This window comes from Gossypium raimondii, chromosome 7, assembly GCF_025698545.1.
Source record: "Gossypium raimondii isolate GPD5lz chromosome 7, ASM2569854v1, whole genome shotgun sequence".
NCBI lineage: Eukaryota > Viridiplantae > Streptophyta > Magnoliopsida > Malvales > Malvaceae > Gossypium > Gossypium raimondii.
The window spans coordinates 36,338,937-36,410,737 of NC_068571.1; the positions used below are offsets into that span (position 1 = coordinate 36,338,937).

The 71,801-nt window shown below is 32.8% G+C and overlaps 7 protein-coding genes and 1 long non-coding RNA gene across 9 annotated transcripts in view; 3 read left to right on the top strand and 5 right to left on the bottom strand.

Moving 5' to 3' along the window:
* Positions 1-192, top strand: part of LOC105793785 (4-diphosphocytidyl-2-C-methyl-D-erythritol kinase, chloroplastic) — a 3,895-nt gene extending 3,703 nt beyond the window's left edge. The window contains exon 11 of the mRNA XM_012622633.2: positions 1-192. This exon is cut by the window's left edge and continues 349 nt beyond it. The gene's annotated coding sequence lies outside the window, so the exon portion shown is untranslated.
* Positions 193-11,521: 11,329 nt separating this feature from the next.
* Positions 11,522-13,264, bottom strand: LOC105793776 (F-box/kelch-repeat protein At5g26960). Its single transcript, XM_012622625.2, has one exon. The coding sequence runs from the start codon at positions 13,003-13,005 to the stop codon at positions 11,713-11,715; it is 1,293 nt and encodes a 430-aa protein (XP_012478079.1). The 5' UTR covers positions 13,006-13,264; the 3' UTR covers positions 11,522-11,712.
* An 8,527-nt stretch (positions 13,265-21,791) lies between these two features.
* Positions 21,792-23,858, bottom strand: LOC105793764 (molybdopterin synthase catalytic subunit). 2 transcript variants are annotated; one of them, XM_012622612.2, is made up of 2 exons: positions 23,725-23,858; positions 21,792-22,723 (listed from the first exon to the last, which is right to left on the bottom strand). In XM_012622612.2, the coding sequence occupies exon 2, from the start codon at positions 22,609-22,611 to the stop codon at positions 22,039-22,041; it is 573 nt and encodes a 190-aa protein (XP_012478066.1). In that variant the 5' UTR covers positions 22,612-22,723; positions 23,725-23,858; the 3' UTR covers positions 21,792-22,038. The 2 variants fall into 2 exon arrangements, with proteins under 2 accessions (XP_012478066.1, XP_012478072.1); XM_012622618.2 differs by having other exon boundaries at positions 21,792-22,789.
* Positions 23,859-25,363: 1,505 nt separating this feature from the next.
* On the top strand, positions 25,364-26,990 carry LOC105793763 (pentatricopeptide repeat-containing protein At1g31790). Its single transcript, XM_012622605.2, has one exon. It carries the CDS (start codon positions 25,525-25,527, stop codon positions 26,716-26,718), a length of 1,194 nt encoding a protein of 397 aa, XP_012478059.1. The 5' UTR covers positions 25,364-25,524; the 3' UTR covers positions 26,719-26,990.
* A 9,109-nt stretch (positions 26,991-36,099) lies between these two features.
* On the bottom strand, positions 36,100-38,046 carry LOC128042297 (uncharacterized). Its single transcript, XR_008197453.1, has 4 exons — positions 37,786-38,046; positions 37,605-37,668; positions 37,437-37,480; positions 36,100-36,397 (listed from the first exon to the last, which is right to left on the bottom strand). It is a non-coding gene; the product is annotated as an uncharacterized LOC128042297 (long non-coding RNA).
* Positions 38,047-48,832: 10,786 nt separating this feature from the next.
* Positions 48,833-51,002, bottom strand: LOC105793762 (60S ribosomal protein L7-4). The gene is made up of 7 exons (XM_012622604.2): positions 50,838-51,002; positions 50,249-50,427; positions 50,059-50,156; positions 49,924-49,981; positions 49,602-49,681; positions 49,407-49,509; positions 48,833-49,212 (listed from the first exon to the last, which is right to left on the bottom strand). The coding sequence occupies exons 2-7, from the start codon at positions 50,423-50,425 to the stop codon at positions 48,997-48,999; spliced, it is 732 nt and encodes a 243-aa protein (XP_012478058.1). The 5' UTR covers positions 50,426-50,427; positions 50,838-51,002; the 3' UTR covers positions 48,833-48,996.
* Positions 51,003-54,467: 3,465 nt separating this feature from the next.
* LOC105793753 (tubulin beta-4 chain) lies at positions 54,468-56,710 on the bottom strand. The gene is made up of 4 exons (XM_012622599.2): positions 56,570-56,710; positions 56,062-56,481; positions 55,443-55,712; positions 54,468-55,334 (listed from the first exon to the last, which is right to left on the bottom strand). Exons 2-4 carry the CDS (start codon positions 56,453-56,455, stop codon positions 54,655-54,657), a joined length of 1,344 nt encoding a protein of 447 aa, XP_012478053.1. The 5' UTR covers positions 56,456-56,481; positions 56,570-56,710; the 3' UTR covers positions 54,468-54,654.
* A 12,200-nt stretch (positions 56,711-68,910) lies between these two features.
* The window catches only part of LOC105793735 (COP9 signalosome complex subunit 2), a 4,375-nt gene continuing 1,484 nt past the window's right edge, over positions 68,911-71,801 (top strand). Inside the window, exons 1-7 of the mRNA XM_012622583.2 lie at positions 68,911-69,016; positions 69,133-69,225; positions 69,850-69,928; positions 70,296-70,536; positions 70,689-70,763; positions 70,846-70,980; positions 71,274-71,461. Coding sequence (XP_012478037.1) covers positions 69,007-69,016; positions 69,133-69,225; positions 69,850-69,928; positions 70,296-70,536; positions 70,689-70,763; positions 70,846-70,980; positions 71,274-71,461 — 821 coding nt within the window. The 5' untranslated portion in view covers positions 68,911-69,006. The remainder of the gene's footprint in view (positions 69,017-69,132; positions 69,226-69,849; positions 69,929-70,295; positions 70,537-70,688; positions 70,764-70,845; positions 70,981-71,273; positions 71,462-71,801) is intronic.

A 71,801-nucleotide genomic window follows, 5' to 3' on the forward strand; every position in this document is an offset into this window, starting at 1 on the left:
TTGTTCTATCAATAGTAGTTCTGGAAAATATTGTTCTCTATAAGAGTACCTTTGAGAACAACATCAAGTTGGGAACAATTACTTTTGAGAACAATGTTGGAACGTTGGCAGGGTTTTTGGGTTGTTTCACTTTTGAGATATCGCGAAGAACCTGGCTTGAAGGCTTAAATACAGATTTTATATTCCTAATAAGTTCACTTCTTTTCTTTGATATATAAGTGCATCCCTCTTATTTCGTCGTTGAACAAACAATGGATTTGCACTTAAGATCTTTCGTGCTAAAATATTTTAGTGGATGTAACTTTCATGTAACCGTTGAACAAACAATGGATTTGAACAAATAATGGATTCACGTTCAAGTGTCACGGGACTAGATCTTTAGTCTCGCAATTCGTGCGGTTTTAGGCAATTTTTTTATTTTAAATGCACTTAAATTAGTGTCGCTTTTTCTTCCAGAATGTTTTTAAGGCAATTTTTTTATTTTAAATGCACTTAAATTAGTGTCGCTTTTTCTTCCAGAATGTTTTTAAGGCATCGAAAAATATTGTGAAAGCAACTCGAAACGAAAAGAGCAACAAAACTGATTAAATGCTCTCTATATTAAACTCAAGAATAACTTAATACACTGGGATCAATACAAATGAAGTGAGAAGCTTCTATTTTATAGCTTATGTATAATTGAAAGTCTTAAGCAATTTAAACTCTATACAATTTTATCCCTTTAGGATTTATTCTATTTATCCTGGTAACTCTAGTTTGACTAGAGTGTCTCATTGGGCTACTAATGCTTCAAATAGATGGGCTTCTTCCAGGTTCTATGAATCGAGCCAATTCATGTGGGTCAAATAAGTCTGGTTTAATAAATTGACCTCTATGGGGCATTTTTGCGCAATGGTCACCGAATTTGATCCGCGGCTTGTGACACAAGTAACTTCTCCCACTTTTACAACCTATTATTTTAACACGTTCATTCTCACTTTCTTATTGTAATTGTTCTTTAATAATTTCTTTCCAAAGGTTATAAATAGAGGTTTAAAAGTTTTATTTGGGGACTTATGATTTTTTGGGCAAACTTAGCACTTTAATATTCTTTCTACAATCACAAAAATCACCCCAACTCTCATCTTTTTCAGCCTCTCATTGCGTCTATCATTACCACCTACCATCACATTTATTTTTCTAAAGTCTTCTCTGATCTTCCTCTTCGTCATCTCTCCACAACTTCTTATTTTGTTAGATTGTGAGGTCTCCTCATCTTACCAAAAGAATCCTCTATACCTTGTCATACACTCAAACTCACTTTAAACTTATTAAATATCAGCTCTGTTGAGTGTTTCTGTGAATCTATCTTTCATGGAGGCTAATTTTCATATTTATATGACACGGTTCTTGAATTTGACATATTAGGTAGGCCTACATGTAGGTCAACATGTATCCTACTATAAGGTTATCATGTGTTTCCCAGATAGGAGTTCACCCCATATAGGTGAACTGTATTTTGTGGCGAACTACATATTGCGAGCTATGCTTTGTTGATTGGGCTGTAGGTTGGTATGGGAATCGGGTCGGTCTGAGAATCAGGTAGAGGTGAATACCATAACAATTTGTCCTTCACCTGGTCGAAGAAGAGTTACAAAGTGACTCTTCTGATATTTGGTACATGTGTAACATGAGAACTTTGAGATAAAGCTTGTTAGGTACATCTCTCGTATAAAACTTGTCGATTACGCTTTGCCATGCAATAGGAATGATACAACTGTAATAATTCGATTACTTAAGAAATGAACCGTCAAATTTTAGGCTTTTTTAAAATGACCCTTGTTCAACCCTAAAATCATCCAACCATTTGAATTTCAAATTCTTTGCAAAAGAGGTGTCATTGAGAAAGGTACAAATTTTGAAATTCCCCAAATCATTATTCTGGTTAGTCTAGGTTTGGTAGGTAGTTATGGTTAGAACAAGAAGAGGTGATCGTACTAGCAGCAGTGGTCACGGTAGGCCCGACTGTGATTTTTTTAAGGTATTTGGAGGATCGTGTGATTAACACTCCGGTGGAGGCGAAAACCTATCCTTGCATCACTAAGTATGACGAGATGAGTTGACACCTAACTGTGTGAGGCATTCAACTGCCCAATTTTGCTTACGAGTTTTCAATTGTGGAGGGTGCAAGGAGGTTAAGTGACATCAAAGAGGGTTTTTTACTTCATTTACATGTGTTGGAGGCTGGTTTTCACCTTCCTTTTCGCCCATTCTTCTACCACCTACTAGAGGAATATGGGATAAGCCCCCGGGAAATTGTTTGGTTTCTCGTGGTGGGTCGCAATTGTGTATTTCATAAACTGTTTTCGCTGAAATGAAGCACCACTACTTGTTGTCTTTCAGAATCTCTACCAATTAAAGGCTTGAAATCAGGGAGATTCGTTAGGTCTTTTCTATTTTACTCCTCGTGAAGACTGTGAGTGATACGAGCCAAAGAGGTGACACTCAAGAGGTTGTTTTTCCTTGTGGTCCAATCACTCGAAGCAAGGCACGACAATTAAAATCAAAGATGAAGGCTTTTGTCTAAGACTTTGTTGTTACAAATTTAAGTCATCATGTTCATGACGTTGACAAATACGGGAATACAATTCACTGGACCAATCTTGGAATAGTGAAAGCCCATAAATTGGTGGATTAATCTTTTATGTATCTTATTATTATTATTTACTTAATTCTCATTGGTTGGGACACATCACTTATGAGTTAAGTAATTTTATTGGTTAGGTTATTATTTATTTTATTTTCTTAGATAATTTTAAAGAGTTTTATTAGGATTCAATTACTCTTGTAATTTGCCTATAAATAGGCTTGCTTTCTACACATTGGGAAGGGGATATAAAAAAAGAGTATTTGTTTTCTTCCAAATTTGTGTGAGGCAAATTTTTGAGAGTAGAGTGATTCTTCTCTTGCTATTTAGTTTGGAGTTTGTTACTTTCGAGGGTATTTCGGAGTTACAAATATTCAAATTTCTTTCCCGTTCATCGGTGTTTCTAGAGGTTCTTCTTCTAGGGGTTTCGTAGGGAGCCGCTCAATCATTGGCATTTTTGGTTACAAGTTAACCAAGAGTTCCATAGGGAAAATCTATCTTTTTTTATTATTATTTAACTAATTTTATTTATTCTCGTTTTTATTTCTAATTTGTGTTTCTCTTGTGTCTAGGTCTGGGATTCCGCATCAGTTGGTATCAATTTCAGGCCATTCGGTGTTATTTTTGAAGCTAAAATCAAATCTGAAACGAGTCAAAATACCAAAAACACTTTTCATCAGTTTCGTCGATTCTCTTTTTTTTTGAAGTTTGTGTTTATTCTCCTCTTATTCTTTAAAAAAACAGAAAAAAAAAGTAAAAAGCACAAAAAAAAGAAGAAGCAAAAAGCTCAAAAAAAAAGTTGCCTACCTTTCATACGTAGGCTTCTTCTTTTCCTATTATTGTTATTATTTTTATTTTTATTTTTCCCAAAATTGAATTTTTTTTCCTTCTTCTTTTCTTGACTCAAGTATAATTAAACCTTCAATTTTTGAAAATCTTAAGACACCAAACATTTCCAATTTTTGTTTTTTTAATTTGGGTAGAGTTTTCTTAAGTTTTCTTCTTATTAAAGCTTTTCTTTAACTCTAGAGTTAGGGATCGTTGCAGGTCTACGTTTTTTTTTTGTTTCTCTTACGCTTTCTAACACTTTATTTCTTCTTGTGTTAGCAGGTATTAAAGGCACGCACAATTCCTTCATCCGTGTAGCCTCCATTACAAATTGCCTCGTCAAGTTTATTGGCCTCTTAGAGCAATTAGGGTCTTCATTGTTTCTTTGAAGTTTGCACCTTCATTATTTGATCTTGATTAGTAACCCTCTCCAAACATATTTACAAGTTTTGAATCATTCAGAGAGTTATTCTTTTGAGAGCTAACAAGTGAGGTTATTATTATTTTTTCTTTCTTGTTCCTGTTTGTTTGATCTTTCACAGATACCATGCCACTCACTAGATCCCAAACTAGTAAAAATGAATAGGATGAGCAAAAAAGAGAGAACGATCCTTTGGTCGAGTTGTTACAAAAAGAGATGAAAAAGTTGCAAACTCAATTCTAACATCGCATGACCCAGATGTTACAAGAGCAAAGGGAGTATCTTGATGCAAAACTTACAACTCAAGAGAGATACATTGCCGATAATTACAAGAAGTTGAACGAAGCCTTTATAAGCCGATCAAATCCGCGCGATCGAACTTTTAAACGAAGGGAGGACCATGTTTTTGATGATGACTTTGAGTCCAAGTATGTACCTAAAGAAAGGTTGGAACGAAACAATGACACCCCCAAACCAAAATTTCCTTCTTTCTCAGGGAAGAATGATCCTGATGCTTACCTTGATTGGGAGAAAAGATGGAAGCAGTCTTTGCTTGTTACAACTACTCTGATGAGAAAAAGGTAACATACGCTGTCGCTGAGTTCATTAATTATGCACTAACATGGTGGAATCAATTATGTAAAAGCAGGATTCTTTATAGAGAGCAACCTGTTACTACTTGGGTTGAAATGAAGCGCATCTTGCGAAAACGGTTTGTTCCACCATACTATTATCGAGAACTCCATCAAAGACTCCAACATCTTGTTCAAGGAGATAGATCTGTGGATGACTACTACAAAGAGATGGAGACTATTCAGATTAGAGCCAATCTTGTTAAAGAGGCTGAGGTGACTATGGCTAGATTCCTTGCCGGCCTAAAGCCTGAGATTGCAAATCGAGTTGAGTTACAACACTACATGGATGTTGAAGAGATGTTTCAAACCACACTCACCATTGAAAAGCAATTACGAAAGAAAGGGACAACGAGGGGTGCTAGTTCAGTTTCTAATCCTGCTTGGAGAGGAAATTGGCAAAAACAAGATGATAGATTATGGAATGGGAGAGATGCACAGTTTAAGCCAAATGAGCCTAGAACTTACTCCAAAGATAGAGGTATGCCTAATTCATTTAAAGGTTCTACTTCTACTAATCGAGCTCCATCTTCTTCTTCTACTTCTCCTAGTGCCATTAAGCAGCCAAAAGATATTACTTGTTTCAAATGCCAAGGAAGGGGTCACTATGCTCGAGAATGCCCTAATAAAAAGTCATTGGTGATTCGAGAAGATGGCGAGGTTAATTTTGAGTCTGATAACGAAGATGAGATGCCTCCTTTGGAAGATGCTGATGATGTGCATACTCATGATGAGTATGAAGAATACTTGGAGTATGGTGAGAAAGCACTTGTTGCTCGAAGGATTTTAAATGTCCAGTTTAAAGAGGAAGGGCGCGAACAAAGAGATAACATTTTCCACACGAGATGTTTGATTGGTGGACAACCTAGTTCATTGATCATCGATAGTGGAAGTTGCACCAATGTGGTGAGTTCTTCCCTTGTTGAGAAACTTGGCCTACCTTGTGTGAAGCATCCAAGGCTATACCGCTTGCAATGGCTGAATGATAGTGACGAGGTAAAAGTATCTAAACAATGCTTAGTTTCATTTTCCATTGGTAGATACTCTGATAAAGTTTTGTGTGATGTTGTTCCAATGCAAGCTGGGCACATATTACTTGGACGGCCATGGCAGTTTGATCGACGAGTAAATCATGATGGTTTCCTTAACCAATATATCTTTGCGTTCCTCGGAAAGAAGTTTACTTTGGCTCCACTTCCTCCTCAAGAAGTCTACAATGATCAACTCAAACTTGCTAGTGAGATGGGTAAGGGAAGTGAGGTAAAATCATTAAAAAAGGCTGAGAGTAAAGAGGCCCTTAGTGTTAAAAGCCAACTTAAAGGCCCAACATTGGTAAGTGATTGCACACACAAGTCACGAGATGAGAGAGTGAGTTTATTCGCTAGGTTTCGAGATATCAAATTTGCTCTTTGTACAAAACAAAAATTTGTAATTATTAGGTTTAGAGAAAACTTTGTTTTGACTAACCCTAATACACATTTGCCTAGTTGTTTTGTTGATCTTTTGCAGGATTTTGAGGATGTATTTCCTTATGAAATGCCTAAGGGATTACCTCCTTTACGAGGGATTGAACATCAAATTAACTTTGTGCCTCGTTCGAGTATTCCGAATAGACCAGTCTATCGAAGCAATCATGAAGAAATTAAGGAGTTGCAAAGGCAAGTTGAAGATCTCTTAGAGAAAGGGTTGGTTCGTGATAGTCTAAGCCCTTGTGCGGTCCCTGTACTTCTTGTCCCAAAAAAAGATGGTTCTTGGAGAATGTGTGTTGATTGTCGTGCTGTCAACAAGATTACGATAAAGTATCGATATCCAATTCCTCGATTAGATGCATTTTCTCTAAAATTGACTTAAAAAGTGGTTACCATCAAATAAGAATGAAACAATGTGATGAATGGAAAACTGTTTTTAAGACTAAGTATGGCCTATATGAGTGGTTAGTCATGCCATTTGGCTTAACTAATGCTCCTAGCACATTCATGAGATTAATGAACCACATACTTAGACCTTTTTTAGGAAAATTTGTCGTTGTGTATTTTGATGACATACTGATTTATAGCAAAACTTTGATGGTCATGTTGGGCATGTTAAATTAGTATTGGATGTGTTAAGGCATGAACGACTCTTTGCTAATCTTGAAAAATGCACCTTTTGTATGGATAAGCTTATTTTTTGGGGTTTTGTGATAAGTTCTATAGGAATCCATGTGAATGAGAAGAAGGTAAAGGCAATTAAAGAATGGCCTATCCCTAAAACTATTTCTGAGGTAAGGTCTTTCCTTGGGTTAGCCGGTTTCTACCACAGGTTTGTTCGTAACTTTTCCACAATTGCTTCGCCTTTGACTGCACTTATTAAAAAGGATGTATCTTTTCATTGGACAGATAAACAAGAATTAGAATTTAATGAACTTAAAGATAAATTGTGTAATGCTCCTATTCTTGTTTTACCTAATTTTGAAAAGACCTTTGAGATTGAATGTGATGCTTCTGGTGTAGGTATAGGTGTCGTCCTCATACAAGATAGTAAACCACTAGCCTACTTTAGTGAGAAACTTGGTGGAGCACATTTGAACTATTCGACCTATGATAAAGAGTTGTATGCCTTGGTAAGGGCACTAGAAGTTTGGCAACATTACCTTTTACCAAAGGAGTTTGTGATTCACACTGACCATGAATCACTTAAGCACTTAAAAGGACAAGGTAAGTTGAACAAGCGACATGCGAGGTGGGTTGAATTCATTGAATCTTTTCCTTATGTTATAAGGTATAAGAAAGGTAAAGATAATATTGTGGCTGATGCTCTATCAAGGAGGTACACTTTACTTAGTACTTTGCATATTAAGTTATTAGGTTTTGAGTATCTCAAAGATTTATATGCCACTGATTCTGATTTTGCAAGCATTTATGACGCATGTGAACATGGTGCATTTCACAAATTTTATAAGCATGATGGCTATCTTTTTCGAAATAATAGACTATGCTTACCAAAGTGTTCAATGCGAGAATTGTTGGTTCGAGAGGCTCATAGTGGTGGTCTTATGGGTCATTTTGGAGTCACTAAGACTTATGATGTTTTACATGAGCATTTTATTGGCCTAACATGCGAAAACTTGTTGAGAAAATTTGCTCTACTTGCATTACTTGTAAACAAGCTAAATCCTTTGTGATGCCTCATGGTCTATATACTCCTATTCTGTTCCTAGTTCACCTTGGTGACATTTCAATGGATTTTGTAATAGGTTTACCGAGGACAAAGCGTGGACGAGATAGCATCTTTGTGGTTGTGGATCGATTTTCTAAAATGGCTCATTTCATTCCATGCCATAAGACTGATGATGCAACCCATGTTGCCGATCTATTTTTCCGTGAAGTTGTGAGATTACATGGAATCCCAAGGACTATCGTTTCCGATAGAGATGCAAAATTTCTTAGTCACTTTTGGAAGGTGTTATGGGGTAAGTTAGGTACTAAACTACTTTACTCTACTACATGCCACCCTCAAACTGATGGTCAAATCGAGGTGGTAAATCGAGTTTTGGGATCTTTGCTTAGAGCCATAATAGGTAAGAATGTTAAATCTTGGGAAGAATGGATACCCTATGTTGAGTTTACTTATAATCGTTCTATTCATTCTTCCACAGGTTTTACTCCTTTTGAGATTATATATGGCTTTAATCCACTTACTGTTTTAGATTTGCTTCCTTTACCTTTGAATGAGATTGCTAATTTAGATGGTGAAAGGAAAGCTGATTTAGTGAAAGAGATCCATGAGAAGGCTCATAAAGCTATTGAGAAAAAGAATGAGTCCAATGCACATCGAGCTAATAAAGGGCGAAAGCAAGTCTTGTTTGAACCTGAAGATTGGGTATGGGTGCATATGAGGAAGGAACGATTTCCTTCTAAGAGAAAGAATAAACTTGATGCACGAGGAGATGGACCATTCCAAGCACTCGAGAAAATAAATGACAATGCTTATCGCATCGATCTTCCTGGTGAGTATAGTGTTAGTGCTACTTTCAATGTTTCTGATCTTTCTCCTTTTAAATTTGATGTAGGTTCAGATTCGAGGACGAATCTTCTTGAAGAGGGGGAGAATGATACGAGCCAAAGAGGTGACACTCAAGGGGTTGTTTTTCCTTGTGGTCCAATCACTCGAAGCAAGGCACGACAATTAAAATCAAAGATGAATGCTTTTGTCCAAGACTTTGTTGCTACAAATTTAAGTCATCATGTTCATGACGTTGACAAATACGGGAATGCAATTTACTGGACCAATCTTGGAATAGTGAAAGCCCATAAATTGGTGGATTAATCTTTTATGTATCTTATTATTATTATTATTATTATTTACTTAATTCTCATTGGTTGGGACACATCACTTATGAGTTAAGTAATTTTATTGGTTAGGTTATTATTTATTTTATTTTTTTAGATAATTTTAAAGAGTTTTATTAGGATTCAATTACTCTTGTAATTTGCCTATAAATAGGCTTGCTTTCTACACATTGGGAAGGGGATATAAAAAAAGAGTATTTGTTTTCTTCCAAATTTGTGTGAGGCAAATTTTTGAGAGTAGAGTGATTCTTCTCTTGCTATTTAGTTTGGAGTTTGTTACTTTCGAGGGTATTTCGGAGTTACAAATATTCAAATTTCTTTCCCGTTCATCGGTGTTTCTAGAGGTTCTTCTTCTAGGGGTTTCGTAGGGAGCCGCTCAATTATTGGCGTTTTTGGTTACAAGTTAACCAAGGGTTCCATAGGGCAAATCTATCTTTTTTTTATTATTATTTAACTAATTTTATTTATTCTCGTTTTTATTTCTAATTTGTGTTTCTCTTGTGTCTAGATCTGGGATTCCACATCAGTGAGTCAATTATCTCAAATTGGTCATCTAACCTTCACTTAAATGATTCCAAATATATGTGAATGAAAAATAAATTTGGGTAAGGCTTTGAGTTCCCTATCAAATGGTCTGTCCCTAGCAAAACCATTTGTATGCAAAAGGGACCTATTATGAGCGAAGTAGGGTGGGCTCAACTTGCAAGGCTTCATGGAGGTCACGACTTGGAACTTGAGGAAGTGTTGACAGTTAGGAATGTGTTTCACTTTTGTCTTCTGGATTTGAGCTCTAATGGTTGGTGACCCATTGGTGATCGGAATGGCGCGAACACGCAATCAGTGTTACCTGCAGAGTTCGTGTGGCCACACAGGGCTATTGACGAACTCAGGCTTATTCTTGTAGGGAAAAGAGTGGAACCTAGGAATTACTTTTATACATTTTGTAAATTGAAGCCTCGTTCATGGTCTTCCAAGTCCACTGGTATTCAAGAAGGTAGCACAAGCACTCCTATAAATATTGTTGGTGCTGACAAAAGCTGGTGAGGAGTCTACGCCATCAATCGAATCAACAAGTCTATCGAGAGAGATTGACACATACATGAATGTACGGTCATTCATGTAGAATGTGCAAAGTGCTCCATCTAGGGAGGGAAGTGGTAGTAGTCGAAAGAGGCAAAGGACAACAGCTGGTTCTGCCAATATTGTACTGAGCAGTGAATGTTTCAGCTTCCCGACTTGTAGAATGAACTTGAATTCAAACTCAGATAGCAACTAACCCGCAATATAACTATAATGAACAGTTTGGTACAGGATATAATTGACTTGGGAAAGCCTAGTCTTTAAACTACAAACAACCTAATCCTGAAAGCACGCCATGGAATGGATGTATGACTGTTTGCTTCCTTCGACAAAGCGCCAATCTTTCATTACTTGCCTAACAGAAGAAGCAAAACAAAACAAGCTGCTGCCTTGAATCGTTGCCGAACCAACTTTTGCAAAGGGCATCGAGTAATTGGTTTAAGACAGCCAAGGTTCATTGCTACTTTTCCCTTCATGGTTTCTATTTTATATTTCCCATGATTATTGCTTCAAGTTTCACCTTTTGATGAAATTTTTTTGTGAAGCAATCGAGTTGAATGCATTCGAATCTTACCTTTTCCACTAGTTAAGGCCTGAAATCAAGTAAGAAAAAGAAGCTTGCAACATTTTTGGTTATATTTTGTTTTATATAGATAGTGCATTTTCATTTTAATTTGCCCATAAAAAAAAATACAAATCCGCTTCTACTTTTGCAATCATCTCTATTTCCTCCATACTTTGAAAGCTTAACTCCACGTACCAATCAGGTGTTGATAAGTTTACACCCAAGCATGTTGAATTTCTCAAGCACTTTCTTACAATAGCTTCCTTTAGAAATACAATTTCTTGCCATCACTTAAATACCTAAATAATAATTTGAACTTTTTTTTTATATGCTCCTTTCGAAATTTTCATTTATCCTTTGATTGTTTCTTTAGAAAATTCTAGTATTAATTTGCGTCATCTCTCTTTTCAGCTTTGTTTTCAAGCACTTTCGTGATAATTTTATGAAAGTTTGTACATAAATATTAATTCACTCTGTTTCTTTTGAAAGTCGTGATATTTTTGTGGTAACTCTTCTCCACATTGTTTTCTTTGAAAACAGTAATAATTTTAGTGTTAATTTTCTTTTTCTAATTGTATTCTAGGAATTTATCAAGGTAAAGGCATTGCTAGATATATTAGGAATCATTTTGAAGGATAATGTTGACAAAATTGGACTCCAAAATGCTAAAGGAAAGGATAGAATGGGTTGCAATTGAAAGATTAAATTTATTATTAAATTAATAATAAAAAAAGCCTACTTTCGTTACTAAATTAGCGGCAAAAGATTTAATTTCAAATATTAATTAAAATAATAACTAAATGAAGAACATAAGATAATGTTGTTATAGTTTACCAGAAAGGCATGGAGATCTAATGTTTTTAAATTATTATGTTTATGTTTAATTTACAGATTTATTGAAAATATGTGAAGTCTAATGTTTCACTAAAGAAATATAATTGATATACGAAATTGACAAAATGAGTCGAATCAAACACATGCAGATATGAAGACCAAATTGCATAAATAAAAAACTTGAATCTGCCACCAATGATCCAATAAAAAAAAATATCAAAGTAGAAATCAATTGGATGAGGAATATGAGAATATAAATAATCAATATTTAGGCGCCCGATGGTCTTTTGGCATTTTTCTTTCTACATGTTACAGACGATGATTTTGTCTGCTTCTTATACTACACAAATCACCAAAAGCTTTCGAAAGGCGCAAGTTAGCAGCAATTATGCCAATCAACACTCCACACTCACACAGGCGGCGCGTCGTATTACCTCCGGCAGATCCGGCCCTCGACTCCACTCACCCCCGCCACTGTCGTAGACCAAAACAAGTCCATCTTTAAAACCCCTTTGGCTCCTTCCACTTCTTCTCAACAAGTCATCTATGCACCCAACCACTTGTACTAATATCACTTTATTATCCCCAACCCCTACACAACAAAATCTCACCGTGCCGTCCAGCCGTATTTGAGTCGGCATCGGTGGGCTTTTCATCTTGCACCACTCCCCAAATCCTTCGCTGCTGTCATCGCCGCCGCCGCCGCATTTTCTCCTCGCGTCGAACCGCCAAAAAGAAAGTTCCACCACGTGACTTGTTAGAACATACACGTATCCGGCTACTGCGCACGCCGCCACAACACAGCCGCCACCTGGGACGGCCCTGCTCCGCAACCACACACGCGCTTCCACATCGTACAAATCCATTGAACTGGCGTACACGTGAGCTTCTATCCCACCAGCTCCATTTCCAGACGCCCCACCGATTTTCAATCCACCAATAACGTAAAAGACGCCGTCCACCGCTGCCCCTATGCACCCATAACGCATCCTTTGCGAGTAACCCACCACGCGCCATGTATCGGTTTCAGGGTCGTATTCCTCGACAGCGGAGGCAGCTCTGGAACCACCGCCACCGGCAACGTAAATTTTGTTGGAAACCACGGCGGCGGCGAACTTTTTGCGAGGGAAAAGCATGGGGGATTTAGCAGTAACGTGATGGGTCCAAGCGTTGTATCTAAGCATGGAATTCCTACCAATAATGTAAATCCTGGGTCCGATAGAAACGAGCCTGGGGAGGCTGTGAAGTGAAGCAGTGTTGATGGGTAGACATAAAGAGAGGTCCCAAGTAGCAGCAGGGCGGGGAGAAGGAAAAGAAAGGGTGGCAGAGAAGACACCGGAGAGAGAGGGGGAGAAGGCGAAGAGAGATGGGTGGGAGAGGCGGAGTTGACGGCGGAGGAGGATGAAGGAAGGGGAGAGGATGAGGTAGAACCAACGGCGACAGACGAGGGAAAGGGAAGGGAGAGAAGAGGATGGAACCCTGGAAAGACATTCCAAGAGAAGGTCATCGGGGAGAGAGGAGAGGGTGAGGGTGGGGTTAAGGTGTTGAGGGGTAATTATCAAAGATTTGTGATTTGGGTTTGGAAAACAAGACTTCATTAGCCATGAGAAGTGCCGAGAATTGCAGCTCTCTGACATGAATATTTGCAGTTTATGATCAGCTGCATCAAAAGGGGAATAAATAAACATTATATAACATTTTTTTCTTTACAAAAGAACCCATCCCTCAAAAGTACCTTCTCTAATTACTTTGTATTTGCATTACCATTTGAACATCAAACATCCCATTTGAAATATTTTCATTTTTATTTCCTTAATTTCTTCACCTCATATTATTCAAACACCTATCTTCTCTTGCTACACTAAATAAAGAAACGGTACAACCCTTCCTTCAGCTCCGCTCTCTTCTTTTCTCTTTCTTCTTCCTCTCAAACCACTCCCTGTTTTTTTAGGGCTTATTGACCCCCCGAATTATATTTTTTATTTTATTATGATACTTCAATTATTTTGTTCATTTTATTTTTAAGATTATTAACTTTTAGTAGATGAGTATTGTTATTAATGCAGGAAGACGTGAGCTCGAATGTACTGAAACGTATTATCTTCTTATTTATAGGTCAGGGAAGAATTATGTGTAATTCTAGACATTGTGCCATAAAAAGCAGATATAATTAGAATCTATAATAAGATTATTAAAAAAAATCGTTTCCTCAATTTTTTTTCAGATGCATTGAGATGAAAAATACTCAACAACCAAAATTGAAATATATATATATCAATTGATCCTTTTTCTCTCATGTTTTTTTTATGGATAAACTATAATTTTAGGCATCTAAAATAAAAAGTTTGTAATTTAACCATCAACGTTATATCATTCGATCATTTTAGTCACTTCCGTTAAAATCACAATTAACAAGGACATTTACAAAAATTGATATAATAATAAATTTAGTCCTAAACTTTTACATATTATATCGATTTAATTATAATTTTAAGGGTGACTTGAAAGTTAGGCAAAAAAAATTAGAAGGGGCCTTTTGGCCATGTTTGGTTAGGAACTTATCATCGCCTGACAAACGAATATGATTGGTATCAAGAAGTTGCCATCAAGATGCTGCATCCCGTTTAGCAAGACGATATGAGGACATTGGTGGATAAGTTTGATGATTTATATTCCAAGTGCTAAGGTGTGAATAATATTTGTTCTTTTCAGAGAATTAGAAATGTGGGTGTTGCAGCTAATATAGATAATTTTGCTTTCAGGATGAAAGATGATTATTTAGTTAAGAAATGAGTTTTGTTTTCTTTGCCTACAGATATGTATTGTCATGAAATTTTATAAGGGATCCATTGGTGATCCACTTTGAGGGGATGTATTCTTAGATAATTTTATTTTTCTTGTTAATGGTTAAGACAACAATTGAGTAGTTAATTTAGATTTGATATGGGGTCAATTTGACGTAAGGAATTTTGGTTCTTAACCTTAAACCTCTTAACTTTCTTCTTAATGAAACTAATCAAGTTGTTCTAGGGATATTGGTATTCCATATCTACAACTAGGAGTTCAATTGCTCAGCTTAGATATGGCACACAGACTTGGAACCCCCAATTACATGGCCCCAGAACAATGGTAACCAAAAGTAACTTTTAAAATCTATGACTAAATTAATATAATATGTAAAATTAAGGGTTAAATTTGTTATTATATCAATTATTTTTAATTGTCACATTAACTTATTTATGATTTTAATGGGAATGACCAAAAAAACCGAAATATATAACATGGGTACTTAAATTATAAATTTTTTATTGTAAATATTTAAAATGAAAATTTTAATAATTGTTGATTTTTTTTTTTGCCCTTAACCCTTTAACAGTAGGCATTAGTCACGAGGCGGGGACCACGACCCACCAATTACAATTTCTTTTAAATTGTAATATAAATATAAATAATAAGAAATATAAGAAAAATAACAACAACGATAACATCAATTAAAGGTTTTATTTATATATATTATGCTTGAAATTTTATTTTTAGAAATGATTTTTTTTATACAATTGGCATTTAAATTTTGACAGAATGAAAATGCGTCCCCTCATATGCTGCCACGTTTTTACTGATGAGCAGGTATAGTAGATTTTTCTTTTTATTTATTTATGTATTTAATTTTTTTAATTTTACTTTTACTACACAAAATATTTGTCATATTTTTATCTCGTTTATAAATTCTAAAATCTAGAGATAGGATAATTTTCCTTTTATAGAACCCATTTAGTTAAACTAGTTTTCTAAGATTATCAATAATATTAAAATATAAATTGAAGTATGTACATTTAATTGATAACTATACATAATATATTAATATTGAATAATAAAACAGTAAAAAGTGTGACACTCACAATGTGAGTAAAAGATTATATATATTTGAAACCTACCGCTGCTAATTGCTAAGAAATCAATGCTTGAATGAAAGTGGTGGTTGTGGTATCCACAGGAAATGGCACTACGAGAAGAATAATAATGTAAGAACACAAGAAGTTGCTTATACGGTTTAATTTCTTTACGTTTATGGAGTTTAACTCAGTGGATAAATTCACTCTCTTTCAACCCAATACAACAAATTATATGAGTCCTATCACACCTCTGTATATCAACATCACTTTTGTACTTAAAAATCTAGAACTTAGGTTGTAAACAAAGTAAAAACTTTACACTCTCAATGCACTCACAATAACAGACTCCTCGATAAACAAATAAGTGCTAATAACTCTCAATACAAAACCTATACCTATACAAGCTTTTTCAAATATATATGAGTTCGAGACTTGTTAAATTATTAGATCAATTACAATCGATCTCCTTATCAAATTGCATCAAAAATAGCATATACAATGTAATAGGCATGTATAGGTGGACTAGGTCTAATGTTTAATTGATGAGTTTGGTATATATATGTCATTTTGGTTGATGATTATGGCATGAAATGTTGCCTTGGATTTGAGGTACTTAAGGTACTATTGATAGCTTGTTGGTTGTGGTTAATATGGTCAAATTGGTGTATGTTTTGAAATGACCAAAATCGGTATGGTTGTTATGTATCAATTATGTCATGTTTTGGCATGAAAACAGGTTAAGTAATAAGTGGTTAAATATGCACATGTATAGGTGTTTTGGTTGATGTTTTAGCCATTATGTTTTGGCTTGTAGATTTGGTACTTTGAATGGTTGATATGTTGATATATGTATGTGGTCTTATGATGGAAATTATATTGGTATAAAAAAATGTAGTTGTCATATATGAATATTGATGCTAATTGTTAAATGGTAAATTTGGTACATTTGGATGTGAATTTGATATGTGAACAAAATGGTAAGTTTTGGCTAAACTATGCATATGGTTATACATGTTTAATTGTTGTGATTGAGGTGTATTTTGGACATATTGGTTGTATGAACATATACTTTATTTGGATAGCTTGTTATTGCATGGTTTGGTGCACTTTGAGATACTTGATTATATGTGGAAAATTGGTTGTAGGTGTATGCATGATTGGGTGAGAAAATTGGCTTGAAAATGGCTTATTTTTCGTCCACATGGCTAGAGACACGGGCGTGTGTCGCAGCCGTGTGTATGTGACATGGCCGTGTGTCCCCTGTAGGTTTTTAAAGGCTGCATTTCGAGAGTTACATGGTCTGGCACACGGGCGTGTGTCTTGGCCGTATGACCCAAGTTAGAGAGTTACACAAGCACAGACACGGGCTGGAACACAGCTGTGTGTCCCTATTTTGAATGCCCACATGGCCTGAGACACGGGCGTGTATCTCAGCCATATGAGTCACACGGCCTAGCCACATGGCCGTGTGACCCTTGCAGTTTGAAAATTTTCATATTTTCTCAAAAAATTCTAAATGTTTCCAATTTAGTCCCGATTTGTTTCTAATGTATTTTTAGGGCCTCGATGGCTCGTATAAGGGACAATATGTATGTTATTGATGAAATTTTCTATGATTGATGTTGTGAAGTAAATGATTTATATTTTTGATAGTTTTGAAATGTAAACTCTAGTAATGCTCCATAACCCTATTCTGGAAACGGATACGGGTTAGGGATGTTACATATACAAATTCTACAGTTGTTAGCTCGAAAGGATTAACTCGAAATCGCCAATAGGGAATTTGAATTGGCCTTTGAGAAATTACGGTGGAAGCAATGAAAAATATGCAACAAAGAACATAAGGATTTGTAATAGTTCAACCCCAATTACCCACTCTACTACCTTAGCTCTCCACAACTAAGGATTTTCTCCAAATTCACTAATTTGATAAGCTTTGAGGATAAGGTTTAACCTTACAACTCTCTTAAGATTTATGCCCCAAAATCTTAAGATTGCATTCCCTTAAAGTTTGTACCCAAACCTTAAGAATTAACCCTCTCTCAAAGAGAACAAATAAGCAAAATAAGAAGTAATCCTTACAAAATTAGAATGTTTGCCAATTAAGCACTAATACAAAGAAGAACACTTGAGCTAAATGAATACAATGAAAGCTCACAAGTCTTTACAAGAAAAGCTATGAAAGAATTAAGCTCTTAGGTTGTTTTTATTGATCTTTAAGCTTTTCACATGTCTCTTGTCTTGTAAGACCTTTAGAATACCCTCTAATTGATTTTCAACTGTTGTGGTTGTTGTGAGAATGAATAGAGCCATTGGGATGAAAATATCAGATCATTAAATTCACCTGCAACAAAAGGTATTGATAATTTTTCTACGAGTATCGATACTATTAGCATTTAATGTCTGATTCGGTGACCGTTAAATTAAGTTTACAATGATACCAAAGGTAATTTATCGATACTTTTTGTAAAGATATCGATACTTTTTTGTGAAAATTGAAAACAGGATGTCAATTTGGTATCATTTTAGAATGGGTATCGATATCTTGAAAACTATCGATACTTGGATACTTTTTGTGCTGGAGCAATACTAACTTGTTTGAAAATAGTTAAAACATAATTGGAAATATTTGATTTAATTTAAACCATTTCAACTTGAATTTATCAATTTGTTCAACTTAACTTTTATTCAAAAACACTTTAATTTGTTATATCAAAACATATTATCAAATAAGGCTTAGTTTGACAAGTATGTAGCACCATTCACAATAGTGTAATTCACAGCCCAAGACATGGGTAAATGATATGCTCTTATTGAAATTACATGATAGATGAAAAGTAAACGTGGTTACGAGTCTTTCGTCTTTATGATGAATGACTTAATTACTATTTGATAATAATTGACTTTTCACGAAGGAAGATGTAATGGTTACCATGAGATAAAATAAGATAATATTGGAAGAGCGAATTTATCCTAAAGAGATTAAGGATATCCTATGAGGGTAACAAACTTATGACAAGGTCATTGGATGAGCGCTGATCGAGTAGCTTTCTTAATGGTATGTTAGTAGGGAGAGCTCAGTCACGATACTATAGTGGACTGACTTCGTGGCTAAATGAGTTTATAATTAATTATAAATCATTTGAGCCCTAATCACATATGTCCAATCGGTCTCTCCGCTAACTCGTTGAAACCAGAAATAAATTGCATGTTGAATCAAATGAACAGAAATTGATGGAATTGATATAATTAGAGAAATGGGTTACATTCAGAAATGAATGTGGTTTTTCACTAAGTTTGGAAATGACCTCAGAGTTAATTTAAGCTTTTTGAATTATTATTTAATTAATTGAAGTTTGAAAATGTAATTAAATTAATTAGTCACCGTGAATCCGTTTTATATAGAAAATTAAATATACTTTCTCATATATTCTTTTACGATAAAGTTATCATGATTTTAATAGAATTAGAATTGGTTGAGAAAATTATTTAATGGAAAAATTAATTTAATTTAATAAATAATGTCTATTTTAGAAATAGAAAAACATGTATTAGGTTGGATTAAATTATAAAGTACTGGATTAAAAGTTCAATAAGCACGTATAATTGGACTTGATACAAGAGAGGCCTAAAACCCCTCATATTAAACATGAGAGGCGGCAATCCTAGTAGAATAACTAGGGTTAAACGCCCCTCTCTCTCTCTCCTTGTTCAACTAGGGAATTGTTTTTCTATTAAATAGGCATTAATTGTATTCTACTAATTCAACTAGGGTTTCACTTCCTCTCCCTATAAATAGATGACATCGGTAGGGTTAAACACATAACTTTGAGATATTATTATGCTTGAAAATAGTCAAAACTTATTTCTAAGTATAAATTATATTTTCAAGAATAACAATTCTACCGGTTTCTATAAGAGAGAAATTTACTTTCCTACTAAAAGCAAGAAAATTATTTCTAGTTCTGTTTTTGATTCGTAATTGTTCGAGCCCGTGCTCGAAGCAATTCATGGTAAGAGAGTAGCGGAGGTCGTTTGATTAAAAGTTGGGAGCGTCAAGGATCCGTCTTGCACAAAGCACAGATACTTTTTGGAAAAAGTTTGCTGCTATAAATATCACAAACTATTTTGTTTTTAAAATTTTTATTTTTTTCTTCGTGCAAGAAAACCGCTTTTGAATAGAATTTTTTCCAACAAGGCTTCCACCTTCCTATGCATCCATTCTTTGTAAAGGCATTAAATGAGTACAGTATTGCCCATAGCCAATTAGTAGGCTTTTTTTGGTGGTCATTGGTGTGATTTTTCATAGACTACCATGAGAGAGGCAAGCCTTTAATGTTCAGTTCCTTCATAAATATCTATAGGCTTAAAATTTCTACTATTGAGCACTTGCCAGGTACGATGTATTTTACCCCTCATAAAAGGCAAGCAACAAATACTAAGCAATACGATGAACAATCTCCACCTTGATAAGCACAATGACATTTTTAATAAGCATAAGTTCAAAAAAGAGCTCAAATTCCCAATCAGATGGTATATCCCAAGTAGCGACGTTGTGGCAAGATTCTCAACCTAAAAAATATGTTCGAAAAAGTCCAACATACTTATTAAAGATGGGATCTCCCATTGAAAATAGAAGAATCGATGACAATGGAGAAGGTTTGGAACTACTATTTATAAGATATGAGCCTTAACGACTTTAAGGAAGATGACCTTAGGCGAGGTTCTGATTAGTGGATTAGTAACATGCGAGGAAGTGTGACTGTGAGTTGCTAAGGATGAGCTGAGTTAATCTTATTAGGAAAAATAAAGAAGCCTAAGAATTTTCTTTTGACATATTGTAAGTGTTGTAAACGTGAATGGCAGAATAGAACTTTTGCCAGCAAAGAGGCTTCAATGAGCTATGATGAGCCTAACGAAGATGTTGTGGTCAAACTTGTTGAAGGTGAAGTCCCTTTCACTAAAATTATGGTGAGCCAATCCAACATCCCTATGATAAACTTTACCTGCCTTGAATGGCGAGGATGTTTTAGAAAATTGCGCATTGAATAGCACTTTGGATTAAAACGAACTTAAGAAAAATTACAGTCTTAACATAGATAGTTTTGTTGTGAGTAAAAATTCAATGGTTTGCAGGTTCTTCATTCCTTACCTAACTAAGTTTAGGTTGTAGGGCAAAGATTCAAATCTCATCAAGCGTAAATGTTGAGATTTTTTGGTGGGTGGTTATACGTGACTTCTTTAGACACTTGATGAGGCACTCTCATGTTGTTAAACCTATCGCCTCTTCAAGTAGCTTATATAAGATACTCGGGCTCTTGATTGATTTGGGAGACAAACCAAATGTGTTGAGGGGTTTGCTTGCTCTAAATGAATGGCATTTTAAAAACTTCTCCGGAGAGAGTAAAAAATCCATTGTTTAGTAATAATATAAACTATAAAATGCGGTACGAAACTCTACCAAATATAAATTTAATTAGATTGAAAAGTGGTAAATTATATTACAAGGCACTATGTAAAGTACGGTTGCATATAATATTTTGGACAAAGATATTTGAACTAAAATTAGTTTCACATACCATATTTTATGATCAGTTTAGCGGCTTTGTATGATTTATACAATGTAACTAAAATAAAATGATGAGAGGAAAGCTCAATATTTAGCAACAAACTCACCTTTCCAACTCAAATCGGCCCGATGCCCGTAACGGCTAAACATAGCCATTGAGAGCCATTAGATTTTGAATTAATCAAACCGGCAAAGTAGAATTTCAGATATGGAACCGTTGGATAGAAGCGTGCCCTCCATATACGCTTCAAAAGCGGTGTGGGAATTAAAAGAGTTTTAAGGAGGAATCAATCCCTCTCCGTATCTTCCCTATCCCTTCACCATTTTTAGTCAGCAGTAAAGCACCGGCACAGCTAAACTCTCCCCTCTTCTATGAATGTCCCTCATACACAAATAAATAAAGGATCAATTATCAGTCAAAAAAAACTCTAATTTTATAGCCTTCAAATACTGCTGCATTTTTTTTCTTAAGAAAAATAGATATTTTCTTTTATTAAGTAAAAAGTGTTTTTGGACCAGGTCAAGTTTAAGTATAGTATTAATTTATTTTATGCTTATTAAGCTGACCGAAATATGAGTGTAAAATTTTGTTCAATCTTACTCATATTTATAAATAACTAACCAAGTCCATTTTAGACCGGTCAATATTATTTTTAATTTTTTAAAATATTTATATTCTTTTATTTAAAATTTAATAATTTTATATTTTTTTCATTTATTAAAATTATATATACGGACAACTTAAAATTTTCTTAATATTTACCTTATATTATTATTATATTTAGTGAAATATTGCTAGAATTTAACATAATTGATTTAAATGCTCTAGAATTAGAATTTTAGATTTGAAAAGCATATAAATTAAAATTGGATTCGCTGAAATGACAAGTAGTCCCTGTGTCTGGGACTTCATCCACCTCGCTTAGTTCATTTGGGTCTAGATGTACCATTTCTAGGGCTGATTAAACAAATTGAAAAAACTGAAAATTTATTCTTATCTTGGTTTGATTGCTATCTAAATGTATTCGATTTTATTCAATTTTTTATTTACAACTTAAAAAAAAAAAAAAAAACACGACCCAATACTTTGTAATAATAGCTGATCCTGATTCAATATTGTAAGTATCTTTCGTCCAAAGGGATTTAGAATCATTGAAACTATCTGTGAGATATTCAGTATCTACTTTCCAAAATTTTCCACACATTTGGAAAACTGAAGATCAAGTGAACAGCAAATCTCACTTATCGTCAATTAAGCTTTAGCTGGTGCTAATATCTGCTGCATCCTCCTCCTTCACCTTGGGTTTGCAACATCCCTTTATATCACGTGCCTCGGTCTTGATCTTCCTTCTGCAGCAGCTGCCATCCTTGCCATGTTTGAACCTCCGCTCCAGAAACTCCGTATTCTCCTTCCAAACCTCTCCATTAGAATAAACCTCCTTCTTCCATATTGGAACAGATGCCTTTAACTCAGCGATCAAAAACTTACAGGCATCTAGGGCATCAGCACGATGAGTAGCTGATACCGCAACGAACACGCTTATTTCTCCTACCGGAACCGAGCCTACACGGTGGGCAACTGCTATAGAATGGAGATCCCAGGAGGATCTAGCTGAGGAACAGATAGACTTGAGGTTTCGAATTGCCATCGGTACATATGCTTCATATCTTAGCTCCACTACAGTTTTGCCTTCAAAAGTGTCGCGCGTTGTGCCTGAAAATGTTGCTATGGCTCCAGCTTGAGGGGCACTGACATAGTTTATATACTTAGCAAGGTCAATCTGTTTATTCTCATCTATGATTTCAACAAGAGTTTTATCCTCAGAATTCATCTCCGCTTTTTGAGCTTGGCAGTTATTCAGAAGCTTCGATCAGTAAGTGCCAACTTGAATAACAAAAATACCTTTTGTTCTAAGCAGGAATTATCCAAGTGCCGACAGCAGTCTAAACCACCAAAACAATGTAATGTAAACCACAGTAAACACCAAACTGATTTACAAAACTAAATATCTACAAAACCAAGAAGGAAAATCTAATCAATTAACAGACTCATGAATGAATGATAATGCACCAGCTAAACTGCAAGAGGAATGAGAGTGTCAAATTGTTTTGCCAACACTACAATCATGTTGTATACCATTCGAATACAAGAGAAATCAGTGTTACTACCCATTTTCATAAACCCTGCCAATATGCAGAAAAAAACCCTAAAGAATGATACTGCACCAGCTAAACTGCAAGTGAAATAAGACAATCAAATTGTTTTGCCAACACTGCAATGCCAAGAGAAATCAATGTCACTACCACCCATTTTTGAAAATTTCGCTGATATGCAAAAAAAAACTAATTATACAAGGGATATAGGAAATTTTTTAAATTTGTTGATTGTTCTCTTTCATTTTTAGGCCTTTTCTTTTCAATTGTAATTTCCAGAACAACAAATGAACTCTGTAACCTTTTTTTATAAAGGGATAGGGGCAAAGATTGTCCAGGGATCGAACCGAGACCAGTGCGGAATACCTGAACACAAGTCTTTTGCCACTCCATTTATGTTAAGTAGACATGAACCTTTTAACATTGATGGGAAAAATGATGGATTCCAAATTGAAATTAGATCACAGCAAAATGGGGAAACAATGCCTAGATTAGGAAACGTTAATGGAAATGGCGGGATTCTTCAAAAAGAAATGAAGACGAAAGTTCGGCCAAATTGCCTTACTAATTAAACATTAAACTCCAAGGTTCAACACAATTAATTCAAGGAAAAGCATTAATCTAACAAGAATAAAACTCAAATCCATGAAAGTGAACATAATTCTCATACAAAAAGATTATTTTGTTACGAAAAAAAATCCCAAATCAAGTTGAACCCAGAAATCTGATGAAGGCATAGAATATTAAAATAAATAAATAAATAAAAAGAAAGTGGAATTTGGATAGTTTACCTGTTAAAAGAAAAGGGTATGAAGCAGGGGAAGATTGGTTTATGGAGAAGGCTGAAAGAGCTGCTAAAAATTATCGCCACCGCTTCTTCCTTCGCTGCTCCCGAAGGCAAAATGACGTTATTTCCTTTTGTCTCTCTTGCCGCTTCTCAATATGTATTAGAACGCAATTTTAAATAGTTTTTTTTAGGCTCGTTTGGGATGGGGTGGGAAAAGGTTAAAAATATTTGTAAAGATGAGATTAATTAATGTTGTATTGAAATTGAATATTATGGGAATGCATTTGGATTTAAAAAGTTAAAATTAAAATTAAATATTTGTGTATAGATAGGTTTGTTAAAGGCAGCAAAGAGTTTTGTATTTGACATTTGCGTGTATTTTTGAAGTGTTTGATTGGTTAAGATGTATTCTATATATATTAGAATATTGTTATTGTATCACATATCGATTACATTTTGCACACATCATTTATTGGAGTATTAGGAGAAATATCCATGAATTTTAGTAATACAATTGAATTAATTATTTCAATAAAAGAAATTGTTATATGGTGATGCTATATGTTGATATTGTTGAAAGTGCCTTAGTTTTGCTATTTGAAAATGACGAGGATTTGTTTGAGCTAATTGTGTGGCAATATGGTATGATGCTTGAAATTTCCATTATACATTCGATGAGGAGTCAATGTATGTTTATGTGATGTATTAGCATGCTTTTAATTTAGTAATTCGTTGAGCATCATTAAGTTTAAAGGAAAGTTTAATGTGTGGATTTGTGTTTAGGTTTGAGATGGTTTGAGTGTGATTTCTGGAGTCGAGTAATATCATTTTTAAAGTCTCAATTTTTTTTTTCATAAAATCTTTTGTTTTATTATAGATTTTGACATATATTTAGGTTATGAGTAGTTTTTAACATTGTGACATATGTCATGTGCACTATTGATACTTATGGTACACTCCTTTTTTTTCATTTATGTGTTCGAGAAATTTAAGGGAACTATATATTTGTTTTAGTATCTTCAAATTACTTATATGGCTAAATTTTAATTTAACATGTCTTTTAGTATGAATTTGTGTGCTTTAGCCTGGTTTTAGTATGTTAAACTTGCTGGTATTATTTTGGTATAGTGCCTAACAAGTTTAGATACTTTTTGGGAATGTTTGCATGATATTTTGCTTTGTTTTTTTTTTTTTTGCAATAATGAGTTTATGTCTTGAGATAAGACGGATATGTCTCGAGACAAGATGAACAACTTAAACTTAGCATGCATTTCTATATGTAAGTCTCAAGACATTCGAAGAAAATAGTTAAAGTTTGTTTCATGGGAGGCAAGTCTCAAGACATGGCGTTTAAGTCTTGAGACATGAAATCATATGTTGATACATTGATCTCAAGTATCAAGACTTAGCTCTAATTTTTTTTTTTAGGCTCTCATTTGATGTTTTAAAGTCATTTGAGCTTAATTTCCATTAAAAATAATGTAATAATTATTTTCATGATATTAACTTGTATTTAAAAAATATTTTGATTGTATTATAGTTAACACGCAAAACTTATATTCATACACTATTTTCATTTATTCAGCAACATTAGAATGTATTATTAACATTAAAATATAATAATAAAAATAATAAATTACTTACAATGAGTGAGATTTTGATAAATCGCATAAAAGTTGCATGAAAATTGAAAAAAAAAGTTAATAATGGAGATAAATATTTTTCAATGTTTCATATAGACGGGAAAAAAATCCTGAGGGATGTTAGTATCCTCCTAGGTTGAATTAGTGAAACAGATGAGACAATGGATGTAGTATCGCCCGCTCTCCCCAATCTCCTCCCTTCCAACAAGTTTTCCCTCAAAACCGAACGCCAGATTCAATTGCCCCCACGATTTCTAAAACAATGCCCCAAAACTCCCACCGCCAAACCCATTTCCAGCAACCCCGGTACTGGCACTACCTCCGATATCTTGCGCTTAATGGATAGCCTTTCCATTCCCATCCCCCCTGATATCTACGCCTCCCTTATCAAAGAATGCACCCTCTCCCGCCATTCCGTTAGGGCTCTCCAGTTACATAACCACATCAGACACAGACGTATCAAGCTTTCCTTGCCTTTGCTTAACCGCCTCCTCCTCATGCATGTCTCCTGCGGTCACTTGGAGATTGCACGTCAGGTGTTCGATCAAATGTTTCTTAGGGATTTCAACTCTTGGGCTATCATGATTGTTGCGTGTCTCCAAGCTGGTGATTCCGAACAGGCCATTTCTTACTTCGTGCTTATGGAACGTTGTAGTAGTTTGTTCAAATTCCCCGCTTGGATCATTACATGCCTTCTCAAATCATGCGTTTTGACAAAGAATATGGAGTTAGGGAAGCAGGTTCATGGACAGTTACTCAAGTTGGGTGTCATCGATGATTTGTCTTTATCCGGCTCCTTAATCAACTTCTATGGAAACTTCAAGTGCCTAGATGATGCCAACGTTGTCTTTAATCAATCCTCACGGCGTAACACTGTGACATGGACAGCGAAAATGGTTAATAGTTGCAGGGAAAATCAATTCCATAAGGTGTTTGATGATTTTACTGAGATGGGCAGACAGGGTATTAAGAAAAACAGCTTCACCTTTTCAAGTGTTCTAAAGGCATGTGCCGGGATGGATGACGAAGGGATGTCGGGTCGACAGGTTCACGCCATTGCTATCAAGCTTGGGTTGGAATGTGAAGCTTTCGTTCAATGCGGGTTGATCGACATGTATGGGAAATGCGGATTGGTGAGAGATGCTGAGAAGGCATTTAAAGTTGCGGGTGATGAAAGAAACATAGCTTGTTGGAACGCCATGATCATGGGTTATGTGCATAATAAGTTGTGTATTCAGGCCATTAAGCTTCTGTATGGAATGAAAGAAGCTGGGCTGGAGGTTCAAGAATCACTGATCAATGATGTTAGGATCGCTTGTGGTAATAGGGAACTTGAACATGGCAAACATAGTTGAATCACCAACCACTATATAATTGCGAGTTTCATAAGAGTCAATGGGTGGGGATTCATGCCAAAGGGTTTAAGGGATGGGTTTCGAGTCTTGTGAACAATAAGGAAAACAGGAAGCTTTTCTCCCTCTTGAAACAGATGTGACGTCTGGATAATAGGGCTCTTAGACCAAAAAAAAAAATAGCAGGGAGTGAATATTTTATGTATATAGTAAATCAAAATTAATATTTTATGTGTACAATTATGCAATCTCAAAGTTCTCATTTTGCATATTCATCTCCTAGACCTGTTCATGCTTTTGCCGTTGGAGACTAAAAATTTTGGATAAACACTCTGTATTACAAGAAATTATTATATAACGTTTTACACTACATAAGTTATGGTCCAACCAATAAAATAAAACATGTTCAATTTTGTTTTCATGTCATATTTACACATGGATAAAATTTAATATAGTTTCTTTATTGATTGAATATTAGTTCAGTTGATATTATTATTATTGCAACATACAGAAAAATGTAGATTTAAGTGTGTTTAAATTTGTATTATCTTTTGATTTAAAGGTTTATAGTTATAGTAAGTAAAAGAAATTGTATAAAAAATAGTTTTTTTTTCATTACAGTTTTATACTCTTCCGCCTGCGTTCAGGACATAATAACCCCACTATCAGCATCACATCCAGCCACAATCACCATCATCATCATCACTGCTTCTACAACCACCAACCACCATATAACAATTCCAAAAGATTTCTTATCCATTAAAGAGAATTTTATGAGTACTCATAATTATTTTTCAATGTAGATATTAAACATCCACTCCATTTTTGCTGAAAAGATTACCGCCATTTCCAAAAATCAAAAGTGTAGTATTCATATTTTATCCGAGTTAAATTTTATAAAAACTCAATTTAAGTTTAACTCGAATTTCATGTCAGTTTAATTTTATTGTTATTTATCATATTAATAATTTATTACTTAATAATATAACAAAAAGTAATAAAAAATAACAACTATATATGCATACACGTGGGGCTGTATATAATATATGTTATAGATATAGTATAATTAATAATATAACACATTATTATATAAATATATACATGTCCGCAGTTAGAAAAGAGATGGGTGATTGGATGTAGAAACACACTTCATGATGACATTAACCAACCTAAGTGGAAACCCTAATATCCATTAAAGTATTTCTCAAAAAATCCCAACGAATTCTGTCGTAGACTTTTTCCAAATCTACCTTAAAGGCCATCTAGCAATTCCTCCCATTAGTTGTCTTCATGGTATGAAAAGCCTCTTGCACAATAATAATATTATCAGAATTATTCCTCCCCGTAATAAAGCTTACTTGGTTCTGCTTAACAATACTAACCATGACCGGACGAAGTCTACTCACTATAGTTTTAGTGATATTTTATATAAAACTGTGCATAAACTGATTGGTCGTGATTGAGATATGATCTCCGAACCCTGTACCTTCTAAATCAATACAATCAAAGTTCTATTGATCATAGGATCAAGTCCATGTCCTTCAAGAACCTTCCAAACCATCGAACAGAAAGAATCCCCAATAATATCCCATTGAGACTGGTAAAATTTCGCATGATAACCATCAATAGCCGGTGCTTTCAAAGGCGTCATACTAAATATTGTTCGTCGTATTTTTTCATCTGTAGCCACTATGGATAACATTTCTCGTTCATATGTAGAAATAACAGGAAACATACCCCTGCACGGAAACGTCTCTATTACAAAAGTCTTTGCTCTGTATAAGTTCTGAAAAAATTCAACTGCATGCTGCTTTAACATTTCATCATTGAAACACCATCCCCCATCATCTATTTTAAGGCCCTCAACTTTATTAGATCTTCATCTCGCCATAGTTCAGCCATGAAAATATTTTGTGTTTCTATCACCATTTTCAAACCAAGCAACACGTGATTTTTGGAACCAAAGAAGTTCCTCATGCTTTAAAAAATCATCAATTTCACCTTGGGTTTCAACCTCCCTTGAAACCAAATGTGGTGACCTCCTAAGCTCCAAGATCTTCGAAATCAACTTCTTTTAGGCATAAATGTTCCCCCATACACTTCCTTGTTCCACTTTTGTAATACCAGCGTTAACTGGTGGTCCAAATTTAAAACCACTCCGAGCTCCCTTCCCCAATGGGTATTAATAAGGTCCCTAAATTTTGAATGAAGCAACCAACTTCTTATAAATCTGAAAGGTCACTGCCCACCCCTTTGATTATCTTATCTAAGAGCCACCAAGATCGGTCGATGGTTAGATTTTAATCTGTGGAGATGCCGAACTGAAAATTTTGGTGCAAAATCCTCCCATTTTGAATTGCATAGAACCCTATCCAAGCGCAATCTTTTTCTCTAACACGTGGTGTAAGATAGGGAGACCCTCTTTCGCCATATATTTTTGTTTTATAGATGGAACATTTTGGGTATTTAATTGAGAAATCTGTTGAAATGAATTTGTGGATTCCTTTGGTTTTTTCAAGGCGAGGGCCTAAAACTTCGTATTTGTTTTATGCTGATGACTTACTCTTATTTTATAAGGCAGATATAGTGCAAGCAGAACGTGTCAATGAGGTTATAAGATCTTTTTGTCGATACTCGGGACAAAAGATCAATAGAGACAAGACCCAAATTTTCTTTTCACATAATACGTTGGAGGATATAATCGGCACTATTACGGGGAAACTAGGCTTTTCAAGAGTGAATGATCTTGGGAAATACTTGGGTATGCCTATTTTTCACCAGAGAATCACATCATCAACATTTGGCTTTGTAGTTGATAAGATTTGTAGCAAGCTTAGTGGTTGTAATGCCAGGAATCTTTTGATGGTGGAAGAATAACTTTGGTGAAGTTAATTCTTCTAGCCCTCCCAAATTATTTCATGTGTACGGCTCCTTTATTATTTTGTGGTACTATTGAAAAGATAGATTAGGATTTATATAGGATACGAGTGGAGATTTGTAAAAACCTTCCTTTGTGAATTGGGCGAATTGTTGCAAGCCTCTGAGTAATGGGGGATTTGGAATTATAAGACTTGTTAACCAAAATAAAGTATTCTTACTTAAGTTGGGTTTCAACATTATTGTTGAACCAGATGTTTTGTGGGTTCGAGTGTTAAGGATTAAATACAATGTTCTGAGTTTGATGGCGTGCTTTATCTCAAGAGGGTGTTGTTCATTTATTTGGAGGTCTATTACGAGCCACAAGTCATCCAGAATGTTTTTTGGTCAATTGGTGATGGTCAATTAGTGAATTTCTGTAATGACACTTGGATTAAGAAGATATGGCCACTTAAACCTTTCTTTGAAGGATTTGGTCAACCAGATGAGACACTTCGAGTTTGTGACATAATTGATTGTAACGACCTGTTTTCAGTGAAATCGGAACAGTGGTTTTGGGACCACAAATTTGAGGTCGTAAATTTTATTTTAATATTATTTTATGGTCTACATCATGATAGTATTATTGTATAAAAATTTTGTTAAGAAATTTTACCGTTTGTATGCTCAATTTGTGAAAAATGACTAAATCGCATAAAGTGTGAAAGTTGTGTTCTATTAGTTAAAGGTATAAAATAGCTATAGAAATTTAAAGTGAAAGTCCTTATATGGTAATTATACCATTAATTGAGTTAGTGGATGTGCATGTCTTGGCAATTTTGTTATTTTAAAAGTTAGATAAGGTTAAAATTAAAATGGTAATTAGGTAATAAATGAATAAAACAAATAAAACAAATCAAGCTTCCATCTTTGTATTTCTTCCATCGAAAATTTCAGAAATATTGGAGCTTAAGAAGCTTGAAATTTCAGCCACACAACCCTTTGCATGTAAGTGAATTTGGTGTTCGGTTTTGTTGATCTTTATGTTTTCAGGATCGTTATAGCTTAACCTAGCTAACTAGGGGATTAATTTGCAAAACTATTGAATAATTTGAGATTTTCCATTGATGAATATGTTAGGGTTTTGAAGTTTAATGGCAGAAAACGAATCTTTGTTGTGAGTTAAACAACTTTTGTTAAGTGATTATTAATGAAATGGCAATTAAGGGCTAAATTGAGAAATGTGAAAATTGTGTTAAATGTGTAAATTTGTGAAATGTATGGGCTGCTATGAGCATGCAGTAAATTCGGCTAGACTTAGATGTGGATGAAATTTGCATGAATTTCATTTTACAAGCCTAGGGACTAAATTGTAAAGAAGTTAAAAGTATAGGGGTAAAACGGTAATTTTTCCCTAACATGAGTTTTTGAATTGAATTGGATAAAATAAATATTAAATTAGCTAAATTTGATTATATAGATCAAGAAAATCCACGTTCGGAATTAGATCGAGGGAAAGATAAAGTAGTGGATTGATCGATCGACTTTCTCCGTATTAATTCGAGGTGAGTTTGTATGTTTAATAAGCATTAAATTATATGTGTTTTAAATGCTTAATTAATATAATTGTGATAATACGACACCACAGAAATTCTCGACGAGGTATCGATAACGTATGAATCCCGGTTGAACCTTAGGAATAGATAGGATACAAATGACATATCATTAGGGTTACTGTGTTTCGGGTGTTGGTCTCATACATCCTACCTGTGGCTGAGTTTTTGACATGTGTTTCGGTTACTTTACAGCTTGTGTGAGCAGCACCGTGCAGCTACATCTTGACTGACAGCTTGTGTGAGCAGATCCAGTAATGGCTCGAGAGTAAGCATTGATATAAGATATGAGATAGTGGTGGTTTTGACCACGTATTGGCACTTATTGTGCAAGATACCCGAGTATCAGATAGTATTCCAAATGGTTCAACGGGCACAGTGATGATACGAAGTTATACGAGATTGATACAAACTAGTAGAGGTATTCATGTGAAATACAGGTAATAATTCATTTTGATATATTCATACATAGCTAACATGATTGTGGATTATGTGTTAGGCTTTGGGCCAAAGGAAGTTAATCTATGTTTTAAATTTTGCTTATATAAATTGTGGATGAATGGTAAGTGGTATTTCTAGTTATACGAACTTACTAAGCTTAATTGCTTACTCTGTTTATTTTTTTTGTGCTTTATAATGATTCGGAAGCTCGCTCGGTTTGAAAGTTGTTGGAGATTGCGTCACACTATCAAATACTTATTTTGGTACTTTGAACTTTATATTTTGGGTAAATGATATATATAGGTGTTTTCGCTAATGTAGTTTATATGTCTTGTTGTGTTTTGGCCATTTAATTTGGCTTGAAAATGGTATATGTTTGGTTATGTAAATATGTATAATTAACCTTATGGTATGTGGTGTATAGTTGCTATGTGAATGTCTTGTTTGTGAATTGGTATTTTGGGTACCAAATGGTTGAAATTGAAATGTGGTATGCATGTTGAATTTAGGCACAATGTCTCATATATGAGTTTGACCATTTAGGTATATTTTGGAAGTATGATTAATATGTTTTAAAAGGGGCCAATGGATGTGATTTTGGATATCATGTTGTATGTGTGGATATTACATGTTATAAACTTGATATTGGTTGGTTTTGAATGTTTATTTATGCCATGGTTGTATTTACATTGTTGAACTTAGGTTGGTACTACATTGGGTGAGAAATATGGCTTGGAAATGGCCTATTTTTGTCCACACGGGCAGAGATACGGGCATGTGTCTCAGCCATGTATGACACACGGCCAGGTAACACAGCCGTGTGTCCCCTGATACTTTTATAGAAATTAAGTCAGTAGCTTCACACGGCCTAGTACATGGGCGTGTGATTGGTCGTGTGGCACAAGTCAGTATACCCTCCAATTTTCACACGGCCTTGCACATGGGCGTATGAGGCTATTTCGAAGGGTATACTGCCTGGCACACGGGCGTGTGGGTTGGCCGTGTAACCCAAGTCAGTGAGTTACACGGGGTCAGACACAGGCTGGGACACGGCCATGTGTCCCCATTTCGAATGTCCACACGGCCTGGCCACATGGGCATGTCCCCTGCACTTTGAAAATTTTACATGTTTTCCTAAAAATTTCTTGAGTACTCAGTTTAGTCCTGAACCATTTTTAATGTCTATTTTAGGATCGAGGGCTCGTATTAGGTACAATATGAATTAATTTGAATGGTTATTGATTTGAATGTGAAATGTACATGAGATATTGTTAAATTGATTTATAAATCTGGTAATACTCCGTAACCCTATTTCGGTGTCGGATACGGGTTAGGGGTGTTACATTGATGTAAAAGGAAAATGGGATTGGGGTAGATTAGTTTCTCTATTGCCTAACCATGTGCTTTCTCATATTGCAGCCATACTTCCCCCTTGTATAGAAGTAAAAGGTGATAGAATCAGCTAAAAATGGTCAACTAGCAATTCCTTCTCTATAGAGGAAACCTGGAGGAACTTGTATGGTTTTGGTAATGTGGATTTAGCTGTCAACTGGGAGCTATTGTGGAAGTGTAAGGCTCTACAATGAGTTTGAGTTTTTTGTGGTTATTATGGTAGAATAAGATCTTGACAAACGATGAACGAGCTCGAAGGCAGATAACTGATGACAGACATTGTGTTTGTTGCAAAAATCTATTGGAATCGTGTATCCATCCTTTACGTGACAATTGCTTTTCGAGAGTGATATGGCAGCTGGTTATTATTGTTTCAATAAGAAACATGTTTTTCTCTGTTAATTTCCAAGATTGGATTGTATGGAACCTTATGAATCAATGAGGAGATACGGAGAATAAGAAAGAATGGCCGACTTTGCTTGCAATATTGTGTTGGCTTTTATTGAAGAGTCATAACAATTTTATTTTCAATAATAGTCATAATAATGTTGATGATGTTGTAACCACAGGTGAGGCTTGGACAAAAAGCATCTCAAACTCGAAATAGAATGAGATCTACCGTGTTCAGAGAATAGTTGGTGATTCATGAGTGGTATCAGAAAAAGGGTGGATTAAACTCAACACTGATGGTGTAGTGTCAACCAATAATGGTTTTGCTTCGATTGGAGGGGTATTAAGAGATCATGGTGCTAGATGGATTTGTGGATTCACTATGAACACTAGGTAGGAATCAGTATTTAAAATTGAGGCAAAAACTATTTTGGAAGGTCTAAAGGTAGCATGGGATTCCAAATTTAGACAAGTAGAGGTGGAGTGCGATAATTCTTTGGTAATTGAAACTCTCCTAGCAGGTGGTGCTGCAAATTGCAAGATATCAGAGTTGCATCTAATTCATCAACTCTTGGGTTATAATTGGAGAGTTCGTCTTCGATATATTCTGAGGGACCATGGAAAAGTTGTTGACCATATGGCTAAACTTCCAAGTATGAATTGCAACGAGATGCAGATTTTGTAGAAAGCCCGAAGTCAGTAAAAAATTTACTCAAGTCAGATTTTGATCGTTTGACTAATGTCACTTAGTCGTATTTTTTTGTTTTTGTTATCACATTAGTGCTAGATTTGTTCAAAAAAAAAAAGATGGGTGATTGGAAGTGGAAAAAACATTTTCTGAATCTTGCTTATCGCATCATTCATGGTCTCTATCAATTAAAAATAAACACATTCTTAATATGTTTATTTTTAATTGATAAGTACCATGGATGACGAGACAAGGAGGGTTTATAAAATTAATTTTTCAAAGAACAGTGATAGTTTTTTTTTACTCAATGGTGTAAAAAGCCCTCAAACTTTTAAAAAAAAAGCAATTAAGCTCCTTTTTTTTGCACTCAATTGGGTACTTGAACTTTCAAAATACATCAAAAAGGCCTTCAAACTTTTTCAAAAAAAAAGCAATTAAACCCCTCTATTTTTTTTGCACTCAATTGGGTACTTGAATTTTCAAAATGCATTAAAAAGACCCTCAAACTTTTTCAAAAAAAATCAATTAAGCCCCTAATCTTTTTTTCACTCAATTAGGTACTTGAACTATAAAATGCATCAAAAAGACTCTTTAACCATTAACTTTAACCGTTGACCGTTAAAGTTAGTTGTCCCTACTTTATTTTTAGTTAAAGTCACCACATGTCACAACCACAGCGTGACATGTGAAAAAGTATAAAAATAAAAATCAATAAAATTTATAAAAATTATTTTAAAAAATTATAAAAAAATTATAAAATATTGTAAAATTTTATAAAAATTATAAAAGCATCAAAAAGACCCTTTAACCATTAACTTTAACTGTTGATCATTAAAGTTAACGACCCCCAGTTTTTTTGTAGTTAAAGTCATCATGTGTCGCAACACAATAGGACATGTGGCGAAAATTGATAAAAAAATAAAAATTATTAAAAGTTATAGATAAATTATAAAATTCTTCTTTTAATACGATAAATTTTATAAATTTTATGAATTTTATATTTCTTTACATTTTTATAATTTTCTTATGACTTTATAAAATTTTATAATTTTTCTATATTTCTATATCTTTTATATTCTTTTATTTTTATAAAATTTTACAATTTTTATAATTTTTAAAGATTTTTATATTTTTATTAAAATTTATTCATTTTTGTAACTTTTATTTATTTTTATTTTTATTTTTATTTTTATTTTTTATATTTTTTTCCACATGTCACGCTGTGGTTGTGACATGTAGTGGCTTTAATTAAAAAATTAGAGGTAATTCAAGTACCCAATTGAGTGTAAAAAAAAAAAGTAAGGACTTAATTGTTTTTTTAAAAAAGTTTGAGGACCTTTTTAATGAATTTTGAAAGTTCATGTACCCAATTGAGTGATAAAAAGAGTAAGGTCTTAATTACTTTTTTTAAAAGTTTGAGGGTCTTTTTTATACATCGTAAAAATTTAAATACCCAAGTGAGTGGAAAAAAAAATTGAAAAACAAAACAGGAACTAAAGCCTAAAATGAAAAAGAATTGCACCCAAATAACATGCTCAACTCTGCTTAGTTTGAAATGCTTGTTTGGTTGTATGCGTTTTTTGTCCTTTCCTTTTTCTAGAAATTTTGGAATGGTTATGAGAAAAGACGTGAAAGAAAGAAAATTTAGTTCAACTTCTTTATTTAATTCCTTTTCATTTTGTAGTTTTTTTTTTCAAATATCTTTTTTTTATTTATAAGATCTTTTTGCAATTTTTTAAGAATTTTATTTTTATAATTTCTTTAAAATTTTTAGATTTTTTATAATTTTGTTAAATGTTTGCTTATTTACATCATTAATGACATGTGTCATAATATCATATCCCAACTTAACAGAGTTACAAAAAAGTATTAAATTAGTTGAAGAAAAAAATTTGAGTACCATTCTAGGACCCAAAAAAATTGTAAGTACCAATTTAAGAAAAGTAAACAAGTTGTAGTACTAAATTTATATTTAAGCCTTTTATTATAGGTAAACTATAGAAGTGGTCACTAACTTAATGTTAAAATTACGTTATGATTGTAATACCACATACCCAGTCTAGAAGTTAAGACCAAGCCTGGAGACTACATCAATTTATTTCAGAACAAATCAACCTTTAACTACTTGAAATTTAACAGTCGAAAATCATGTAATTAGTTAATTCAAAAATAGAAATTCAAACTTTCGATGCGTAATCCAAAACAAACACACAATAGCATAAGTTTATAAAAATTGAAAAAAATAACTAGAGAGGAATGACCAAGCTCCTACCACGCCGACCCACCTAAGTCTGTGGGTTACCTGTAATCCAAAAAAACAGACTAAATAAGTATACAACTCAGTGTGTAACTTACATTCTCAATTAAACAGTAATATAACAAACGTGATTTCAGTTCGTCTTTAGTCAGTAATTTCTCAGAATCAGATACAAAAACAAAGGATATCAAATACAATTGCAGAACAGTTTAGATACAAATGCAGATTCTTACGCCCAACTGCTACACATCATCTCTGTCCATCCCTACACACCATATAGGGTAACAAGTACTCATCCATCCCTACACACCGCATAGTGACTATGTGTCACGTTTTAAAAAAATTGCAGTCAAGCTGCCAGATCAAAATATGATAACTCGCCAAAGTCAAATATAAGTTTGTGGCTTAGCCACTAAGTTCAGTAGATTATTAAACTGCCCACGCTTCCTCTTTTTCACAATCCCAACCCAATGTAGATGCAAATTTAACATATGTCAGATATGCGTATACAAAAATAGCAATTCAGATCATTCTCATGTAAGTTTGTCATAGTTACTTATCAGATTTCATGTTAACTATATAAATAAATGTAACAGACTATTCAATAAAAGATCTTAAGATAACAGTCTCATTGTTTAATTCAGATCATATAGACCTTACGGTAGGCCTATGTTCGATTCAAACGGCAATTACAACCCTAAGGAAAAATTCTTATTTTTGGCCCACACGCGCGTGTGGATTCACACGGTTTGGATGGCTGGCCCGTTTGGTCCACACGGCCTAACACACGCCCATGTGGTTCTCCTCATTGTCGCACACAGTTGTGTGGCTCAAAATAGTGAGTTACACGGTCTAACACATGACCAAGCACATGCTTGTTTGACTCAAGACCCAAAATATCTCTCACACGGCCTGGACACACGCCCGTGCCTCTAGCTCGTGTACCTTTAATCTCAAAACTGTGAGTTACACGGCCTAACACACGGCCGTGTGGCTCACACGTCTTACCATACAGTTTTGTGGCGTTGATAACCATATTTTCTGGAGTTCGCAAATCACAGAAATTTGGGTTTTTGTTACACACCTTGTATGATTTCGACATAGAAGCACCCAAAAAGAATCCAAAACCTAAAAACAACAGTCCAAAAGCCAGTTAAGCAATTATTCACAATGAAACGCTAGGATTAACGTATAACCCAAAATTATGTCAAAATTTTGACATAGAACCCCAACTCGAAAATCACCCAATTACCTCGTACGTAGTAGCAAATTATGGAACTAGCGTGTTGAAGGAACATTTCCCGCAAGACCTTCGTCTAACAAAACCCCAATTGCACAATTAATGAAAATTCAAACAAACAACAAAATTTTCTAACCTCAAAGTAAAACAACAAAATTTCACGAAAATAAAAGAGAATAAAAACAGAACTTACGCAATAACCTTTCAATCGACGCAACGAACAACGTAGATTCCCAACTAAACTCGCTACAATTTACGGAAGTAAGCAAAAAGAAAAAGAGCAAAAAAGTGAAAGAAAGGCAGAAACAAAAGACCTGTGAATGGAAGAAGGAAGGAAAGAAAAAAAAACGTCAAAAGAGTAGGACTTTTAAAAACAAAAACAAAAAAAACTAACAGGCTTTTACCAAGTAGCATAAAAATATTTCATGACACATGCATAAAGATTCAAACACAAGACTAGTATGTACAGAAGCTTAACCGTTAAACCAGCAAACTCATTCTTCACACAAATAACATAAAAATAAATTTAAGTCAAACATTCAATGATATGGGTCAAGTCAAACAAAATAACAAAATCTCCAAAAATGAGGTTTGAACCCTTGACTCCTAACACAACTAACAAAGCACTTATCCTCAAATATAAAGACTTAATTATATTAAAATACAATAGACAAGACTCGAATTTTTGGGGCATTACAGTGGTCATCCAATTATCAAAATTTACATTATAGTCACCCACTTTACTAGATTGTTACATTTTAAATGCTTGTCTGTTAATTTTTGTTTTCTCTTTAACGAAATGATGATCCAGTAAGTTAAATCAAGGGTTAATAATTAATTTGGCTCCTTAATTATATTTAAAAGATCTCGATTAATACTTTTATAAATTTTAACAATATTTCTAAAAGTTATAAAAATTGTAAATTTCTTTTAGAAAATCTAAAATTCATAATTTATTTTCTAAAATTATAAAATTAATTTTAAAATTAAGCAAAAATTCAAAAAAACTTTAAAGAAAAATCATATGACTCTAAAAATTCTAATCAAATTTGTTTAGATTTAATCTCATATATGGTTTGAAAGGAAAAAAACATTGTTATCCCTCTTTGAGCTCATTAAGCTATGTAGAGTTAGTAATTCATGTACTCATGTTATATTTATATGTTTTTTCCTATCATAATTGTGATTAAATTATAAAGGGATTAAATTAAAAGATAACAATTTTTGAGATTGAATCTAAATTTTCATGACACAGTACAATACAAGCCTCTTATCATGCGAAGAATTATGACTTCCTAAATTAAGTTAAAAGAGACATTAAATTAAAACAAACATAAATATAAAGAATGATAATAATAATCATAAATACATGCCAAGATTTTATTAGAGCAATGGTTAGAACTCTCGGTTGATACTCAGGTGACATAAGTTCAAATCCTATAACCCTTTCCTTCTTCACCACTATTGTATGATCAAAAAAATAATCATAAACACATAACCGTAAAAACAACCAAATCAAATCTCAACCGTTAAAATAATATTAAGTTCAAGTTAAGATTAAATATGATATTTGATAATTGTTTTTATGATATTTTAATTTTTTGCATAATTATATTTTTAAAATAAATTTAAAATTTTAAAAATTATGAATTTTCATATTTTTGTTTATTTTAAAAAGTTTAGAATTATTATTAAAAATTCTAAAAATACCAAATTAAAAATTTAACAATAGCTAAAGGGCTAAATTAGTTATTAGCTCTTGAGCTAACATGCCATATCATTATTTTACTAAAGGGATAATGAAAGTTAACGAATAAGTGATCAAAATACAACTAGATAATTCCATAATGTCACTTTGAATGAACAAAACATATTTTTAACCTTGGTTTAGTATATATTTGTATAGTTCTTTTATTATTTAAAATTAAAATTGATATGTAAAAATATTATTGCAAAAAAATGCACAATGATAAATTTAACTATCAGTATTTAAATTTTTTGTCAATTTGACCCTTATTCTGCTTTTAAGTTAAATTTGACTATTAATTTTTTCAAAAGAGGTAAATCATTTTTAATGAAAATGATGACTAAAACATTAATTATTTTTAACATTGTTGATGTGAAAAATCATGTGACAACTCACATATATTTCATGTTGACATGATAGTATTTATCTTATGTGTCATGTCAATAAATAATTTTAAATTTATAAAATTAAAACAGCAAAAATAAAAAGTTTATAAAAATTCAAAAAAACAATAATTCGACTCTTTTAAACTTTTTAAAAGTTGATGATCAAATTTGATTCTTTTAAAAATTTGAAGGCCAAGTTCAGCTAAAAAATATAATGATCAAATAGAAAAAAAATGTAAATGTTAAACACTAAATTTATCATTATCCCCAAAAATGAACAAAGAATAGACGAGGACAACAACATTATTCATATAGAGGGAAATTCTAACAACTTGGAAAGCCATGCACCCCCAGGCCCGACCCTGAGGGTCGTCTAGAACTGCAGCCGCCTAGGGCCCTAGGCTGAAAGAGGTCCAAAATATTTTTTTTTCAATTTTAATGGGCTTAAAAAAAATTAGCTTTTAAGGGCACAAAAATTTTTTTTTACCAACAAATAAAAAAATTTTTCTCCAACAGTAACGGCCTGGCACCCATGCGCAAATGAGAATCAACAGACACTAAAGATGGTGGCTATTGACTATGAAGTTGTTGGATTAACAACAAGCACTTATATTCCCTCAAGTAACTTTGAATTTAAGGAAAGCAGTCAAATGGGAGGCAACTTGAATAGGATGGAAGAATATTTTCCAAATCATCCTAACACACCAGCGATCTCTTTTGATTTAAATATTTTTGAGTTTGATGATGAGATGTTATTTGAAACCTGGATGAATGAGTTGATTATTTCCCCTAAATCTCAACTATATGATGAAAAGGGTAGATTGCATGTAGGGAATGAGGAGATTCAAAGTGAAACTTGGGAAACAACAATTATAGAGTCCTTGAACTCATCGAAAAGAAAAGATGATGAGGTGTTAGATGAAGATAAGAAAAGGAAGAAGGTTAAAGAGGATAAGTGGTAGGAAGATGACAAGGTAGTGTTCGAAACCAGTTTGGTGGGGCAACTTCAAAACATGAAAATGAATAGCATAAGAATGCTGGCCAATAGATTCCAACCTTTCTCGCTTAATGCCAATGCTATGGTGGAAACTCAGCATGGATCACCATCAAGGGTCTCCAAAAAAAGCAGAGAAAAGGATTTGGAAATGGAAGATGAAACAGACCAAAGCTGCAACCAAAGACGTCGCATAGAGGCAAGTGAAGAAGATCGCTCTCATGATGCATATGGGTTATGTTTGAATGTCCCTTATCAATCCCTATAGGGGCCATGATAATCTTGAGTTGGAACGCTAGGGGTTTGGGGCGACCCGTAGCTGTCAATTAGCTTTGTAATCAAATTAAAAAATATAAGCCTCATGTTGTTGTGTTAATAGAAACTAGGAAGTGTACCTTGAATGTCTATTTTAGCTAAAAAGTTGGGGTTTCAAGGGTGCGTGGGCACTAGTTGTAAAGGCAAAAGTGAGGTTTTTTTCATGAGTCATGTTTTTCGTGTTTATCCCTTCATCTTTTAAATAAAATATTATCCTTGCTTGTGCATATATGGATGATTACAAGCCATGTTGGATTATCAGTTGCTACGGTCACCCCATAACACATAGGAGAGATCACGTTTGGAATCAGCGTACTAAAATGGCACGGTTGGTTGGTTTAGAACCATAAATTGTCATATGAGATTTCAATCAAGTTCTAAGGAGAGATGAGAAATTCTCGTTGACATATAAGGAGGTAAAGGGTAATGAAAATTTTTTAAATTGTATAAATGAATGTAATCTTATTGAAATTCCTATGTATGAAGGACTATACACATGGACAAATAATAAAAATGGTGATGAGGCGATTTGGGAAAAATTAGACAGGGTATTTGGGAATGCTACATGGATGGAAGATCATCCTCAAGATCACTTGTTCAACTTCCCAATTGTGGAATCTGATCATGGTATAATTCTACTTCATACGAATAAGGAAATTTCCAAAGGGGAGACCTTTTAGTTTGAAGCAATGTGGTTGATGGAACCACATTGTGAAAGAAGCCTGGAAAACAAAGGTAGATGGATTTCTATTCTTTAGACTATCTTGAAATTGAAGATTAAAATAGATAAACTCAAGTTGTGAAATAAGGAATCTATTGGCAATATTGTTGAAAGTTGGCAACAATGCAGCAACAAGCAAATGTCCAATGTGTAATTCGGTTGTTAAAACTTTTTGAAACATGTGACTTATGTTTAGTTTGATTATAATTTTTGTTTTGCTAAGGTTAGTCATGTACTTAGCTAATTTAGTAGCCCCTTAGGTTATCATTAAGTTGATTTTACAGCTTGGATACTAGCACAAGCAATGTTTTGTTTTCTTCCAATGTAATGCAACTACTTATGTATATTGTAATGTTGTTTATTATAGTAATGAGAGTTGTCAATTTTTCTCTCAACCAACTCCTGTCTTTGCTTTTGTTTTTCATCTTTCAAACACAAATTTTATTGTTTTTGATCTTTGGGTGCTGATATAACTTAACAAATGGTATCAAGGGCCTGTCATATTTGAGGGCCTTTTGATGTGTGTTGTTCATTTGAGTGTTCTGTGCTTGAAATAAAAGAAATAGAAGTTGTTTTGTTAGTTTTTTGGTTGCTACAAAAGAATGAGTTTCTCACGACCACCACCACCTGTTTTTGCTGGTGAAAACTACAACATTTGGGCTGTGAAAATGAAAACACACCTGCAGGCTCATGATCTGTGGAGTGTTGTTCAAACTGACACAAAGGCACCACCTTTGAGACCTAATCCTACCATAGCTCAAATTAGGCAGCACAATGAGGACTATGCAAAAAAAGTATAAGACTATGCCATGCCTTCAAAGTAGAGTTTCAAATGTAATTTTCATAAGAATAATGGCTTGTGACACTCCAAAGCAGGCCTGGGACAAACCCAAGGAAGAGTTTTAAGGATTAGATAAAACCAGGAAGCAGCAGTTGATCAACCTAAGGAGGGACTTCAAGAATCTGAAAATGAAGGAGTCTGAATCTATCAAGCAGTATTCTGACAGAATTATGGCTATAGTTAAAAATATTAAGCTTCTTGGGGATGATTTCAGTGACAAAAGAATAGTTGTAAAGGTCATTACAACCCTTCCAGAGAAGTGTGAGTCAAAAATTTCTTCCTTGGAGGACTTTAAGGACCTATCAACTATATCCTTAATAAAGCTGATAAATACTCTTTATGCACAAGAGCAGAGAAGGGCAAACAGGATAAATGAGCATTCTAAAGAAGCCTTTTAGGCTAGAAGTAAAAAAAGCTCAAGCTCAAGCTACAAGGGTAAGAAGCCTTGGTCTAAAAAGAAAGAAAAGGAAAAGAAGAATGCTACCAAAAAGAAGTTTCCACCATGCACTCATTGCAAGAAGTCCACTCATTTAGAAAAGTACTATTGGTTTAGGCCTGGCATTTAGTGTAGAAGTTGTAAGCAACTTGGTCACATGGAAAAAGTTTGTAAAAACAAGGCAAAAACACAACTATAGCAGTAGAATCAAGCTCAAGCTGTTGAGGATGTTCAAGCTCAAGAGGAGCATGTTTTTATTGCTTCTTGTTTTACAAGTTCAAGCAAGGTCAGAAAGAATTGGTTGATTGACAGTGGCTGTATTCATCACATGGCATCAGATGAAGGCATGTTTAGGGAACTAAATACCAGTTTTGTCTCCAAGGTCAAAATTAGGAACGATGAGTTCATTGAGGCCAAAGGCAAAGGCAAAGTTGTGATCTGCACTCAATCAGGTAACAAAACAATTTCAGAAGTTCTTTTTGCACCTGATATTGACCAGAATTTACTTAGTGTTGGTCAATTGTTAGAGAAGGGTTACTCCCTTATCTTTGAAGATAAAACTTGTATGGTTAATAATCTTTTTGGCCAAGAGCTAGTGACAATAGCTATGCATGACAAATCCTTCACTTTAGATGTGAATCAATTAGAAGTAAAGGCTTACACTACTCTGACCGATGAATCATGTTTATGGCACAAAAAGTTGGGGCATGTCAACTACAAGTCACTTGGTTTGCTGCATAAGATGAGTCTAGTTGAAGACATGTCCAGAATTTAGCCTAAAAATGAAGTCTGTGAGGTTTGTTAACTTGGCAAGCAGACCAGACTACCTTTTCCAGTTAACAAAGCTTTGAGAGCTCAAGAGAGGCTCCAACTGGTCCATACTGATATTTGTAGACCTATGAAGACCTCATCTTTAAATGGCAGTAGGTATTTTGTTTTGTTCATTGATGATTGCACCAGATTCTATTGGGTGAATTTTTTGAAACAGAAGTCAGAAGTGGTTGATTTCTTTTGCAAGTTTAAGGCATTAGCTGAGAATCAAACAAGTTGTAAGCTAAAGGTATTGAGGTCAGACAATGGGACTGAATATGTGTCTCAAAAGTTTCAGAAGATTTGTGATGAAGCTGGAATTCAGCATCAGTTAACCACCATCTATACACCACAGCAGAATGGTGTTTGTGAGAGAAAGAACAGAATTGTTCTTGATATGGCTAGGTGTTTGTTATTTGAAGGGAAAATGCCTAACATTTTTTGGGCTAAAGCAGTAAATACCTCAGTGTATTTACTAAATAGACTGCCAACAAATGTAGTCAAAGGTAAAACACCATTTGAAACTTGGTTTGGACATAAGCCTACTGTCTCACACTTGAAAGTGTTTGGCTATTTATGCTACACACTCATACCAGCTGAAAAGAGAACCAAGTTGGAAAAAAGGTCCATGCCTGGAGTTTTTGTTGGCTATAGCAGCATAAAGAAATGGTATAGAGTCTTTGATCCATCCACTAAAAGGATTGTTGTGAGCAAATATGTGAAATTTAATAAAGGCAGTTGTTGGAAATGAGATGGAACATATGCAAGCTTGTCTAAGTAAGACCAGTAAGATCTTGACTTGTAGCATGTTAAAAATGAAGCTGAAATTGAGGACAGATATGATGATGTACCTGTCAGAGGTACAAGGACTATCATGGACATCTATGAAAGATGTGATATGACCAGTGTTGAGCCTTCCAACTTTGATGAGGCTGTAAATGAGGGCTGCTAGAAAAAACAATGGAGGCAGAAATGGAAATGATTCACAAGAATGGTACATGAGAGTTGGTTGATAGACCAGCACATAGAAAAATTATTAGTGTGAAATGGGTGTTCAGGACCAAACACAATGCAGATGGGCCACTGAACAAGCACAAAACGAGGCTAGTTGTGAAGGGGTATAGTCAACAGTACGGCATTGATTTTTCTAAAATCTTTTCAGCAGTTGCAAGGTTGGACACCATAAGGCTATTGTTTGCCTTAGCTGCTTAAAAGATGTAGGAAGTACACCAGCCGGATGTCAATTCTGCTTTTTTGAATAGATTTCTCAAGGAAGAGATTTTTGTTGAGCATCCAAATGGATTCAAGGTTCTTGGTGAAGAGCACAGGGTTTACAAGCTTAAGAATGCTTTGTATGGTTTAAAACAAACTCCAAGGGCTTGGTATGATAGAATTGATGCTTACTTGTCAAAGCTGGGGTTTAAAAAAAGCATTAGTGAGCCTACACTCTATGTGAAGAAATTTAAGAAATAAACCTTGTTGATTGTATCATTGTATGTGGATGACTTGCTTGTTACTGGTTGTAAAAGTGAACTGATTGAAGAGTTCAAGAAACAGATGCAAGATGTTTTTGAGATGACTGATCTAGGCTTGATGACTTACTTTCTTGGCATAGAAGTGAATCAGAACGAGCATGTCATTTTTATAAGCCAACAAGCATTTGCATTGAAGGTCCTAAGCAAGTTTTGCATGAGAAATTGCAAACTTGCTAGCACTCCTGTGGAACAAGGAGAAAAACTTTCCAACAATAATGACCATGAACGAGTGGATGAGAAGGGCTACAGAAGCCTTGTAGGTTGCCTGCTCTATTTGACAGCAACAAGGCCAGACATCAAGTATGTAGTCAGCACTTCAAGATCAAGTATCATTTTTTAAGGGAGTCAAAACTATCAAGGGAAGTCAATTTGACTCATAGCAGCAGCTTACAAACATTCTAACCAAGCCACTAGCTAATGCAAGGTTTGAGTATTTGAGGAAAAGAATTGGAGTCCGCTGCTTTGTAGCCAAGGAGAGTGTTGAAAGTTGGCAACAATGCAGCAGCAAGCAAATGCCCAATGTGTAATTGGTTGTTAAGACTTTTTGTAACATGTGACTTATGTTTAGTTTGATTGTAATTTTTGTTTTGCTAAGGTTAGTCATGTACTTATGTATATTGTAATGTTGCTTATTGTAGTAATGAGAGTTGTCAATTTTTCTCTCAACCAACTCATGTCTTTGCTTCTGTTTTTCATCTTTCAAACACAAATTTTATTGTTTTTGATATTTGGATGCTGATATAACTTAACAAATATTAAAACAAGGAAGCAAGATCTCATGGAGGAGTTAGCAGTGGCACAAAACAATCTAAACGACTACTCATCCATAAAGCAAGTAAAATTTTTCAAGCATGAACTAGAAAGTGCCCTTGAAGAAGAACATATTTTATGGCATCAGGAATTAAAAAGTAACTAGATTGTCAAAGGAGAAAGGAACACAAGATGTTTTCATCTGTTGGCCAATAAGAGGACAATAAAGAACACAATCTACATGATTGAAGATGAAGAGGGAAGAATATGGGACAATCAAGTGAAGTGTTTCAAGAAATTTTTTTTTTTTTGAAAACATATTTTTAGAATAGGATCAAAATAATGTAAATTATATCAAAATCCTTTTTAGAGGGTTGGATATCTCAAAAATCTCTGAACATTTATCGCTTCAACTCAATGCACCATTTACAAAAGAGGAGATAAAAGAAGTAGTCTTCGGATGCGTCTCCTCAAAGCACCTGGACCGGATGGTTTTTCATCTATCATTTTTTAGAAAAATTGGGAAGTGATGGGTCCTCTAGTGATTGATGCATGCTTAAACTTCCTTAACTCGGGTAAGTTATGAAAAGAAATAAACAAAACGTTTACTGTGCTAATACCCAAAACCAAATGCTCGAAGAAAAGTCAGTCATTTGATTAATCCCTGTAATGTTGCTTACAAGAATATATCAAAGGTGCTGACTAAGAGATTGAAACCGATTCTTAACAATCTCATCTTCCCTTACTAGAGTGCTTTCATTGGAGGAAGACAGATAAGAGAGAATATTATTCTTGCCTCGGAAATTATCAATCTGATCAACAAGAAAATGAGAGGCAAAGGAAGTATAGGACCATTGAAGCTAGATATGAAAAAAGCTATGACAAGTTTATATGAAATTTCCCATAAGCGATCTTGAGAGCAAGTGGTTTTGAGGATAAATGGACAAACTTAATCATGCAATGTATTTCAACAATTTCATACCAGATATTGTTGAATGTTTTAGTTTTAATCCCACCAGAGGCCAGAGGCCTGAGACAAAGTGAACCTTTATCACCTTTATCTTTTTGTTTTATGCCAAAATATTTTGTCAATTATGATTAGTAAAGTAGAGAGAGGGTCGAATCCAAGGTCTCAAAGTGGGCAGAAGGAGTATATTGATTTTTTTTGCAAATGATAGTTTATTATTTTTCAAAAATAAATGAGGAGGGAATCATGTCATGCAATGAAGGGGATTTTGGAACAATATTGTACTTTATTAGGTTTGCGAATCAATTACAACAAATCGGAGCCCAAAATCAGCAAGAACTGTCACTTGAAATTCAAAAGAATGTTCAGAGGTGTTTTGCAATTAAAGTTCTGTGGAGATTCAGGTAAATATCTAGGGATGGATTTTGGGATCATGAATAAAAAATGTAATTTTAATTGATAAAATGGAGTCTAAATTATCGTTGTGGAAATCAAATTTGTTGGGACAAAGAGGGAAGTTAACCTTGATAAAATCATGCTTTCTAGTGTATCTATTTATCAATTATCATGTTTCCGAGCCCCAAGGAAAACTTATGATAGAATAGATCATATTATGAGAAATTTTTGGTGGATAGATGAACCAAATAAGAGAAAGTTGCATCTTTTTTATCAACTGGAACTTTGTACAATGAAAAACTTCCTTTAGACAGAGAAGAAATCGAGAGATTCATGGGCCTGAAAGAGCATTCTAATTGGAAAGGAGTTAATGAAAGAATATTTCATGACAAAATGAGAGTGAATGGAATACAGTCACTGGAGTGGCTCACAATCAGGTAAGTAATGATAACTTGACATGGCAAAACCTAACAATTCCAAAGCCATTGATTGAAGGACCTCCAAAACTAAAGTGGATACATACAAGTGATGGTGAACTCTCAATTAACTTGGCCTAATTTCAAGCCTTAATTGAGCAGGTAGAATTTTCGAACTTATACAACCAGAACGTTCCAAAAAAGATTTGAAATTTTCTTTGGTCCAATGAACTTCTATTCTTTTGGAAAATACTTAATGATGCCCTTGACAATCAATAGGAGAATTAACTCACTAGACACAACTTGAACTTTGTCAAAGAAAATTGAAGGATGAAAAGAGCAATCTGGTTTGTATCAAACTATAGCTTCCATACCTCAAATGATTAATACAAAATATAGAACAGGCAAGGTTGGGTGATGTTTTCATGAAAGAAAAACTCGTAGGTTTAGCTATTTTTCTTTGGAAAATCTGGACTCCCAAGAATAAAGCTAAAATCCAGTTGATATTAAGCAAGAAGTACACCTTCAACAAATCAATGAAGCATTCAATCAAGGTCAGCTAATACAATTTGACGACAGAGAAGTTGGCGAGGAAATTTAAGAAACTAACAGTCTCCACCATTTCAAGGTTGGTTGGTCCAGAAAAGATGATAACAGTGCATGTGTTTTACATATCAAAAACAGGTTTAACATTTGAGGCAGTCTCAAACATGAAATAATAGCATTTCAAGAAAATTAATGCTTTTAAGGATTGCGCTAGTTGAGCCATGGCCAACTAACATCCATGCAAACAATATTGGCCCGGGCCTGACCCAAATTGGGCTTGGAAAAGACCTTCAAAGAATCAGCTGTGTTGTTGATTCTTGAGCGCATTATTAAGGTATTCATCTATCTATCTAAGCACCCCAACTACAATTATATCCATCTGCAAGCAACAAAACTTTGACAGAGTTCATTAAGAAGATAACGGTAAACACCATGAAAAATATTCCTCCTTTTAAACAAAACTGTTTCTAAAAGGCCAAAAGAAATCATATCAGGATCCTTCAAAACAAACCAAAAATACTGAATTAACAAATAAAGCCAACGTCTAATTCATTCTCCGAATTAGCTCATTGATATAATTCTCACGGTTGCCAGCGTCTCCTCCTTCAACATAGTGGTTTCTCTTCTTCTTCAGACCACCCAAAGGCGCCTTGAGCTTGAAGGGCCAGAGGAAATTGTTGGCCTCCTTAAAATGAGGTCCCACAGTCATGATCTCATGGATGAGATCTTCCACACAGATGATGCCAAACTTGCCCAGAGCCTGTCACCAGTATAGCTTAGTAAATGTTTCGGTAACTATGTTACTCAACTCGGTTGGATAAAAGCTTGTGTCCAACATGGGAATGCTCAATATTTTCCAAGTTATTTCCATATATTTGAAGAATCATAATGACAAGTTGGAGCAACATAGTTTAATACCAATATAAAACTCAGTGAATGAAAGAAGATACAGACCTGCTCCACGATTGCGTTGTCTGTCAAAGCAGTTCTCTGTTTGTTCAACTTCCCAAAACCTCTTTTGTAAATCAATTCCCTCACACTCTTGAGATTAGGGTATCTACAAAGCATAGACAACTGAGAAATAAGGTATGTAAAGCATGTGTAACTACTAAACACAAAAAGCCACGAAGCAGGAAGGTAAAAATATACCCGTAAGTCACATAAGGTTCAACCAGATGAAGCATGTTCATTGTTGCCTTGTTCACTTTAAGGAAAACACCATTGAAAATCTGTAATGGATACAAACCATCGATTTTGAGTTTCACTATCCAAATGACAAAATACACAGTTCCAACAACCAGCAAATGTAATACCAATATTATATCAAAAGAGAACAGTTATTTCAATTAGACAACAAACGTCACCCCTCGAAGGGAACACATGCAACGTTGCTACAGAGAAAATTGGAAATGCAGGAATCAGTTCTCATAATCTGTATTCTCTTGGTATTGGAAAACATTTGATAGGTTACCTGTCTCAAACGCAATAGCTGCAAGATCTTTCTTGTTCTTGGGTGCATGGCATTGATACTGAAAACAAGCATTAACATGTTACAATTTAGTAATTTATATTCATATACAAATATAATATCACAATAATCACATACCCACGGATTCGGATGATGAACAAGAGTTTAGCTTCTGGATCTACATAGAATCCCCCTTTCAACTTTGCCTCCCGCTTCAATTGAATCAGCTCTTTTTCCTGTCGGTTGTAGACCAGAAACAATAAGATTCCAAAGCTTTTAAGATTTGATCAAATCAAATTAAACAAAAACAAAAACAGAACAAATTTACCTGAGCCTCGTACTCCTTTGCATACTGCTTAGCCCTAGTGTAAATCAGCTTGCGGTTCTCGACTTTCTTCTTCTTTGAAACTTCAAGCTCCTGCTTTTTGGCAAGCTCCCATTCTTCAGCCCTCTTCTGTTTCTTCAAGAGTGACTCAGGAACTACAGCCTTAACTTCCTCACCCATTTCTAGTCCACGGCATTATCAAATCAAAACCAATCAGAAAACAAACAAATTCTACATATCTAACAGTTCTAAAAGAAAAAGAAAACCCTCGAAACATAAACAAAAAGATAGAAACAACGAAATGTGTTATCTAAATCAAGCTCATCGATAGACGAAAACTAGAAAATAAGTGCGAAGGAAAACCCATTTTCCTCTAACGAGCAATTAATTGTTAAAGAAATGGAAATTAAACACAGTACCTTGCCATTTCACTGACAATATAAGAAAACCAATACATATCCGAACAATTGATTGATAAATATTCAAGCAAAACAGAACGATTAACCAAAAATATTACAGTTTATTGCATAGAAATCGGTGTTCCTTCATTACAGTTCTTGGAGGTTTGCCAGGAAGTGGAGCGGATGCTTACCTCAGTGAACTGCGGAGGGACTGAGATGCGGCAGATGAAGAGGATCTAGGGTTTGCGGAAATTTTTACAAACTAATATAGTGATTGATTTCCGGTCTCTAGGGTTTTTAGGTGATTGGATTTGGGCTTTTGTTTGAATGAAACTTGGATTGTTACAATGATCCAACCTAAAATGCGGCCCAATGCTTTTGAACGAAATCCTAGTTTCAGAGAAATTTTTGGGTATAATCTTTTTGTTATTTTCTTCCTCAAATCTATACTTGTGCTTCGCTAGCAAATTACTAAAATATCATCTTATATACAAATTAAGTTATACTTTTATGAGTAATTTTTTGTTTTTATATAAATAAATCAATAAAAATTTATTTAGCGATATTTAAACCCAAAATACCATACATGATAAATAATTAATTTTATCATTATGATTTTTATGCTAATTTTAAAAAATATATTTGTTTCAATAATTTTTGTACTTATTTTATTAAGTTGATGTCATGAGTCAACCAGATATCAATTCAATTATGAAATCACTTAAATACCCTTTCATGTACAAATTAAGTTATATTTTTATTAGGATATTTTTAACATTTTATATAATAAATCAATGAAAGTTTGATCATAATGAAATTTGAACCCGTAACACCATACATGATAAATAATTAAGTTTACCATTATAGCCAAAGCATCAATTGGTTTTTATCTAATTTTTAATAAATATATTTGTTTCAGTACTTTACTTGTATGGTTGATCCAATTAGGGTCGAACCACTACAAATTAAATTATTCAAGTTTTTCTTCCATTTCCTTATCATTTAGAAAAGTTTGTAGAGATTTTAAAATATCAATTCATCCCCCTCTTTGTGTTTTCGGACCTAACAAAATCTTTAAAATATATAAAATGCTAAATTATATACATATTTTTAAAATTTAAAATGACAAATTTGAGAAGTTGAACAAGTAAATTATCAAATCAAGTTTATCATACTAATTATCTTGTTTTTTCCCTTATACTAATTGTCTTTTTCTTTTTTTTTATAGCTTGTATTTGAAAAATCGAATCTTTGTGTTGTTGAAAATTAATAATAAAATTCACCTCCTTAGAAATTTAATTTTTATCACCATGTCATCCTTTGATTTTTTTTGGTGAGAAAGTAAGAATCTTCTCTAGTGTGAGGGAATTCAAATCCATTAAAGCGCCTAAATTATAAAAGACTACAATTTCTATCAATTTCTATTAATGTTTTGAAAGTAGATATGTATTTTTTTTAAAACAAATCAAACATAAATTATTTTTATTCTATATAAAATCGAGGAAAAATTGAAATTCTAATGTTGTTTCTATGAAAGTATATAAAGATGGATTTTTAATAAATTAGAAAGCTATGATTTTTCTGATGTTAGAGATTTAAATATCAATGAAACATCAAATCTGTCAAAAGTTTATCCATAAAATTAATTTTTTTATTTTTTATTGGTATGAGATTTAAAAACATGTTAAAGTATGTATATTTTTTGAAAAACAAATAATTAGGTTTGATGTATTTATATTAATTTTTTTAATTATTGTGCATATTTGATAAAGGATTCTTTATAGAAGCATTTAAGATATAAAACTATTCATTAATTAATTAATTAATTAAACATAAAGAATAATTTTTAAAAGATATTATAATCATTTTTATCTTTTAATTGAAAATATTTAATAAATGTAGAAAACCATATATGCATTAGTGTGAAGTACTAATAATTGTATCCATTAAGGGTATTAAGTTTATTATCTATACTATTAATAAAATTTTTATTGAGTTTGTATCACGGATTAATCAAGTACTAACTTAGTTAAGAATTTAAAGAAATTAATGTCATTCCTTTATTAAAATAAACCATACTATTCGAGGGTATATTCATCTTTCTATTTTAACAAAAATTAAGAAAAATACGCATATAACGAGATCTGAGTCCGAGCCAATTAGAGTAGTAAAACTTTAAGTTTATCACTCAACCAAAGCTTTATTTTGATGTTTTTTATACATTTTTTTAATATGCACAAATTATTATCTCCACGAGTTATATATTAATTGAGTTGGTGTCACACGTCAACTCGATACAAATTCATTATTGATGAAAAAACCATGATAAATAATAGTAGTGGATTTAGTTGTGAAAATTATATGTTTGATTGTTTATTGGATGTTATTTTTAAACATACATTTGTGTTCTAAATTTGTGGTTTCCACACGCATACGCGATGTGATAAAATTTCTAGTGTTTAAGTAGTTAGCTTAACATTGATTACTAATTTATAATTATTTCACGAGAATAGATAAATTAAATATACATTAAAAGATACGTGCCTAAAATTTAGTACTAAAATTTAATAAATGTTTGTAAAGTAATATATCAGCAACCAGAATATTCGCTCTAATTTAGGCATAAGTAAAGGAGAACTCAAATTTATGAATTAAAGAGATGGTTAGAGTTCTTTTAAATTTCTTTTAAGATTCAAAAATTGAAATAGTAATTTTGTTAGGAATAAAAATATCAAAAAATTCCTAGATAATTATTCATGAAAAATGTGTTTTTGTTATTAATATTTTAATATATGCCAATAATTCATGTAAAATGTTATTAATTTTTCAAAATTAATTTCTTGAGCAGTAATAATATAAATCACCTTAATTATTAGTTTCTTAAATTTAGTAAATTTCATTATTAATCAAGTTGAAATATTTTTCTTTTATTAAAATGGGAAGGAAAACAATTTTGATTCTCTTAATATTACTTTAGATAATTAAATTGGAATGGTATAATTTAAGAGTAAAATTATATTTTATGTAACCACCTACCAACAATTTATGGTGACAAACAACTAACATCCAATTATATTCCATAATTGTAACTTCAATTTTAAATAAAAAAACAATTCAACGTGATGGTTTATTTTCATTTTAAATAAATTTAAAATGTATAAGTATTTGTTGAATGTATCACACTTTAAACCATTAATTATATATTTATACAATATAGATATCACATTTATTTAAAAATGCGTGATGAACATAATTATATTGCTAAATTTAATAATTAATTTGATAAATATATATCTTTTATACAAAATCTGTTAAAATATTAATCTTATAAGAAATTATATAAATGAGTAAACTAGTGTAATTATATTTCCATAAAAAAACTGTCATTTTTTAGGTTAATGTTGATTTTATATGATTTATAATTAATGTCAAAAGTTACTAGTGGAGGAGCTCCTTCAATCCACCTCAACCTAAGGGTTATTCAAATTTTTCCATTAGAAAATTTTAATTTATAAAATGTTTAGATAGGAAAGTGTTTTTTAAAATAAAAAGTTATAAAATGTTTTTAAAAGCCTTAATTCATAAATTAATATCTAAATTATACATTTTTCCTTTTCTGTATTTGAACTCTCTTTTTTTCCAAATTGATACTTCCCTTACTCAGATCAATAAATCTATTTTATAAATAAATAAATAAACCCTTAACTCACTAATCAATACCTAAACTATACTATTTTTCCCAAATTGATACCTCAACCTCTTCTTTTTCTTGTTAGAACCAAATATAAAAGAAATACGTGATACCAAGAACCAAACAGATATAGCCAATACTACTAATTTTCATTATTGTAAACCAATAGAACAAGGCTGGAATGCAAACATAACGAGTAATACACACAAGCTTTTCACATATATTAAACTACACAAAACAGCACATAATCGCCAAACTTCGCTCTCTAGTATAACGAGGCATTACCACATGACATAGTATCAAGTAGCATACCACCTTTACATCTCATGAACAGCTTCCTCGTCTTCATCCTCGTATTCAAGTTCATCCTCAGCTGTTGCATCCTGATATTGTTGATATTCAGAAACAAGGTCATTCATGTTGCTCTCAGCCTCAGTGAATTCCATTTCATCCATCCCTTCACCAGTGTACCAGTGCAAGAAAGCCTTCCTCCTGAACATAGCAGTGAATTGCTCACTTACTCGCCTGAACATCTCCTGAATGGAGGTTGAGTTGCCGACAAAGGTAGATGCCATAGACAGGCCCCGAGGAGGAATATCACAAACACTGGACTTGACATTGTTTGGAATCCACTCAACGAAGTAGGATGAGTTCTTGTTTTGAACGTTAATCATTTGCTCATCAACCTCTTTGGTGCTCATCTTACCCCTGAACATGGCTGAGGCCGTGAGGTAACGACCATGTCGAGGGTCTGCAGCACACATCATGTTCTTAGCATCCCACATCTGCTGAGTGAGTTCTGGGACGGTTAAAGAACGATACTGCTGTGATCCCCGTGAGGTGAGAGGAGCAAATCCAACCATAAAAAAGTGGAGCCGAGGGAAAGGAATGAGGTTGACAGCAAGTTTCCGGAGGTCAGAGTTGAGCTGGCCAGGGAACCTAAGGCAGCATGTCACACCGCTCATGGTTGCAGAGATTAGATGGTTCAAATCACCAACTGTTACAATCGACAAATGAAAGTTACTTTAGTAATGACCTTGTGGCAATGTAGCATGGGAATAGACAATCATATACTAAAAGATGAAGTTGAACAATAGAAACTCACAGCTAGGAGTAGTTAACTTGAGAGTCCTGAAACAGATATCGTACAAAGCTTCATTGTCCAACACCATACACTCATCCGCATTTTCGACAAGCTGATGAACAGAAAGGGTGGCATTATACGGCTCAACCACAGTGTCTGAAACCTTTGGTGATGGGAAGACTGAGAACGTGAGCATCATTCTATCAGGGTATTCTTCTCTGATCTTAGAAATCAACAGAGTACCCATACCCGAACCAGTTCCCCCTCCAAGAGAGTGGCAAACTTGAAAACCTATTCACACAAACAAATAATCTTATATTCAACCAACGTAATTCCCGTAAAAATGTAGAGTCTTTAGTGTTTAAATTTAAAAATTTCCCTTCAAAAATTAAAGATCTACATGGCAAAACTTTATTTGTATCGCTACATTATCCATCACCAAAATATGTTTAGAATGCTCCGTAACTGACTTTCGGTCTGTTGACATAATACTAATCCAATTTTGTTTTATTTTTCTTTTTATACAATCAAACGAACAACTGAGAACGTTAAACAGATAGATAGAAAAAGTCTACAGGAATTCCATTGAAAGAAACAATATTAAATGAGAAAAAGATGTTAAAAACTAAGAAATTTATACCTTGGAGACAATCACAATTCTCAGCTTCCTTTCTGACAACATCAAGAACAGAATCAATAAGCTCGGCTCCTTCAGTATAATGCCCCTTAGCCCAATTATTACCAGCTCCAGATTGGCCGAAGACAAAGTTATCGGGCCTAAAGATCTGACCATAAGGCCCGGTTCTCACACTATCCATGGTCCCGGGCTCAAGATCCATGAGCACGGCGCGTGGGACAAACCTTCCACAAGAAGCCTCATTGTAGTAAACGTTAACGCGCTCCAACTGTAGACTGGAGTTTCCGGTATAACGTCCGGTAGGGTCAATGCCGTGCTCGTCGCAAACCACTTCCCAGAACTTGGATCCGATCTGGTTCCCGCATTGCCCGCCTTGTACGTGAAGGATTTCCCTCATTTTTCGTTTGAAAACTTGTTAAATCCCTGCGAAAATCAAGAAATGGTAACTAAAAATTCAAGAAAAGAATAATCTAGTAACAAAGAGGACACAAATCTAGTGATTGAATCATACGGCGGGACGAATGCGGGAAGAGACGGATCAGAGGATGAGGAACAAAGGAAGAGGTGCGAGGGATGGTGATTTATTTGGGGAGATATCATGCGAGGATTTATATTAAGGGGGAGAGGGCAATTTGGTCTCTTCATATCCCACATCTCCTATTCACAACAAAACTATTTTCCAATTTGGATATATACCCAATTTGAAAAGTTAAAAACATATTAAAGATAAATTTTATTTTATTTTGCTTTAGGTATTAATCTATTAAAGATAAAAAAATTATTACTTTTTTGCTACCGACTTTTTATTATTATTTCAATTGATTCTTGGAAATTAATTTTTAAATTTTATTTTTGATATACACATTTAAACATCTATATAATATATTGTTTACATATTATATTTATGTTTTATGTTTTATCATTTCTTTCATTTTCGGCATATTAATTGAAATTTCAATTGTATTATAGTATTCTTTGCAAAACAAATTTTATATAGGTAGGATTTTATATATGCATTGTTATATTTTAAAAAATATATGCAAAATAATTTTGAAATAATTTCATATCCAATTAAAATAATAATTTTAAAATTATGAATTAAAATATTATTAAATATTAAATCCAAAGATCTATTATTAATTAAGTTTGTTGTAAAAATATTAAATACATAAATATTATTTTATTTAATAAAGGTAAATTTGTAAATTACCATTATATTCTTAATAAAATAACTAGTGAACCAAATGTGATAATGCGATTTTCTTGATATTTTAATCAATACATTTCAATGTATATCAAACATTGCAAAATAACTTTTTCAACAATCGCATTCTCAGTAATCACATTTTATTGGAATCATTGTTGATCTGGTGTATTGAGTGTAGTATTTTCGTCAATATACACTTGTAATTTTTTTGAATAGATTAGTTAATAAAACAAATTCATTGATTACATTAATATACTTTGTATAATGGTCTTCACGTGGTTTTTGCACGCAAAGCAAGATAGGAGCAAATGTTGCTCATTGGTTGTCAAAATGTTTAACTAATACTAAGCGGTATTAAGTGGTCAAATCGTAGTACGGAAAGACAACTTGTATTAGTAGATAAACTTAAACATGTCTTTAGTCTAATCAGAAATAAGCAAACCGATTGAAAGACTAATATGTCTGTCGTATATCAAGTCCAATTGGAGAGATGTTTTGTCTTGGGCATCAAAGTGGATGACTCCCATAAGATTGAGACATAGATGTAACTAATTAGACTGATAATACATCGGATAGGACCGAAGTAGAATAGATCCTGAATCCGTTTATGGATTTATTCACTTGTGACGTTCATAGTGTGACATACCTAAATCCTGAGTGGATGACGGACTATTTATGCGTGACTCATACACTTTGATGTAAGTAAAAGCTTAAGTTCAAATAGATAAGGAACCAAAAGCTGGTGCGTTGGGTGTACGACTTTTGTAGTATGTAGTGTCATTCACAACAGTGGAATTCATACCCCAAAATATGGATAAATGATTTCCTCTAATTCGCATTCATAGTTGATGAAAAGTAAACATGGCCACGGGTCATCAGTCTTTGTAATGGATGACTTGATCACTAATTGATATTGATTAGTTTTTCATGAAAGAAGATGTAATGGTTACCATGAGATAAAATAGGATCATATTGGGAGAACGGATATTATCCAAATAGGTCAAGGATATCCTATGAGGGTAACACACTAATGACAATGTCATTGGACAAGTATTGAGTAGCTCCTTTTGTAATAGTATGTTGTTGGGGAGAGCTCAGTCACGATACTATAGTGGAATGACTTCATGACTAAATGAATTTATAATTAATAGGCGAAAAGCTAGAACTTAATTATAAATCATTTGAACCTCAACTACATATATCCAATCGGTCACTTCGCTAACTCGTTGAAACCATAAGAACATGTTTGGTTTGGTGTATTGGCAAAGCCAATACACCCATAATTGGTGGGCCCAACCTAATCCGGGTGTATTACGTCGTTTGGTTTGGTGTATTAGTAAAACGCACCTAATCCGTTACCTTCCTAATCGGTGAAAACCACCGATTTCTATTCCCCCCTTTTGCCCAGATTGCTCTCGATTCAAAGATCACCTCCCTGATTTACCCTCCCCCGATCCCCTTTGTTTCTCTTCTGTTCCTTCATCCGGTTTCCTTCCTTGTTTCTTTGCTTTTCTTTTCTTCTGATTTGCTCCCACTCCATTACGCCTCTTTTCTGCCGATTTGCTCCCTCCTTTTCTTTTCTTTTCTTTTTCTCTCTGCCACTCTTTCGATTCCCTTCTCAACCAATCGACCTTTTTTTTCTTGATCTCTGTCACTCGATTGCTCTCGGTTGGTGGGTCTCCGTGTTTCTCAGAATCGAAAGGTAAAGGAATGGAATCAACGTAATACGCTTCAACTCTCTTTTTCTTTTCTTTTCTTTTCTAACTCTCTTTTCTCTCTGTAATTAGTGTAACAAAGGAATCTATGCCTTAGTTTTATGAATGTTTTCTTGCATGGAAGTTAGGGTCCCAACTATTTAATTTAATTTTATAAGTTGATATTGGTGCAAATATGTATAATCGAATGAGAGTGGTAGTGAAAAGTGTATAAAATTGGTGTGATCTTTTGAACTCGATGAAGTATGAGTTGAAATTTAACGATGGGTTATCTTCTTCAATAAAAAAATTGGAAGAATATATAAAATATACTTTTTACTGATTCAATTTGATTTTTAATAGGTTAATTTAAAACCCGGTTCTTACATGATCACCAAACTAAATGAGCAACTGATTGGACCAACCTAGTGAATCAGTCCAGTCCCATTTTTTTAATTTCATGGTTTGATGCAAAACAACAGAGGTAAAGTATAAAACAGTAGCAATAAGTAAATGTGAAAAAAGAAGTCAAAATAGTGGGAAACATTCCCATAACTCAGCGCTCATTCTCTGGTGAAATACTATCAAGCAAACTGTTGATCCAATGAAATAAAGAAGATCTGAAAGGGTAATAAAGAAGATCAAGCAAACATGTTCTTAGTATCAATGACTGCCTTGTAGTGTCTTTAGCTTTTTTCTGCATGTTAGCAGCTTCGAATCACTGCCTTGTTAGTGCAGTGACTTCTTCATCGGTTATTGCACTGTTAACCTAATCGGTTTCCCCTTTTCTGATTACAGGTTGTTCTTCATATAACTCTACCCCGATCAAGTTAGTACAGGTTAGTTTCCCGGATTGCATGTTTCTATTGCTGTTTATTTCAAATTTCTGTTTATTTCCCTTTGAGTCATCGTATGTCATTGAAGTAATAGAGATGTTTATCTTCATCTGTTGTGCATGTATACGATTGAAACTTTATTTGTTATCTCGATATCTGTTGTCATTGATTTCGTTTATTATGTTCTTCATCATTTAGCACAGGAAGATACAGTGGTGGGAATAATTTCATCGATTTTTGCTATTGTCTGATTAAATCTTGATTAAGGATGATCTTGACAGTGCTGTATGAAAGAAACATTATAAAGCATTATTATTCTATACTACCTTTAATCTATAAGAAACGATAAGAAACGATAAGAAAGCATATAATTTATTGAATCATGATTTTCATGCTGGATGAATAGACTATGTGATGATAAAATTTGCATGTAGAGAGAGATAGAGAGTCAGTGATGATGGCAACACTCCCCTTCAATCCCTTTGCTCTTGTACTACAATTGTATTTTGAGGTCATTTTAAGTTGCTTACGAAATTCTTCAAGTTTGTATCCATTGATTTGAGTGATAAATAAAATGGCGACTTGATTTTTATATCAAATGTTTTTATCTTAATTTCATCGTTAAGTATTTTCTCATGAGTATAGTGATAGTTCATGTTTACATTCTACATTCATGCATCAATGCATCAAAAGCTAGATTAGGGTCTAGTTGTATTACCAATTGGTTGTTGCAATACAACTTAACTGCATAGTAACATGCTGCTTTAGACATTTCAATTATACTATACTTACCATATGTACATCTCGTGATTCCGTTGCTATTGCCCTGTGTTCGGCCTTTGTGCTTGATCGTGGCACAATAGGTTGTCTCTTGCCATAACAAGAGATGATAGTGGACCCCAAATAATGTGTGTGACCATGGTTTTCTATTCAAATTCAGCCTGTTTGACTGGAAATATGAAATTGCTTGCTTCATATTTGAAGAATTTATAGGCGATTGCGATTTTGGTTGGTTTGTTCTGGAAATTGTTTTGATAGTCTGCTGGACAATGTTATTGATTTGTATTGATTTGTTAGTGACTAGAAGATGAAACTGGAAATTGTTGCATTTGTTTTGATATTGGTCTTGATTTGTTCTGAAATTGTTTTGATTGTCTGCTGGAAATTGGTATGATTGGCTGCTGGAAATTGTTTTGATTGTCTGCTGGAAATTGTGTTGATTTGTTTATGTTAGTCAGTAGAATATGAAAACAATTTGCACAATGTGTTCTTGATTTCTTTCTCAGTTGAAAATGAAAATGGATATGCTAGTGACGAAAACGAGTTACTTGCAGGACATGTTCATTGTTTGTTTTCTAAGATACATGAGATACACGTGATAAAACCGTTTGGTTGATAATTCACTATTAATAATAATTTATAGTAAATTGAGTTAAGTGAATTAAGATAATAATAATTATTATCATCTTAAAAAAAATGGATTTTTCTGATTTGCAAAAATGGAGATTAAATCAAAACATGTGATTGATGATATGTTTTCATTTACACCAATTAAAATCGGTCGAATTTCGGTGCTAAAAATTTATAAACTGATTATAAACTGCTTGTGTCGAACATCGAGGAGTTTATTTCGATTTAAACTTATAACTATTTGAATTCAACAGAGGTGGTAGTTCAGCAGAGGTCAGAAGAACATCAAAAGATGGAAGAGAAAGCTTCAAATTTATATTCAGCCTTATGGTCAATTGAAGGTTTAACCGACGATCAGCGGTATGATGCTTTGAGTAAAATTCCCGATCATCCAACTCAAATGATCGTTTTCTTTAGTTTACCTTCTGTTGCCCCACTGGAATGGGTCAGAAGATTTCTTTCTCACCATTAAATATCAATGTTCAAACTTTTTGATGTTGTAAAACTATATAACATATGGATTATGATGTACAATTTCATTTTCATCCAACCCTTTCTTAATATAAGTTAATTATGTTTATGCAGAATATAATTCTCAAGTTATATATTGATTTTAGTAAATTGATATAAGAACATTTTATTAGTAAGAATTTTATGAAATTATATTTAATATTAATTATTTTAAATTGTATAAATTCATATAAGAAAATTTATTATCAAGAATTTTATGAAATTTAATATTAATTATTAAATTATATGTAATAATTATTATTTTAAATTATAAAATTCATAAAATATAATTTATTAGTTATAATTATTTTAAATTTTATGTAATCATATATTTTAATTAAAATATATTTAATATTAATTATTTCAAATTTTCATTTATAGTATCATATATTATGATTTGAGTAAATTCATATAAGAATATTAATTATTAAGAATTTTATTAAATTATATATTTTAATTATAATATATTTAATAATAATTATGTTAATTTATATTTTACAAGTATCATATATTATGATTTGAGTAAATTCATATAAGAATATTAATTATTAAGAATTTTATTAAATTATATATTTTAATTATAATATATTTAATAATAATTATGTTTAAATATAATTAAATTATTTATTATTGATATTAATAATCTTATTAAAATTTAAATAACAATAACAATATTTAATATAAATTTCGCTAATAACAATACTTATATATTAATTATTAAAATATTTATTATATATTAAATAACAATAACAATATTTAATAATTTACCAAAACAAATTTCTGCTAATTATTAAGAATTTTATTAAATTATATATTTTAATTAAAATATATTTAATAATAATTATGTTTAAATATGATTAAAATATTTATTATTGATAATAATAATCTTATTAAAATTTAAATAACAATAACAATAATCATTTACCAAAACAAATTTATGCTAAGGGTATTCTAGTCAATTTAGTTTTTTCCATTATGCTATTACACCTCTATTCCATTCAACCAAACACAAGATTGCTATTACGCCTCTATTCCATTACATTCAACCAAACAGTTGATTTGCCATTACACCTCTAATCCAATACAGCGAACCAAACGCACTCTAAATGAATTGTGTGTTTAAATAAAAATGAACAGAATGATTAGAAAAAAGAGAAATGAGAAATATTTAGGAATGATTATGGTTTTTTCTGAAATGGAGAAATGGAATCATTTGTAAATGAATGTAAGTTTCCAAAAATAGAAATAAAAATGAAAATGAAAACTTGCAACCCATATAGGATTACTTAAAAAATGATGGAAAAATGAGTTTATATTTTTGAACTGTTTTGAAGCCTGAAAATGAAAATAAATCATTGGATCATAATGAACATGTTAAGTTGTGACGTATTGAACGAATTTTCTCGAAAATTTGGTATTAAATCTTTTCTTTTGGAATAATTTTGGTTCTCAACTTTTAAAATTTAGTAAAATTGTTATTTTAAACCAAAAGTTGACTAAACAATTAAAATTTTAACGATTCGAAATGACTCGTATAGTATGCCGATGTACATAATATAAATAAAAATTAAATAGTAAAAATTACTATTTCTTGAATAAAAATTAAATTATAAAATACAATTATTTTAAAATTTTAATATCAACTTTTCAAGTGAGTCTAAACTAAAATTGAATAAAAAGAATAGATTATAACCAAGGAATAGTTTTATTTATCAGTCCAATTATTCTCACCATTAGAGAGAGTGAAAACAGAAAGGAGAGAATTTATAAAAGCATATTTGTTGAAAGCTAGATAAGCCAGAAACAATCGAAATTAGGGGATAATATGATTTGGATGAAATTTTACTATGTTAATTAAAATTTACATGTCATGTGAAAAGGTCAGTCCATTATTTGCTGTGAACATGAATGCCATGTGTCTTAAGGGTGCTATAATTGAACAAATCCAAAGACAAAGCTACGAGGGGCACATGGTTTCAAACATGCCAACACCATTTATCTCCATCTTATACTAATATTCTTGAGATACTCAAGTTTGGGTCAAACCCAAAATAATGCTTTTTAAAGGAAAATAAATAAACAATTTATATTATCATTTAGTATTGAATAAACTAGAAAATTGTGAAAATATTATTTTGTAATTAAAATAAGTTAGATTATTTACGGGATTTTAGTTTTTTATTTTTTGGAAAAATTAATAAAAAATTTTGCAAGTGATGAAATTTACACCTGTGTTATTTAAATTTATAAAATATTAACTTTACTACTTAACTAAAGCTTTATTTTAATATAATATTTACATTTTAATTGTATTATGCATACTTTACTACCTTCATTAATTTTATATCTATGGCATTATTTAAGCATCTGACTGAATTGGTGTCACGAGTCAAACGGACACCAACTTGTTAGGTAAATTAAAAAAATGTCTTTCCGTATTTAAAATAAGTTATATTATTCGATGATATTTTAGTCTTTTATTTTTTTGAAAGCCAATAAAAAATTTACATGTGATGGGATTTAAAATGTTCTATTTACATCAAGAATAAATTAAATTTACCACTTGAACCAAGTTTTATTTTAATATGATATTTATATGCTAATTGTATTATGCATACTTTAATTGTATTTGTGTTTTAAATATGCAATTTTCACATGCATACCTATATGATAAAATTTTTAGTATTGATAATGATGTTGATTGAGTTGGTGTCACAAGTCAACTTAACACTAACTCAAGATTGATGACAACACCATAATAAATAATTGTAGTGCATTTAACATTCTCAATATGATATATTTATGTGTTTAAATTTCATTTTACACACAATTATATATATATATATATATATATATTATTTTAATATCTTGCATATTTCATGTGTTGTTATTAATTAGTTTCAAATTGTTCTTTCATTATTTATAGTATGTTATTTTAAAACTAATATCTATGTTTTAAATACGCAGTTTTCATACAATTACATGTGTGATAAAATTTCTAGTATGATTTAAAGTATTTTAATTCAATATCTTATTTAAAAGGATGTTAAATGAAATACATCAGTTGAAACCAAAAAAAGTACATCATATGTTTTTGGTTAATTTCTGTTGTTAGTCCCTGCATTTTACAAATGTTATGGAATTAGTTTCTATACTTTAATTTAATCAATTTTAGTTATGAAACAAACAATAGTAGTTATATACGTTTGGTTATATTCCATTACTAGTCTTGTGCTATGCGTATAGTTGTAAATTTAGTCCATATTCTCCAATTGGATCATTCTAAGCCCTTATACTTCTCAAATTTTAAAATTTCATTCTTGACGGAAATGATGGTCATTAATCCATTAATTGGACTTTTAGTGAGTAATATGTGGAAATAACAAGCTGATATGGCATTACACATGTGATAATGTATTTGTTGCATCAAATTTTAGAAATAACAAAACTTAATGAATTTAATAGTTCTTATTTGGTGAGGGTTAGAATTTTATAATTCAAAAGATATAAGGATTAAAATTACTAAATTAAAATACAAGAACTAAATTCACAACTTTATTAAAGTAGAGGGACTAATAGTAGAATTTAACTTATATTTGTTTGCATGAAATGTAATATAAACCTCAGGTGATAATATTTTTCCTAATAAAGAAACTATTTGGAATCCCAGCCCTTGCTTTTTTAAAAAGTTTAGGATCCGTTTATTCTATTTATCTATAATATATAAAAGGACCGACAGGAATATTATCTACTTTTCATCATATTATTTAATTAAGGATAAATTACCAAAATAGTCACTTTTATTTACCTCATATTACATTTTAGCCACTTATGTTTGAAATGTTACATTTTAGTTACTTACGTTAACATATTATAACATTTTAGTCCTTGAGCCATTAATTGCCATTAACGTGTAACGTAAGCTAACATGGCATATTAAACCATAATTTCAAACAAAATTTTATATTAAATTATACAATTGGTCCCCATATTTTTTTGTTTGAGAAATTTAATTTTTCCTTTCATGTTCTTTTAACTTTCTTTTTTTCTTTATTTAATTTCCATTCTATTATGCTTTTCCTCTGTTTTCCTCCTTTCTCCATCTGTTTTAATGTATTTTTTCTATGTTTTCCATTTGTTAAAACTTTTTTATGTTTATGAAAAAATACAAGGTGAAAGTTGAAACCAAAATAAAACTTGCTTCGCATATTCTCACTCCACAATTACAAACCCCCATTGTCCATTATCACTTTAATGAACCAATTTCGATCTCTCAACGATCTAGTCCACAAACTCGCCTCACTCAAATACCTCACTAATCGTGACTTATGGTAGTTCACCTCAACAAAGTTTCTCGAGTCCATTCCCTTAACCTCCTAACCAACCCCCATGACCACCTTATCTATCTGACCTACAACATTCTCGCCCTCTCAGAACTACATTGTTTCACTGATTCTTCAAATGAGTTCTACATTCTCAATGACTAAAATGATCACCATGCGAAACTTACCCTCAACTTTACCTAAACCAGTTTGGCTCCATACTCCCTTTCTCTTTTCGATTCATCTATGCTCGACTTTCAATCAAGCTTGCTTGGGAATATCCAAGAAGGTTTAGATCAATTTTATCGTTTGCTTAATCCAATTTGTCAGAAAATGAAAGAAAGGGAATAATCTACATAGTTCTGTAAAAGTTTGGAAAAAATTGTTTTGAATATAAAGAATTCAATTTATGTTTAGATTTGATTAATGATATGGTTTTTTTATATTGATTAGTTAGATCCAATTTTAGTTTCAAAATTAGGTTATATTCAAAGCGAGATTTGATTAAGAATGATTGATATTTGTTTTGAGTGAAATTCAACTTAGGAATCATGTGAAAGAAACGAGGACCTGGTTTATTTGGTGGGCGAATAAAGGGGAAGAAGAAAAGGAAAATAAAGAAATACAAAAATTAAATTATTCAAAAAAAAGTATAGGGACTAGTTTTAACAAATGGAAAATATAGGGACCAATTTTATAATTCAACCTAAAATTTTCATTTGAAATGATGATTTAACGTGCCATGTCAACTTATCGTTACACTGTTAACGTCAATTAACGCTCAGTGACTAAAATGTTACAGCATGACAACGTAAGTGACTAAAACGTAACATTTTAAACATAAGTGACTAAAATGTAACCTGAGACAAACAAAATGTCTATTTTAATAGTTTATCCTTTAATTAATTTTAAAAATAAGTATAAATTTTCAAATATTAAAATTGTATTTAAATAGTTATGTTAAACTTGAAATAAATTGATATATAAGAAAATTAAAACAGTATATAACACAACAAATAAGATGAATATATATGGTTAATAAAACTGCCTCAATAATGTGGTTCAATCCTAAGAAATAAATAATTTAAATAATGTGAATTAATTCACAAGTGATTTTATAACCTAACTTGTTTACATATATAAATTCAAAAATAAAATCAAGTATAAATCGAAAATAGAATGTGATTGGACATGAAGACTAATTATCTAAATATATAGTTTAAAAATAGATTAAATATTTTAAAAATAACCATATTAAAAATCAATAACATAAAATATGCAACATGGATAACATTATATTTATAAAAATATAAAATATTTGTAGCAATATAATATTGTTATCCTCAATTTGGACTGAATTGGATCCTACAAGCCCAATGAGTAACATAATTGGATAGGAATTTTTACTTACCTATAAATATTCCAAAAATACCACATAGTAAGGGTATTCCTTTCCGCACAAAACCTTAATACGTTAAGTATTCATCTTTAAGTCCCTCTACCTGTTTGACTCTTGGCTTTAGAATGGGTGAATCGACTTTCTTTGTAATTGTCCTTCCTCCTATTTTCCATTCACTCTTTCTATCTCTCCACTTTTCCATCCAACCAAACATATTAGTCTCAAAATTTCATCTCTTAACTATTTTGATTTAATAATTGAAGTTCAATTGATAACACTGTAAAAAAACTTGTATTTAAATTGTATTATGTAAGATTTTTAAAATAAAAGAATTTGCTCATGTGGATGATATTACATAAGTAAATAATATGAAATAGTGCTATTTTTATTTTGGGTAAACTACACCCATGGTCACTTTTGTTTACCTTAGGTTACATTTCAGTCACTTATGTTTGAAATGTTACATTTTAGCCACTTACGTTATCGTGTTGTAACATTTTAGTCACTGAGCCGTTAATTATTGTTAATGGTGTAATGGTAAGCTGACGTGGCACGTTAAATAATCATTTCAAACAAAAATTTTAGGTTAAATTATACAATTGGTCCCCATAATTTTTTATTTTGAGCAATTTAATTCTTTTATGTTCTTTTAACTTTCTTTCTTTTTTTTTTCTTTATTTTCCATTCTCTTCTGCTTCTCCCTCTGTTTTCCTACCTTCTTTATTTCTTTTAACATACCAAGAAGTCGAATTGGTAGTGAAGAAAGAAGCATGGTATGAGTTTATGGGTTTTGGTTATAGGGTTTTGGTTATGGGTAAATGATGACAGTCGACTTCCTACTTCTTTTTTCACTGCCAATTCGACTTCCTAATATGTTAAAAGAAATGGGAAAGGTATGAAAACAGAGGGAGAAACAAAAGAGAATGGAAAAAAAGAGGAAATTTTAAAGAACATAAAAGAAAAAAAAATTAAATTACTTAAAACGAAAAAAATATGGGGATCAATTGTATAATTTAATCTAAAATTTTGTTTGAAATGATAATTTAATGTGCCACGTTAGCTTACCGTTACACCATTAACGACGATTAATGGCTCAGTGACTAAAATGTTACAACATGATAACGTAAATGACTAAAACGTAACATTTCAAACATAAGTGATTAAAAAGTAACCTAAGCTAAACAAAAGTGACCATGGGTGTAGTTTATTTTCAAAGTAGAGTGATAGCCGGTATTTTTATTTTCCCTACATAACTTACGTGGTATTTTAAATTGGTCACATCAATAAAAATGTTCATTTTAAAGATGTAGAGTCATCCCAATTGAACTTTAATGGAAATAGTAGAAGGACTAAATTGTGGAAATTAAAAGTAGAGGAGATACATTTTAATTATGAAAAGAGCAGAGGGATTGGAAACCAAAATTTATTTGCCTGATTATCGTTCTATTTAAACACAAAGTAAATTCAATTTAATATAATTTCACAAATCGACACCTTCACCTTCGCCTTCGCTTCTCTAATTTCCGAGAACACTGAAATTTACTGATCCTCCAGTTTTGTCAGAGTAACCATGGCTTCAGGTATCTCATTTTCTCTCTGATTTTCTTTTATTCAAATTCAAATTTTGTTTTTTAGCTTATATGTAAGTTTCGTTATAAGTTTATGATAAAGCCGATCGGTTTTTGGAACTGGGCAGATGCGGATATGGAAGATTATGGATTTGAGTACTCTGATGAGGAGCCTGAGGAGCAAGACGTTGATATTGAGAATCAATATTACAATTCCAAAGGTTCCTTTTTCTATTTTTATTTTTGCGCATATTATCTTCTAACCTCAAATTTTGACATGGTTATGATCAAGATTTGTTTCAACTTTACCTATAAAAGATTTTTTATGTTTCTTTTTATTTTTATATACTTCAACATTTTACCTTTGATTAGAGTTAACAGTTCACCTTTCGAATATGGTTGTGAACTGCTGCTAGGGTTTAAGTCTGTAAAATTGGGAAATTATTTTAGTTATAATTGCTGCGCAGTGTTTGAATAATAAACTGAACATGTTAGGCTGATTATGAGACCCCCGTCTTACTCTACTATCGCTGTTATTAGGTTTTAAATTAACGTTTTCCGGCTCTCTCTCTGTCTATCCCTCATTGGGTGAATATATGTTTTGTTGAGATCATTTTATTTTTTAAGTACTGTGCTTAGTGTTATGTATTTGTGTGCGAAAATGTGTTTGCATTTCCAGTGTCCTGATATCAGATACTAATTGGTCCCTAAATAGTATGTCCACTTCCATATAGCAGTGGTGGGTGAGAGATCAGGGGTTAATTCTGGTTGGATATAAAACCTTGTTAGTTGGTAATTATTGATTTCTTACTTTTTATCACTTATACTTCTTCTTTTTATAAAAGGTTTGGTAGAAGCAGACCCTGAAGGAGCACTTGTTGGTTTTTCTGAAGTAGTTAGCATGGAGCCTGAAAAGGCTGAGTGGTGAGTTCTCTGGAATTGACCTTTGTAGTTGTAACTTCAGGTATATTATGGTTATTTCCTAGCATTTCTGTAATCGTTGCCAATGCTTTTTTGTTTTCCTTTTTCTAAGCTTTCTTATGATTTTGCACATGCTAGCTATATAATATAAGAGCATATGCTGTTAGTTGCCTCTTCACTTTGGATGGACTTCTCTCTTATGTTAACTTTACAAAAGAACTCCATTTATATGAATAGATTCTTGCACGTTGCAGATTGTAGTTACTGTTTTATCTCTCCATTAAAAAAAATCATCTCATTCACCAAAAAAGTATGTATTTGGTTTGAGTCTTATCAGTATTCAATGGTGTGCTCATATTTTCTCTGTTAGGGGATTCAAAGCTTTGAAGCAAACTGTAAAGCTCTATTACCGTTTAGGGAAGTATAAAGAAATGATGGACTCATACAGGGAGATGCTAACATACATCAAATCAGCAGTGACACGAAATTACAGTGAAAAATGTATAAACAATATTATGGACTTTGTTTCTGGATCAGCTAGTCAAAATTTTGATCTCCTGCAAGAATTCTATCAGACCACTCTTAAGGCCCTTGAAGAGGCAAAGAATGAGGTTAGAAAGTATCTAATCTACAATATTCAGAGCTTTAGCATTATTTCAAGCTTTGATATTTTGCTTCTTATCACACTGAGACTTTGGTTTAAGACAAATCTATGGCTTCAGCATTTGTATCAAGCTCTGATGTATTTCTTCTTGTCATGCAGAGACTTTGGTTTAAGACAAATCTAAAGCTTTGCAAGATCTGGTTTGATATGGGCGAGTATGGGCGAATGAGCAAGGTATCTTCTCAAAACCTTTTAATTTCATTTATCCACAATATAGAATGTTATAACATAATCAGCTAATATATTGCACTCTCAGATTTTGAAGGAACTTCACAAATCATGTCAAAGGGAAGATGGTACAGATGATCAGAAAAAGGGAAGTCAGCTTCTGGAGGTATATGCAATTGAAATTCAAATGTATACGGAGACAAAGAACAACAAAAAGCTCAAGGTAAACGCCTTTCAAAATGAAATATGGATACAGAGTTAAAAAGGTCCATTTGAGCTGGTCCAGGATTTTTGGAAGCTTGGTTGAATATTCTTTATTTACTCGTGTGAAGTAAGCTACTCATTTAATTTAAAATCATGTACCCTTTACAACCTTGAATAGAAAGAACCTGTGTGTGTGTGTTGGGGGGGGGGGTGGTTCTCAAGCATTAATCATAATTTTTGTAGTTATCCTCCTAGCTTCTTAATAGAATCAATTGCGGTTTAGCTGAGTCTGAAATGTTGGACTAAATGCAGCAATTATACCAGAAAGCACTTGCTATCAAGTCTGCTATACCACATCCACGGATCATGGGAATAATCCGTGAATGTGGTGGCAAGATGCATATGGCTGAGCGTCAATGGGCTGAGGCAGCCACAGATTTCTTTGAGGCTTTCAAGAACTATGATGAAGCTGGGAATCAGAGACGCATTCAATGTCTTAAGTATGATTGCTGTTCCTATTTTTTATTCTATATGCATTTTTCTCATTTCGTATTTGATATTTACTCCTATCTCCCTCCTTCTCATCAGTATTATACTAGTAAAGCTCTGACATGAGAGCTAAAGCTCATTATCTGATACTTGATTGCTTGCCAGCCTTTGATATGGCACTAGGGTGGTCTACAGCAAATAAGTAACTTTTCTATAAATATGTCTGAAGTGGCTACTTTGAGGAAAAATGCTCACTTACAAAACTAATGTAAGAAAACAAAATTAATGTTCAACCTGAAAGGTTGAGGATAGATTATATAGAATGTTCAATATGTGGAGGAGATATGAAGA

What these genes read in the sequence shown, in the direction of transcription:
- LOC105793776 (XM_012622625.2), bottom strand. Translation starts at nt 13,005, where the DNA reads ATGTTTATTTATTCCCCTTTTGATGCAGCTGATCATAAACTGCAAATA.
- LOC105793764 (XM_012622612.2), bottom strand. Translation starts at nt 22,611, where the DNA reads ATGAATTCTGAGGATAAAACTCTTGTTGAAATCATAGATGAGAATAAA.
- LOC105793763 (XM_012622605.2), top strand. Translation starts at nt 25,525, where the DNA reads ATGGATGTAGTATCGCCCGCTCTCCCCAATCTCCTCCCTTCCAACAAG.
- LOC105793762 (XM_012622604.2), bottom strand. Translation starts at nt 50,425, where the DNA reads ATGGGTGAGGAAGTTAAGGCTGTAGTTCCTGAGTCACTCTTGAAGAAA. An exon ending in CAAAGGAGTACGAGGCTCAG is followed by an intron (nt 50,157 to 50,248) that starts GTAAATTTGTTC and finishes TACAACCGACAG; the next exon opens with GAAAAAGAGCTGATTCAATT. An exon ending in GAACCTTATGTGACTTACGG is followed by an intron (nt 49,510 to 49,601) that starts GTATATTTTTAC and finishes TATGCTTTGTAG; the next exon opens with ATACCCTAATCTCAAGAGTG.
- LOC105793753 (XM_012622599.2), bottom strand. Translation starts at nt 56,455, where the DNA reads ATGAGGGAAATCCTTCACGTACAAGGCGGGCAATGCGGGAACCAGATC. An exon ending in GAATTGTGATTGTCTCCAAG is followed by an intron (nt 55,713 to 56,061) that starts GTATAAATTTCT and finishes TTGTGTGAATAG; the next exon opens with GTTTTCAAGTTTGCCACTCT. An exon ending in CAAGTTAACTACTCCTAGCT is followed by an intron (nt 55,335 to 55,442) that starts GTGAGTTTCTAT and finishes CGATTGTAACAG; the next exon opens with TTGGTGATTTGAACCATCTA.